Here is a 72,089-nt window from a genome sequence, read left to right as displayed (position 1 = left end):
AGTCAAATCTGCTTAGACAGATAATAAATAAGCAAATAGTTGCCTGAGGCTAGTAATAAAGAGATGTGTGGAATACTTCATGATAAAGGATATGCAGTTTCTTTTTGGGATGGTGAAAATTTTATTGAATGAGACAGTTGTGGTGGTTGTATGAGCTTGTGAATATTCTAAAATCCACTGAATTGTGTACTATAAAGAGTGAATTTTATAGTACATAAATCATTTCAATAAAAAAAAAGATACTGTATGGATAGTTGGACTAGATTAGCTCTAGACTAAAGGAACCACTGGTTCACCCTAACAAAGCTTAACAGTAGCCTTGGATTATGGCCTAGCAAGGAAATCACCAAATTGCTTTTCCATAAAAGCAAAGTTGGGCAACATTAATGAGAAGAATCACTGTAGTGCTCAAAAAAAATAATCAATGAAAAGACACATCAATATGGGAAGTGTTTATGCTTTAACAACTACTGAATTTCAGTGGAGAAGAATGGAGCACTGTAATGTTCTAGCCTTTGGTTGCTTCCTGTTTCTGGCTGATTGGTAGAGAGGTTCACCCAGGGTTGAGCAGGTGATAGTGTGGCAGATCTCTTCTCCCTTCAGAGAACTGACCAGATTTAGAGCAGTGGACAATGCTCATGTTCTGTGAAATTACCAGTGAAAGTGTCCATCAGAACAGTCAGGTAAATTCAGAGGAGCCAATGGGTCAGATCTATTAGCCTGGGGTTATGGGAGTGGTTGGGATACACATACAGAGCCCGGAACTCAAAGATGGAGCTATTCAAACACCATCCAATACTGAAATTGAAGACATGTAATAAGGAACTCACAAAGGCCCAGGTTCAAGTAAAACTCTCAGCACGTTTCAAGACAGGCTTTTAAATGCACACCTTTGCCTTAAGACACCTCCGTTAGCAGAGAAGCCTTATTGGTTCAAGGCATTTAAGAAGAATTTTTGTCTCGTTATTGGCTAAGCATTAAGTGACACAGACATGGAGAAAATGCTTAGGAAGATTTAGGCCTTAGGAAGCTTAAAAGTAAAAACTAGAAAGTAAACTGAGCAGAAGTATCTGATCACAGAATGTAGGCTATACAGATTTTCACAGATTTGTTTCATACAAGCAATTAAGCAAAAACAAGAAAAAGCAACAATAGTCTTTCAGGAGTTGGGGAATTATAATCCATAGTTGCTTTAATATGTTACTTAAAATGTTCAATTTTAAGCAAAAAATATGAGACATTTAAAGTATCAGGAAAATATGATCTCTGGTATGGGGAGAGAAAAGGACCACAAAAACCATATCTGAGTATGTCCAGATGTTGGATTTGACAGACAAAAACTTCTAAGCAGCTATTATAAAAATATTGAAAGAACTAAAGGAAATTACGTTTAAAAATTAGAAGAAGGTATAAGAATAAGTAATAAAAAAATCTCTACGTATATAGAAAGTATAAAAAAGAACAATGGAAACTTGAGAGTGGAATAGTAAAATAACTAAAATAAAGAATTAACTAGAGAAACTCAGTAGCATAGTAAAGCAGAGAAAAGTAGTGAACCTGGAGATAATTCAATAGAAATCATCTCCAATCTAAATAAGAGAGATAAGAGATTTTGAAAATATCTCCTCAAATTGATCTGTACATGTAATACAATTCCTTTAAAAAACTCATTCTGAAATTTTTATGAAAAGTCAGTCTTTAGAATAGCTAAAACAATCTTCTCAATTGAATAATAAAGTCAAAATAATCACATTCATCTATATTAAAGGCTTATTATATAGTTACAGCGATTAAGAGTGTGATTTTAGCAAAGAGACAGAGAAACAGATCAACAGAACTGATTAGAGAACCTAGAAATAGTTCCAAACAAATAAGCTCAGCTGATACTTGAAAGAGATGAAAAAATCAATTCAGTGGAACAAAGATAGACTTTTCAACAAATGATACTGGAGCATTAGGCATCAATAGGCACCCCCATAGCCAGCCCAAATAAAATAAACCTCAACATGATTCTTATACTTTATAAAAAATTTAACTCAAAAGGATTATAGACTTAAATGTAAAATATAAGGCTACAAATTTAAAAATATGACAGTAAATCTTCAGGGCTAGGCTAGGCAAATAATTCTTAGGCTTAATACCAAAACTATGACCCATAAAATTAAAATTTGGTGACTTGAACTTTGTAACAATAAGAAACCTTTGCCCTTTGAAACCATGTGAAGAGGGAAATAAACACAACCCTTAAGCTGGGAGGCAATATTTGGAACCTGAATATCTGGAGATACCTAAACCTAAAAAATATCTAAGAATTCAATAGGAATAAAACTAATAATCAATTAGAAAATGGCCAAAAGACATGAAGACATATTTTACTGATGAAGACATATAGTTGGCAAGTAAGCACACAAATAGATGTTCAATATAATTAGTGATAAGGAAAATGGAAATTAAAACCACAATGATATACTACTACATATTCTTAGAATAAAAAAGATAGTGACAACACCAGATGCCATCAAAGATTTGGAGAAAATGTATCATTTGTACATTGCTGGTGTGAATATAAAATAGTACAGATAATCTTAGAAACAGTTTGACAGTTTCTTATACAGTTAAACCTGCAATTAGTATATGACCTAACTATTACATTCCTGGGCATTCATCTGAGGGTAATGAAAACTGAAGTCCACACCTAAACATGTAATTAATGTTTATAGCAGCTTTATTAGTAAGAACTGCAAAGTGAAATCACAGCATGTATCCGAGCTGACTGGTTAAACTGTTTGTACTAAATCCACACTATGGAATACTACTCAGTAATAACAAGGAACATGTGATAAGAGGCTCACAAAGGCCCAGCTTCAGGTAAAACTCAGAGTACATTTCAAGATAGGCTGAAGTTAATATATGCTATTGTTATATGCTACAATACTACTAATCCATGCAACAAGTGGAATGATTCTCTAGGGAATTATGCCAAGTGAAAAAAAGCCAATCTCAAAGCATTACACACTGTGTAATTCAATTTTAATAACATTTTTCAAGTGGAACAGTTCTATGAATGGTGAATAGATTAATGGTTGCCAGGGACTAAATTGGGAGTAGGAGTGGAAAAGGGGGAAAAATGAGTGTGAGGTAATAGGGCAACATTACACATTCTTGTGGTGATGAGAACATTTGCATGTTGGCTATATTATCAATATCAATATGTAGGTTGTAATATCATAATATAGCTTTGCAAGCTGTTACAGCTGCAAAAAATTAAATTAAGAATGTATGTGATTCAGGCTGCACATTGCAGGGAAAATGGACTTCACTGAATCGTCCAGCAAAGTCACTAAACAAACACACAATAACCACAGTTTAGGGGAGTGTGGTTTATATTAAGATAATGATAGCAAAAGAATCAAGATTTCAAAAATAATTTTTAGGCATGAAGAAAAAAATATTGGTATCATATGTCCTATAACAAAAAAATCAAGCAATGAAAACATCTTTTGAGAAGGTTCACATTTTGGACTTAGCAAACAATGACTTCAAAGCAGATATTATAAATGATTTGAAAAACCTAATAGCATATATAAAAATTAAAGGGAAGTATGATAATGTCTCAATATATAAATAACATTAATAAATAGATTAAAAATTATATAAATGAAATAGAATAAATAGAATAGCTAAATAGAAAGTCTAGACTTGAAAATTACCATAATAAAAATAAAAAATATAAGAGGGGCTCAGTAGCAGTTTTGAAGTGGCAGGAAAAAAATCTGTGAGCTTGAAGGCAGATCAATTAAGATTATCTAGTCTAAGAAACAACAATAAAAAAAAGTGAACAGTTCAGACCTGTGGAGCCCATCAAGTGTAACTATATATACATAAAGCAGGTTACAAAAAAAAAGAAAAGAGAAAGACAGAAAAAAAATTGAAAAAATAATGACCAAAACTTTACAACTTTTTAGGATAAATCTTAATATGCATATCTAAGAAGCTCAATGAACTGCAAAGGATAAACTCAAAGAGATTGACACCTATATGCATCATAGTGAATCTCTCAAAAGCCAGAGACCAAGAAGGTACCTTGAAATAGCAAAAGAAAAATAACTAATTGTGTACCAGTCTTTCCTAAAAAAATTAGCAACTCACTTCTCATCGGAAATGGATGCCAGAGTTCGTAGGTTGTTACACTGAGTAATGAAAAACTGTCAACCAAGAATTGTATATCTGGCATAACTATTCATCAAAACCAAAGTTGAAATTAAGACATTTATATATAAACAAAAACAAAGGATAATTTGTCATTAGCAGAACTGCCCTGTAAGAAATAATAAAATCCTTCAGGCTGAAATGAAAGCCAATCAATAACTCAAACCCACAAGAAGAAATAACGAACATTGGTAAGAGTAAATACACATTTAATTTTTATAACATATTTCTTCTTCTATGTTACTGAAAATACAAATGCATTGAGCAGTAGCTATAAAACAGTTGTAAGTCATCCAGGCTTACAATGTGTAAATATTTAGTTTGTATAAAATGATAGTACAAAAAAAGAAGAAACAGAGCTATAGTCAAACAAAGTGTTTACATATCGTTGAAGTTGATACTGTTTTAAGAAAAGTTGCTAGTTGTAATCTGCCAGCCAATAAATAAGAAAATACCTCAAGACATACAGTAAAAGGAAAAAAAAAAAAAGAATTAAGGTGATGTATAAGAGCTTATCTCTTTGACACAACAGAAGGCAGTAAGGAAAGAATAGAAGATGAAGAAAGAAAGAAGGCACACAGAGAAGAAACAAGATGGAAGATACAAATCCTACTGTATCAGTAATTAATGTAAGTGGACTAAACCCTTCAGTCAAAAGCAGAGATGAAAAAACGAATTAAATAAAACCCTATAATTAGATTACATCCTGTCTATAAGAGAAATACTTTAGATTCAGAGACACAAATAGATTGAAAAAAAAAGGAAGAAAAAAAGACACACCACATAAACAGTACATAGATAATTTGATTGGCTATATGTAGACAAATAGAGTTTTAATCAGTATTTTTGTCTTGGAAAAATTTATGATAGTGAAATATTTAATTCATCAAATAGGCATGACAGTTATAAATATGAACACATCTAACAGCAAAGCCCCAAAGTAGGAGACAAAACCTGGAAGAACTTAATGATTCAAAAATAATATTAATAAAATAATTTCATTTATAATAGTAATAAATATTTAGGAATAAGTTTAGCAAACTACTGCAAGCCTTTGCATTTTTAATTATAAAACATTGCTAAAAGAAATTTTAAAAGAAGTAAATAATTAGAAAGACAAGCTATATTCACGGTTTGGAAGAGTAAATATTTTACAATTATAATGGTCTGCAGATTAATGTAGAGAATTAATGCAATCTCTATCAAGTTGCCAAATACCTTTGTTTGTAAAGGTAGACAAATACATACTGAATTTGTATGAAATTGCAAGAGACCCAGAATAGTAAAAAACAAAAACAAAAACAAAAATAAATAAATAAATAAACTCAGAAGGAAAGAACAAAGTTGGATGACTCAGATGGGATGGTGACCTGCATGTGACTTCTGTGACCTAATTGATGGCCAAGGTTAATTCAACTGACAGAGATGGTTAGGCAGGTATTTTTTTCCTCCCACCCTCTATCATGTGTGCCCCTGCCAAAGCTGATGCCTTGGTCAAAGAGTATGACCTTCCCCAATAGAAGATGACCTTCCCCAATAGAGGAAAACCATTCTTCTGTTGAAGGTATACAAGCAGCTGAACTCTCAGCTAGAATCTCCAAAAAAAAGTCTCAAAATTGGAGGACTCAAACTTCCTGATATCAAAACTTACTACAAAGCTACAGTAATCAATATAGTGTACACTGTCTTACAGATATACATGTAGATCATTGAATATAATTGAAAATTCTGAAGTAAACCCTGATATTATGGTTGTTTAATTTCAAGAAAGATACTTATATAATACAGTGGAGAAAGAATAGAGTTTTCAACAAATCATACCAGGAAAACTAGACATTCAAAAAGAATGAAGTTGGACCCCCCTCCCTCAAACTACATACGAAATTTAACTTACAGCACATTAGAGAACTAAACTCAAGAGCTTGAATTATAAAACTCTTCAAATAAAACAGGAGTAGATTATTTTGCCCTTGGATTATGGAATGGATTCTCAGACATGATAACAAAACTAAATCAAAGTATAATTAGAATTTCCTAAATTAAAAAAGTTTGTTATGAAGTACATCATTAAAAAAGTAAAAAGACAACCCATAAAGTGAAAGAATATTTATAAATTAAATGTGTTATAATACAAGGGACTCATATCCACTTAAAAAACTCTTATAAAGTAAACAATAAAAATACATAAAATACAGTAACTGGGCAAATGATTTGGATAAACGCTTCTCCAGAAAAGATCAAAAATGTTAATAAGCACATAAAATTTATGTTCAATATTAATCTTTATGGGAATGCAAATTAATACTACAATGACATACTACTTCACACTCCCTAGGATGGTTAGAACAAGAAGAAGGGCAATAACAAGTGTTGAGGATGACGTGGAGAAATCCTAACACTCTTACAGTGCTTATGGGAATGTGCAATGTGTAGCCAGGTGAGGAAACAATTTGGGAAGTTCTTTAAAATGTTAAACATGGAGCTACCATATGCCCCAGCAGTTCCATACCCAACAGCTTGAAAATGTTTTTCTTTTCCTTTTTTTTTTTTTTTTTTAAGACAGAGTTTTGTTCTTGTTGCCCGGCCTGGAGTGCAGTGGAGTGATCTGGACTCACTGCAACCTCCGCCTCCCAGGTTCAAGCAGTTCTCCTGCCTTAGCCTCTCAAGTAGGTGGGATTACAGGGTTGTGCCACCACACCTAGCTAATTTTTTGTATTTTTAGTAGATATGGGATTTCTCCATGTTAGTCAGACTGGTCTCAAACTCCCGACCTCAGGTGATGCACCCACCTTGGCCTCCAAAAGTACTGGGAGTATAGGGGTGAACCACTGCACTCTGCCAAAAACTTTTTTCTATACAAAAACTTATATACAAATATTCATATCAATCTCATATATTAAAGTGGAAACCAACCCAAATGCCCATAAATTGATAAATGAATAAGCAAAACGGCTCATCCAAAACAAGGAATATTATTCAGCCATAATAAAGAATAAAATACTTAGACGTGTTACAGGGTGAAGGAATATAGACAGAAAATCACTTAATGGTTGCCAAGGGTGAAGGTTTAGGGTTTCTTTTTCAGATGTTTTAAATAGGGACTGGTTGAAAGTGTTCTGAAATCAGTTATCGATGGCTGTGCAAACTTATGAATATACTGAAAGCAATTGAAGTTTATACTTTAAAAAGGTGAATAATATATGTATGAACTATATCTCAGTTAGGCTATTTTTTAAAAATGTAAATGCATTAAACTAGTTGGTCAACGAGTTGGTCAACTCTGCCTCTTAGTTTGTTAGACTGGATTAAAAACAAGATCCATCAGTACATTCCTACAGGAGATACATGTTAGCTACAAAAGATACAAACAGGTTCGAAGTGATGGTATGAATAAAACACCATGTAAACAGTCCCCTACTTCATAGACTTAAATGTGTGGAATGCTTTATAGTTCTAAAATGAGAACTAAAGAAAAAAATGGTGAAATTACGTGGTTAACGGTTAGTTCTATGGTCATAGAAATATGCTGATGCATCACTTTAGTGAGAATGCGAAGCACTTCTTTACTGATTTTTAAAAGTACTTGAAAATGATGGCCCTTGTGAAAGACAATGTATTATTCGTAATCCCCAAAATGTCACATACAAAAGGGTTATTTATAAATGTTTCATAAGGGAAAAACTCATATTCTAGCCACTCTATTATTCCCTATTGGGTTGTCTTTGGGTCAACCTTTTAGTAGAATTTTCCCATATAAAAATTTTAATGAAATCATTTGGGAAGTGTTTCATGAAAGTGTCATGTGGATTATAACTCTTCCTGAACGTGCATCAGCAGGAGAAATGCTTTTAGAAACAGCTGAAATATTGACTGCCAATTTTCTACATGTACATACTGAGTGTCCTATTTGTGCTTATGAAACTCTTGATAGGAAGATTTAAAATAAATTAACCTTGCAAAGAAAGCCTGTGAATCTAAGTAGAATGAGTCAATTATACTCACTTAAGTCATGTTTTCTAAAAAACAATCCAGGCAATATAGAAAGAACATAATACACTCTCTTTCGTTTACAAACATGATGTTCTTGACCCATCTTTGATAGACTTATGGATAGGGAGAACAACAACAACATAAGACACTGAGTGCTAAATGGAGGTAGAATTGTTGGGTTTCAGCAGAAAACATTACTTCAGAGCTTGGGCACTGGATTAAATTTCCTAGGTCTAAATTTTATGACCTTAAGCAAGTGTCTTTTCAAACCTCATCTGTGGAATAGGGTTGATAAAGGTAGCTGGCAGGGTTGTGAGAGAGGATTGAAGTGATCTAACACATAAAATACAACACAAAGCCTGTCCCATGTTAAACAGTTCTAAATATTGGGTATTGTTGTTGCTATTTTTATTATTTGAGATCCATAATCCCTAATTAAAAATTCTGAAATCCAAAGGCTCTGGAAACCAAAATCTTTTGCAGAAACTCATTTGGTAGCAAAGCATGACCTGAAAGTTGTTAGCCTATGATGCTATTAATAGACTTACTCCCATTTGGTGTGTATATCCATTTTTTTAGCAGTAAAAATATTAAAGTATTTGATTATGAAATGGTGCCCTGGCCCCTGCTGGGAATATCCTAAAATATGTATTGTATCAACTTTTTTAATTTTGAAAAATTCTGAACTTAAAAGTCCACTTTAAGTGTTTTACATAGGGACTGGTTGACCTGTATCTTGATTATAATTAACATCACCAAAGGTCACAAAGCTAATAATAATCTTTTCTTTATAGACAGAATCAGAATGGGAAGATTAGAGAGGATATAGTTCTATTGGGAAATTGGAGTTACCAGTACGTGAGAGGTGAACAGTTACCACTGGATTTAATTATATACCTTGTAACATTGAAATTGATTAAACTGGCACATTCTGACTGAAGTGTCTAGAACAGGATTCAACAGAGAAATGTCAAGGGATGCTGAATTTTTCTGTCTCTATCGAGATAATCACATGGTTTTTGTTTTTAGTTTTGTTTATGTGGTGGAGCACATTGACTGATTTGTATATGTTGAACCAGCCTTGCCTCCTAGGAATAAAGTCTACTTGATCACGGTGAATTACCTTTTCGACGTGCTGCTGGATTAGTATTTTGTTGAGGACTTTTGCTCTGTGTTCATCAAGGAAATTGACCCATAGTTTTCTCTTTTGGTTATGTCTTTGCCACGTTTTGGTGTCAGCACGATTTTGGGAGCTAAATATTGAGTTCACATGGACACAATGATGGGGAAGATAGACACTGGGGACCCCAAAAGTGGGACGAGGGCTGCAAATGAGGGAGGCAAATGCTGAAAAACTACGTATTAGTTTTTCACCCAGGTTTGCTACTTGGGTGATGGGATCAATTTTTCCCCAAACCTCAACATCATACAATGTACCCATGTAATAAAATGGCAATATACCCCTGAATCTAAAATTCAAGTTGACATTTAAAACAATAAAATAAAAAAGATAGAAACAGAGTGACGTTGTCAAAAGGACAAAAAATGGCTACTCATAATTTACCATATCCTTTGAAAAATGGGTAATTTTTGGCAAAAATATAATCAAGTTAATTTTTTTTCTACCCAACTAATATTGGAAAATATCAAGTGGCAGAGCTGAAGAGAAAATCATTACTATGGGTTGGTGATAAAAATACACCTCAGTATCATTCCTAATTAAGAACCACTACCTCAGAGAGGGAAATAAAATAGCCGAGTCAAAAGACACTTGGGCAAAAGGTACAAGCCCAGTGCTGTACTGGAAGAAGATCCAGTCATCTTTTCTGCCTATTTTGAAGTTTTGTACCTCTGTAAGACAACTTCTATTTTCTTTTCAGGAGGCATAGGCCAATGTCTCAACATTTTTTTAATGTTTTCCTGTTTTTAATATATTTTTTGAGGTGGGTTCCTACTATGTTGCCATGGCTGGCCCAAAACTCTTGGGCTCAGGTGATCCTCCCATCTCAGCCTCCTGTATACATGGAATTACAGATACTCAGCTCTATTTATTTTTCAATGTCACCACTGTGGCATGGGGTTATGTATACGACTGGCTGAGAATGCTTCTAAACATCCTACAGTGCACAAGACAGACCACCAAACAAAATGTTGATAGAGCCAGTTTGTGAAACCCTTCTCTAAGGAGAATGGTTAACTTAAAAATGTTCATGCAACAAGAGGTGAAAAAAAAAGGTTACCAGTGGGAAAAATAATTCCAAAATCACAATTTAGTGCCCGGTTAGACATGAACTGGGCTTAGATTCAATACCACAATTGCATCCTTACAGTCCTTTCTTAAGTTACTTATAGATCTCTAGCTTCTCAAATGTATTCTTAACTGTTTTCTTGCTGCTTTTTTCATTACTTAACACCTTTGACCTATGTTCATTTTATACTTGCATGGTTTTTTTTCTTTTAAACATTTGAAAATCATATTTCAACAACTGCTTGGGAACATAGCTAGAAGGATGTATAATTTTGGAAAACTTCGTATTTAAAGTTAATTCATCTCTGGCTTTCATATAAAGAGTGAGATACCAGGCACCGCCTTAGTGCAGCAGGTACTCCATCAGTTTAAGAAGACTCATCTTCCCCAGTCATTTTTGGGACCTCAGAGATATCATTTATAACTAGACTCTTCAATCCTTTCACTGTGAGTGAGCTCACCTTCCTATTCAGCTAATCACCACATATGCTATAGTGTGGAGCTGTCTTATTTTGGGGGAAGTAGGGCAATGCTTTTCTTCCTAACTCTAAACCTAATGCTCTACAAATATTGTATGTATTTTCTATAGTCTATCTTCTTTTCATCTTGGTGTCACCCCCAAAAAATAATTTTTGCAAAGATACAAGATTCCTTCTGCTGTGAAAAAGACCTGTTCTCCCATGTAGGGACAGGTTTTGAAGCTGTCTGAGGCCTTTATCACAGTCTCCAGAGGAAGAGTGTCAACACACAATAGGCCTTAATTAGGACCCAAACTGCTGAGCTGAGAGATTCTGCCACCTGGAAGCTGCAGCAGTTTTGCAGGATGAAATTAACAAAAGGAAACCCTATAAAGAAGATTGGATATTTGGAGCAGTGGAAAGAACTTGATTGTTGTGCCAAATTGTTTCCTATCCTGGTTCCACCCTTTATTAGGTATCAGACATTAGGTAAACTATAGATCTGTGAATCGCTGCTGCTTGTCTGTAGCACTACACTCAGCTACACTGTCCGTAAAACTTTCCAGCAGCGTTTCTATGAAGATAAATAAGATCAGATGTGAATTTTTGTTCACTATATTCTTGATATTCATTAAGAATAACAGACTTTCAGAAATGCAACCAACGTGGCCACACTACAGCATATATTTCTTGCCATATAACATTATAATAAGTGTTCCAAAAGCCATATTAAATGTAGATATTAAATATAGAGTAGATCAGAAGTGTACATACCCGTGGTATATAGAATAATGTCCTACAACCCCTCAGAAAAAGAAGTTCATGTCCTAATCCCCAGAACCTATGAATGTTACCTTACGCGGGATTTCTACTATAGTGGAAGTCAGAATGAGTTGAGGTAGGAAGGACTCAACCTATCTCTGCCAGCTGTGAAGTTGGAGGAAAAGGGCCATGGGCTAAGGAATGCAGACAGCCTCTAGAAGCTGGAAAGGGGCAAGGAAACAGATTCTCCCCTAGAGCCTCCGTAGGAACAAAATTTTACCCCATGAAAATAAATTTTAGATTTCTGACCTCTGGAACTACAAAATGATAATTTTGTGTTGTTTAAGCCACCAAGTTGTGATAATTTGTTACAGCTGAAATAGGAGGCTAATAGAGCAGGGAATATTACTTGTTCATGGAATACATAAGGAGGGAATAGAACAGACATATCTCCTTTAATACTCTCTAGGGGTTAAAAGAGGAAGGGAAACCTGGCACACATATGTTACAGAGAGTAGAGGGCCTAGACAGAAAGACACAGATGATAAAATCTTCAAAGGAGGTGAGATTCCAGGAAACACAATAGGGCTGAGATGAAGGACAGACAGATGTATATCTCTTTCATTCATGGGAACAGGGGCATTTTGTTTCATATGTTGGAGTGGGAGAAGAAATTGTAGAAATTGGTTGATTGATTGATTGATTGATTCATTCATTCATTTATCATCTATTTAAAATGGCTCCTTGTGTTTTAGGCACTGAGTAAGAGACTCAGTACTGAACTAGGGGGCACTATCCCTGTCCTGAGGGAGCTTACAGTCTTCTTGAAGAAAAAGACATCTAACAAAACCATTAGATGTAAATAACAAACATCAATGATGATGTGAAGAAAAGAATAAAATGTTACAGAAAGCAGTATTTATTGGGAACCTGATTTAGATTGAGAGTCAGGAAAAGCACCCCTGAAGCAGTAGCATTTGTGCTGAGATAGGAAGGCTAGCCAGGCCAAGGACTGTGCAAGAATCTCACAGAAGGAGGAGGCAACAAAGGCAAAGACTGTGTTGGGGTAAAACAGACCATGGAGAGTGCATTAAACATGGAGGAGAAGGTCAAGACCTGGGCAGGCAGAGGTAAGATTACATAGGAATTTAGGGATTTATTCTAAGACTTGGATTTCCTGATTCTTGATTATTCTGATTTCTCACATTTAAACTTCACCTTTAAATGACAGAATAATGAAAGGTACAGATATGGCCGCATGTTTAGTTCTCATCTATGTTACTTTGATTACAGTTGAAGAAAGTGAAGCATAGGGAGGTTATCTAAGTACCTTAAAGTTGCTCAGCAGTGCTGCCTCTGAATCAGGAAGTAGGACCCCTGGATTCACTTTTTCCTGTGCTTCTTCACTCATGGCACTGCCAACTGGGGCGATTCCAGCAGCTCCAGAAGGAACTGCTCCTGGAAAGGCAGAAAACGTCCACTGCTGGTTCTGTGATTGCCCCTGGCCTGGCCGGCATCAGATGCCATAATAGCCAGGCCTCTGAGAAGCAGAGCGGTTCTATCTGCTAGGAGAAAAGAGTTTTCTAGTAAGAGGTAAAGATCAAACTTATGCTTAAGAAGTGGGAGTGCATATCCTGGAGCCCTCATGGAGCTTGTCACGAAAGGAAAAAATCTAAGTTAATTAGGTTTTACTTTTATTTTTTTTCTCCATTGTAAACTTTCCAATCTTCTCAAGGTGACCTTGAGAAGATTGGAAAGTTTACAATGGAGAAAAAAATAAAAGAAATTTTCCCGCTGAAGAAAAAACTGAGAATAACTAAAACCCTATTTAAGTCTCTGCTAGTTGATGAATAGAAATACTTTTATTTCAAGATCAGCTGACTTCTGATTTTTGGGATTAGAAATCTTTCTTAGGAATTTGTAGTTTAGTCAGGTCTGTTGCCATTTTGTAACCCGAGAAGTCTCTGTGTGAGATGTGACGCTTTTCCACAACTGTACGTAGACATAAGTCATCCTAAAAGTGTATGTTAAGGGAATTGTTATGTCATTTAGTTGCATTATGTTGTTACCTTGCATTATAGAATTCTCTAATGTTCTATGACTAAACGGCAAAATGCAAGCTCTCAGAGCTGAAAGAGTTTGAGGGGAAAAAAGATTCTGCTAAATGTCTCTTCTAGATGACACAAAATTTTTGCCTCAAAAGGAAAAAACTGAGTGAATAAACACCAAATAAAAAGCATCTATCTCACCTTATCTTATTCCTGACATTATTGTAGTCTATGCCTGGATGGCCTTTGTCTAGATAATTGCAGCCACCCAGTGTTCTTGCTTTTTGTCAGAATAGCATTTCTCAAAGTACGGTTTCGAGGTCACCCACCTTATACCTAACTGGTTCCACTGCTGGTTCTGTGATTGCTCCTGGCCTGCATCAGATGCCATAATAGCCAGGCCTCGTAGAAGCAGAGAGGTTCTATCTGCTAGGAGAAAAGAGCCTTCTAGTAAGAGGTAAAGATCAAACTTACACTTAAGAAGTGGGAGTGCATATCCTGGAGCCCTCGCGGAGCTTGTCACAGAGCCCCACTATCCCAGGCTCTGTGTTGAGAAACAAAGGTTGAGAAAAATGACGTTTTATACATACCCACTTTAATATAATATGAAAACCACTGCTATGTTAGTTTCCATGGGTTCTTGTGTTCACTTATAGTAGCCTACCTGAATTATGCATATCATTCTCATGGAGACCCATGCTACTGAGCATCTGAGATTAGATTCTTGCAAAAGGAAATGTTTTGGATGATCAGGACAAACAAGAATGCAATGGCACCAGTTGCCAGTCTGCCCAGTGTACTCTTGGTTTCTAAGGCAGAACACAGTCACAGCCCAGGTTACCTTCTTTGAAGTTCTTGATAGATGTGAAGTTTCTCCTAGAGGGTATCTTTTAATGGGATGACAAACAACTAAGCCAGGATTAAGTATATATTCCCAACTAGAAAGACATCCACTCAGGCAGCACCAGCCTGTAACAAGGAATCAGCTGTTCCTCTCCACAGACATCGGAAATAGGGAATATACTCATTGCCTTGTGCCTCCAAGGTTTTGTGTAACAAGCAAAAGCTCTATTTATTGTCTTAGTTTCTCTGAAGATGTGCTCATTGGACATGGAGGTCTAATACTTTTGAGCTCAATTGTCTTATTTAATTTAACAAACCAGAGTATAGCTCTGCCTAACACTTGGAAAAACAGTGTGGTCTTCAGATACAGAATAAGAGAAGGTCATTACCTTTTCATTCTAATCACAATATTTTCTATTAATATGCAAGTTGGTACTTGATCACCTTTTCTTAATTTTCAAGAAGAAAGAATCACAACCATAATCTTCAGAAATTTATTATGTAATTAAATATATTAAATGTTTATGTTTACACTATTTAAAAATCATAATTAGATTTAAAATTATCTTTGTCATACTACAGAGGATAAAATCAAAATCATTTTGAGTTAACTCATCATTCATGCATTACAGATACTAAGTTAGATACCTAAGATCACACAGCTATGAAGACGCAGGATTTGAACTTACATGGTTCAATTCTAGAATCTAACTCTTACACACTGCAGGTCTCCTCCACACAGGGCAGATAGGTATATGTAGGGTAAGTACAGCTAACCTTGGCACCTTCTGTCATCAGCAGTACTGTCTACTGGCAGCTTGCTGTCTGACCTGGAGCAAAACTCTATTGCAGCCTCTAAGATTCCTGTCCCCTAGTGTGCAACATATTCCATTTGAATGGAATTGGGGCTAGTACTTAGGACAGAATGCCAATCCTGTGATTATATTACTAATCAATTGACCTTTGAGTTAGTCAAAAAAAAAAAAAAAAAAAAGATTACCCTCATAGGGGGCTGACCCAGTGAGGTGAGCTCCTTAAAAGAAGTGAAGTGCTAGACTCTCTTGTTGGCTCTGAAGACACAGTATGCATGGGTTCTGCAATAGCCATGAACTGATCCCTCAGATGAGGATGCAGCCAGCCGACACCTTGACTGCAACTTTGTGATACTCTGAGAAGTGAAGCCAGATAACTTATTCTCAGGTCTGTGGTACTTTGTTATGTGCAATAGAAAACTAATACAGGTTGTCTCTGTCTTATTTCTTTGATATATCACTCAAGCTCTGACCTCTCCATCTGCTCCTAGTGTTCTTATCCATGATCACTCATGACTCGAATCATCCACTGAGGATTCCTTTAGAACCTGCCTCTGCATCTATAGTAAATCTGTGTCAATTATCTTTTCCTATTTTCTATATATTCTGACTCTTTTTTACTGCACCTGGCTGCCTAGTAATCAATATACATTTTGCTAAATAATTATGCTTTTCCTGTCCCTCTGCACATCATACAAGGTCTGTGAACAAGAGAATGGCTTAAATTAGTTGTTAATTGTCTTGGTAGACATTTAGCTTTGTGCCTTTTCTATGTTGCTTCCCACAGAATCTCTAGCATGTAACCCTGTTCCAAGCACATAGTGGATGCTTACATAGTATTTGTCAAATAAATGAATTCATGTGGCATCGTACAGAGGAAAATATATACTTGATAAGTGAATTTACTTTTCAAGCAGCAGGAGATGCACTGATCAGCTGAATGATAGTGATTTCATTGCTTCTGTGGGTCCCTCAGCCTCAGTGTCAGATATAGATGTGTCTACACTATATGCTTACACAGTGCTGCTGAATGACAGAAATAGAAACCATCTAGGCAAGAACAGATTTATTTATGTGCAACCTTGAGTGGAGCTTCAAAACTAGCTGACTTAGCATGTGGGTTTTGTTTTTAGGCATTTCTTTCTCTTCCTCTCTTCTAAGCACAAATCAGATGGAATGAGTGTGGTGCTCTGAATCTGTGCAAAATCAGGTGACACAGCTAGCTGTTTTGAAAAAGCAGCACGGTTTTCTTCATGCATGTGTCAGCAATCCAGGCCACAGTGGGCCTCCAGAGAATCACAGAGGTCAGTAGAACACACCACACATGGCAGGATTTACTGTTTATGCTCAGCCCTCCATGGTGTTATGGTCTCTGCCACATAGTAAACTACAGAGTTAATGCACATGATATTCCACCTACACCCTCTCATCTCCCCAGCCTCCTGCAGTAGGTAGTCAGTGGATATAAAGGAAAATATGACGAATGTGTATTGGGGGAACAGAAGAAGGAATTATAATTTCCAGGGCACTATTTGCCAAATATTGTGTCAGGCACTTTATGAACATCATTTCATTTGACTCTCACATTAACCTTCTTAAAAATAAGCGTGTTATTCCTGTTATACAAAGGATGCAAAGGAGACTTACAAAGGACTGATCAACAAATACTGAAAGCAGAGGATTTGAATCTAGGACTGTTCAAAGCCCAGGCCAATGCTTGCTTTATGATTTCCTATTTGTCAAAATACATCCAGTAATTAGGGCCTGGGTTTGAGCCTGGTGGCTGAGTGTCTTCAATACAAAGAGGAGGTTTTATTGTCTGAAATGGTCTGAAGAACTGCTCTTCCTAAGTGATGTTTGAAATTCTCCAGGTGCATGTTTCCCAAATAAATGTTGCTGCTTGTGAGTAATGAGGGATCAATTTCTGTCTCGTTTTCAGCCTGCCTAAATTCAACTCATTCTTTAAGACTGAGTTTAAAAGCCTTTTTTGTGTGAAGACATATCTCTTCCTTCCTTAATGCTTCTAGAGAATATTATTGCACTTCTATTTGTTATTTATTTTATTCATGATTTTATTACTGCTCATTCATTCAGATATAACAACTATTCTATGTATGTATACTATTCTATACATGAATAATGTAGAAAATAACAAAAAATGATAACTCAGTTTATGAAGCAGAGAGCCATGCCAAAAAATTATTGCACATTACGTTAGAAATGTTACAGGACGTATCTAAGGATTATACTGGAGCAAGTGTCACATGCATCTACTGTCTCTGGGAGTGAGGGGGGATTGTGAGGACACTATCACTAAGTTTTAATAGGTGAATAAGCTCTTTACTTGACAGACAAAGAGGTAGAAAGGCATCCTGGGAAGAAAACGGAGCATATGCAAAGACTTAAAAGTGAGTGAAAGGTTATTTATGTTGAGTAGACTACAAGTTATACCACATGGCTGGAGTGCACTGCATGATGGGATTTGTAAGCAGAGTAAAGATGGGAAAATCTTACAGAACCAAGTTATCAAGGTAATATGATACAAGCTAAAATTCATACAAGCTAAAATGAGTGGATTTGTTTTTGCTGAAGGTGAAGGAAGATATGACCTTTTTTAAAGTGAGTGAGGGCTGAGCAGGTTGTATTTTAGAAAGGTCATATTGGAAGCAGCAGGGAGAAGAGATTAAAGCAGAGAGGGTAATACTGAGGGCAGGGAGACAGTTTTAGTGCTCACTGGTTGATTTAAAAAAATTTTACAGATCTCCTAAATTAGTGCTAATAGCAACAAAGTGTCAAGGAGAAATTTTAAAAATGTTAAGCTGACTGATTCCAAAGCTATATAGTTGATGAATAGAGGAATGAGAGGGAAAAAAAGGAGAAATTTAGGGATTCTGATTTAAGAAGCAAAGATAGAAAACTCTTAAGGAGGGAGATAGATTGTGTGAAAGATGATTATATTTTATTTTTGTCTATACTTTAGAATTCTATTTATATAAGTACAAAAACAGAAACAACGAATCTATGGTTATAGAGGTTAAAATACTGGTTTCTTTTGAAAGGGAATAGTTTGTGACTGAAATCAAAGTTTATGTGGTTTTTCTTTTTTTCTTTTTTTTTCTAAAAGCTGAGAGACAGAACACAAAGATGACACTGACAAGAGAAAAATCAAACGGGTTCCAAATTCACCCAGGGTACTGGAAAACAATGGATCCAGGAGCATCAAAGTTCTGAGGTTTTTCTTAAATGTTGTATTTCTTCATATGGGTGCTGGTTATATGGCTTGACTCAGCTCGTAGAACTATATTGGGCTTTTCACTTACAATTTGTGTGCTTTTCTATATGTATGGTATAATTGAGTAATATCTTTAGTTAAAATAATTTTTAAAGAAACTAAATGGTTGGTTTTTTAAAAAAAGTATAAATACAGATAAAGAGAATTAGTTAAATGAAAGATACTTTAAAAAAAAGTTACTTGAAATACTATCTGTGCTTTTCCCATCATGATAACCTTTCCCAGTTATTCTGCCTTTCTACTTTCATTGACTTCCTGTTGTTACTTAATTCTTAGTTCTTTCTGGTATTCTATCAGTGACTTTCCTCCTTTCCTAAGTATAAGTACTTTTTATGTACTGAATGAATCCAGTATTTTTGAAAGCATAGTATCTGGGATGTAAGAAGTTGGTTAAAATATTAAATAAATGGTATCTGTGCAATGTCAGACATATTGGAAATATTTGAAATGACTTTTAGAAATTTTTTAAGACTTTTGTTTTTGTTTTGGTTTGGTTGTTGCTTTATAGCTCAAGAAATGGTTTCTCCTAAAGAAATCCCTAACAGAATTAACCCTGAAAATATGAGAAAGTAATGCAAATTTAGTCATATCAAAGTAGAAAAAATTATCTTTTAAAATATGGTAAAAGCAAGATTTAATGAAATGATGTAGAAGAAAGTACACAATTATATAATTTTATGGACAGTTTTCTAATTGTTTGTTTATTTTTACGTTGCTCTTCTAATTTACTTGTTCTATACCATCCTAAACAAATATGATTATAATTTAAACTTCTTGTTTTGAAATGATTATCTATTTGCATGCAGTTGTAAGCAATAATTTGAAAAGATAACCCATATCCTTTACCCAGTTTTTCCTAGTGGTTATGTCTTGCAAAACTAGTACAGTATCGAAACTGGGATTGATACAGTCATGATGCAGAACATTTCCACTACAGAGATCCCTCATCTGTCCATTTTATTAAGTCACATCCACCTCTTTCTTCCCAACCCATGGCAGTCTTAACCACTAGAAACTATCAATATTTTCTCCATTTCTAAAATTTTCTAATTTCAAGAGTGTTATGTAAATTGTGTCATACAGTATGTAACCATTTATATTTTTATTTAGCATAATTTCCTGATGATTTGCCAAATGTGTTGTGTATATTAGCTTATTTTTCTAATTGCTGAGTATTACTACATGTGTGTTAGTCTGTTGGGACTGCTGTAGCACAATACTATAACTGAGTGGCTTATAGACAACAGAAATGAATTTCCCACAGTTTTGGAGTCTGAGAAGTCCAAAATCAAGGTACCAACAGATTTATTGTGTGGTGTGGGCCCACTTTGTCACCTCTTCCTGTGTCCTCAAATGGTGGAAGAGGTGACCAGCCCCCTCTGGCCTTTTTCATATGAGTGCTAATACTATTCATGAGGATATGACATATGAATTAAACATAAGAATTTTGGAGGAACATAATCATTCAAACTATTGCACCATGGTATGTGTGTATGACAGTTTATTTAACCATTCACCTGTTAATGGTCATCTGGGTTGTTTCTAGTTTTGGGCCATTATGAGTAAAGCTATTTGAACATCCATGTATAGGTTTTGTTTGAACATAATTTTTCATTTTTTTCTGGAATAAATGTCCAAGAGTTTAATCTGGGTCTTATGATAGTGACATGTTTTAACATGTTTTTTTCCACCAGGATTGCCGTAGCATTTTATATTCCCACAGCATTGTGTGAGTAATCCAGTTTTCTACATTCTTACAGTATTTTTTTTCTTTTTTACTTTAGCCATTCTGATGGGTCTATAGTGATACCGCATTCTGATTGTAATTTACATTTATTAACTAGCTGATAGTGGTGAACATATTTTACATAATCATTTGTCATCAGCTATATTTTGAAAATTTTAAAAAGAAGATGCTGATAAATTTTTGGTTGACATATAGAAAAGGCAATTATAAATAACATTACCCAAATCAGAAGAATATGATTAGCTGTAGGTACAAATTTGAAAGACACAGACCAACATGAAGTCAGTGGTTAGATGGAACAAAGTAAATTAAAGACAATGTAAGAGTATATACAAAGTTGGATGAGAAGAGGGGCATTAAGAGGGAGGATCCAAGATGGCCTAATAGGAACAGCTCCAGAGTGCAGTTCCCAGCATGAACAATGCAGAGGGTGAGTGCCCTCTGCATTTCCAAACAAATTTTTATTGCCCACAGACCAGGAGGTTCACAGGGTGAAAAGCACCACGAGTTTTCAGTGCAGCGGTTTCAGCCGATGCCAAGTTGGCACAGAGAAACTCACATAAATCTGGGCAGCCATTTTAACTGGCCCCTGGAACACCTGGGAGACAGAGCCACCCATTCAACTGAAAGGGAGGGGGCTGAGACAGGGAGCCAGGTGATCTGGCTTGGCGGGTACCACCCCCACAAAATGAGCAATCCGAAATGCTCTACATTGAGAGTTTCACAGCAAGTGCAGCTGAACCCAGGATGGTCCAGCTCAGTGGGGTGAAGGGCATCCACCGCTACCAAGGCAGTTCACACAGCAACTGGGCAGAGGCTGAGGCAGCTCAGCAATGCCTCTGCTGGCAGACTGTGACTAGATTACTCCATGCGGGGCAGGGCATTATGAAAAAAGGCAGCAGCATGACAGGATCATATAAATAAAGCCAGCCTTCCTAGAATGGCTTCCTGGGATGACCTTCCAGAGCACCTGGGAGGCAGTTATGAGTTCCACAGCAGCAGACTTAAAAGTACTTGCCCAGCATCTCTGCACAGAAGAACAGAGCTCCCAGCACAGCACTTGAGCTCCCATAAGGGACAAACTGTCTCCTCAAGCAGCTCCCCGACCCCTGTATACCAAAAGAGACAACTCATAAAGGAGAGTTCAGGCCAACATCTAGCAGGTAACCTTCTGGGATGAAGATAACAGAAGAAGAAACCGGCAGCAACCCTTACTGTTCTATAGCCCCTGTGAGTGATCTCCAGGCAAGCAGGGTCTGGAGTGGACCTCCAGTAGTCCTGCAGCAGTGGGGCCTGACTGTTAGAAGGAAAACTAAGAAACAGAAATAACTTCATCATCAACAAAAGGGACGTCTACTCAGAGACCCCATCCAAAAGTCACCAATGACAAAGATCACAGGCAGATAAAACCACCAAGATGGAAAGAAACCAGCTCAAAAAGGATGAAAACACACCAAACCAGAAAGCCTCTCCTCCTCCAAAGGATTAAAACTCCTCACCAGCTATAGATCAAAGATGGATGGAGAATAAATCTGATGAATTGACAGAGACAGGCTTCAGAAGGTGGGTAAGAACAAACTTCTCAGAGCTAAAAGAACATGGGCTAACCCAAAGCAAAGAAACTGAAAACCTAGAAAAAAGGTCAGATGAGATGCCGACTAGAATAAACAGCTTAGAGAAGAATATAAACGACTTCATGGAGCTGAAAAACACAGCACGACAACTTCTCAAAGCATACACATGTTTCAGTAGCCTAATCGACCAAGCAGAAGAAAGGATATCAGAGATTGAAGATGAACTCAATGAAATAAAACGAGAAGGCCAGAATGGAGAAAAAAGAGTGAAAAGAAATGAACAAAGCCTCCTCCAAGAAATATGGGTTTATGTGAAAAGACCTAATCTGCGTTTGATAGGTGTACCTGAATGTGATGGAGAGAATGAATCCAAGCTGGAAAACACTTTTCAGGATATTAACCAGGAGAACTTCCCCAAACTAGCAAGCCAGGCCATGATTCATGTCCAAGAAATACAGAGAACACCACAAAGATATTCCTCAAGAAAAGCAACCCCAAGACACATATCGTCAGATTCACCAGGGTTGAAGTGAAGGAAAAAATACTAAGTGCAGTCAGAGAGAAAGGTCGGGTTACCCACAAAAGGAAGCCCATCAGACTTACAGCAGATCTCTGTGCAGAAACCTTCCAAGCCAGAAGAGAGTGGGGGCCAATATTCAGCATCTTGAAAGAAACGGACTTTCAACCTAGAGCTTCATATCCAGCCAAACTAAGCTTCATAAGTGAAAAAGAAATAAAATCCTTTATGGATAAGCAATTGCTGAGAGATTTCATCACCCCCAAGCCTGCCTTACAGCTTCTGAAAGAAGCACTAAACATGGAAAGGAACAACCAGTACCAGACATTCCAAACATGCTCCAAATGGTAAAGATCATCGACATAATTTAAAAATGAATCTGTCAACTAATGGGCAAAACATCCAGCTAGCATCAAAATGGCAGGATCAAATGCACATATAACAATATTAACCTTAAATGTAAATGGGCTAAATGCCCCAATCAAAAGACACAGACTGGCAAATTGGATAAAAAGTCAAAACCCATTAGTGTGCTGTATTCAGGAAACTCCCCATGTGCAAGGACACACATGGGCTCAAAATAAAGGGATGGGGAAAGATTTATCAAGAAAATGGAGAGCAAAAAAAAAAAAAGCAGGGGTTGAAATCCTAGTCTCTGATAAAATCGACTTTAAACCAACAAAGGTTGAAAGAGACAAAGAAAGGCATTACATAATGGTAAAAGGATCAATGCATCAAGAAGAGTTAATGATCTTAAAAATATACACACCCAATACAGGAGCACCAAAGTACATAGCAAGTTCTTAACGACCTACAAAGTGACTTAGACTCCCACATAATAATAGTGGGAGACTTTAACACTCCACTATCAATATTAGACAGATCTGCAGACAGGAAATTTACAAGGATATCCAGGACTTGGACTCAGAGCTGGACCAAGCAGATCTAATAGACATCTACAGATATCTCTACCCCAAGTCCACAAAATATATGTGTTTCTTCTCAGCACCACATTGTACTTACTCTAAAATTGACCACATAATTGGAAGTACATCACTCCTCAGCAAATGTAAAAGAACAGATATTATAACAAATAGACTCTCAGATCACAGGGAAATCAAAAATAAGAACTCAGAATTAAGAAACTAACTCAGAACCACACAGCTTCATGGAAACTGAACAACTGGCTTCTGAATGTCGACTGGATAAACAATGAAATGAAGGTAGAAATAAAGATGTTCTTTGAAACCAATGAGAACATAGACATAACATACCAGAATCTCTGGGACACATTTAAAGCACTGTCTAGAGGGAAATTTATAGCAATAAATGCCCACATGAGAAGCAAAGAAAGATCTAAAATCAACACCCTATCATCAAAGTTAAATGAGCTAGAGGAGCAAGATAAAAAAAAATACCCAAAAGCTAGCAGAAGACAAGAAAGAACTAAGATCAGAGCAGAACTGAAGGAGATAGAGACACAAAAGCCATTTTAAAAAATCAGTAAATCCAGGAGCTGGTTCTTTGAGAAGATTAACAAAATAGACAGTCTGCTAGCCAGTTTAATAAAAAAGAAAAGAGAGAAGAATCAGATAGATGCTAAGAAATGATAAAGAGGATATCACCACTGATTCCTCAGAAATACAAACTACAATCAGAGATTACTACAAACAACTCTATGCACATAAACCAGTAAACCTGGAAGAAATGTATAGAATTCTGGACACTTGCACCCTCACAAGACTAAACCAGGAAGAAACTAAAATCTTGATTAGACCAATAACAAAGGCTGAAGTTGAGGTAATTGATAGCCTACCAACCGAAAAAAGTCCAGGTCCAGACAGGTTCTCAGCTGAATTCTACCAGACATACAAAGAGGAACTGGTACTATTCCTTCTGAAACTATTCCAAGCAATACAAAAAGAGGGAATCCTTCCCAAATCATTTAATGAGACCAACATCATCCTGATACCAAAACCCAGCAGAGATGGAACAAAAAAAGAAAACTTCAAGCCAATATCCATGATGAACACTGACACAAAAATCTTCAATAAAATACTGGCAAATAGATTGCAACAGCACATCAAAAAGCTTATCCATCATGATCATGTAGGCTTCATTCCAGGGATGCAAGGCTGGTTCAACATATGCAAGTCTATAAACGTGATTCACCACATAAACAGAAGCAAAGACAAAAACCACATGATTATCTCAATAGATGCAGAGAAATCCTTTCACAAAATTCAACAGCGGTTTATGCTAAAAACTAGGCATCAAAGGAACATATCTCAAAACAATAAAAAGTGTTTTGGACAAACCTACAGCCACTATTATACTGAATGGGCAAAAACTGGAAGCATTCCCTTTGAAAGCCAGCACAAGGCAAGGATGTCCTTTCTCACCAATCCTATTCAATATAATATTAGAAGTTCTAGCCAGAGCAATTAGGCAAGAAAAAAAAATAAATAAAGGGTATTCAATTAGGAAAAGACGAAGTCAAATTGTCTCTATTTGCAGATGACATGATTGTATATTTAGAAGACCCTATCGTCTCAGCTCAAAATCTCCTGAAACTGATAAGCAACTTCAGCAAAGTGTCAGTATACAAAATCCATGTGCAGAAATCACAAGCATTTCTATACACCAGTAACAGACTAACAGAGAGCCAAATCATGAGCAAACTCCCATTCACAATTGCTATAAAGGTAATAAAATACCTAGGAATACAACTAACAAAGGATGTAAAGGACCTCTCCAAGAAGAACTACAAACAACTGCTCAAGGAAATAAGAGAGGACACAAACAGATGGAGAAACATTCTATGCTTATGTTAGGAAGAATCAATATCATGAAAATGGCCATACTGCCCAAAGTAATTTATAGATTCAACACAATCCCCATCAAGCTACCAATGACCTTCTTCACAGAACTGGAAAAAAACACCTTAAACTTCATATGGAACCAAAAGAGAGCCCGCAGAGCCAAGACAATCCTAATATTAAAAAAAATAAAGCCAGAGGCATCACGTTTCCTCAATTCAAACTATACTACAAGGCTACAGTAATCAAAACAGCATGGTATTGGCACCAAACTACATATATAGACCAATGGAACAGAACAGAGGCCCTGGAGGGATTGCCACACTTCTATAACCATCTGATTTTGACAAACCTGACAAAAACAGGCAATGGGGAAAGGATTCCCATTTAATAAATGGTGTTGGGAAAACTGGCTAGCAGTGTGCAGAAAGCAGAAACCGGACCCCTTCCTCACACCTTAAACTAAAATTAACTCTAGATGGATTAAAGACTTAAACATAAGACCTAACACCATAAAAACCCTAGAAGAAAACCTAGGCAAAACTATTAAGGGCATAGGCACAGGCAAGGACTTCCTGACTAAAACACCAAAAATATTGGCAACAAAAGCCAAAATAGACAAATGGGACATAATTAAACTCCAGAACTTCTGTACAACAGAAGCAACAATCATTAGGGTGAATTGGCAACCAATAAAATGGGAAAAAAATTTTGCAATCTACCCAAGTGACAAAGGGCTAATATCCAGAATCTACAAAGAACTAAAACAGATTTACAAGAAAAAGAAAACAAACCCATCCAAAAGTGGCCAAAGGATACGAACAGACACTTTTCAAAAGAAGGCATATATGAGGCCAACAAACATATGAAAAAATGCTCATCATCACTGGTCATTAGAGAAACGCAATTCAAAACCACATTGAGATACCACCTCATGCCAGTTAGAATGGTGATGATTTAAAAATCTGGAGACAACAGATGCTGGAGAGGATGTGGAGAAATAGGAACACTTTTACACTGTTGGTGGGAGTGTAAATTAGTTCAACCATTGTGGAAGACAGTGTGGCAATTCCTCAAGGCCTTAGAAATAGAAATTCCATTTGACCCAGCAATCCCATTACTGGGTATATACCCAAAGGATTATAAATTATTCTATTATAAAGACACATGCACATGCATGTTCATAGTGGCACTGTTTACAATAGCAAAGACCTGGAACCAACCCAAATGCCCATCAATGATAGACTGGACAAGGAAAATGTGGCACATATACACCATGGAATACTATGCAGCTATAAAAATAATGAGTTTGTGTCCTTTGTAGGGACATGGATTAATCTGGGAACCATAATTCTCAGCAAACTGATACAAAGACAGAAAATCAAACACTGCATGTTCTCTTAGGTGGGTGATGAACAATAAGAACACATGGACACAGGGACGGGAGCATCACACACTGGGGTCTGTTGGTGGGGAGCCAAGGGAGGGACAGCCTGGGGCGTGGGGAGTTCAGGAATGGATAACATGAGGAGAAATGCCAGATGTATGTGACAGGTGGATGGAGGCAGGAAACCACATTGCCATGTGTGTCCCTATGTAACAATCCTGCATGATATGTACATGTACCTCACAGCCGAAAGTACAATAAAAAAGGGGGACATCTTTGATACCAGCATTTAAAGACATGGAGACTCAAAAAGTATCAATAAGTGTGGCAGAGCTCAAGTGAGCTGTCCTGGAAATGCTTAAAGCATGAGAATTACATGAAATTTGAAAATCATTGGAAACCTGGTACAGAGAGAAATGAAAAAGTTTGCGGGGAAGAGGTGTCTGATACTGGAATCGCAGACAAGTGAGACATTCAAAGTGTGGCAAGCTTGAGAAAGGAAGAAACTGGAGCAGTGTACATCTAAGCCAATAGCAGAAATTGCCCAAAAACCAGGTACCTTCCAAGAAAGTCAATCTGAATATGTTTCCTGAATAGTGGATGTTTCTTTATTTTGAAGGCTCAGAATTTCACACTTGGGAACAGTTCTCAGGTGTGGTATCTGACAGAACTTTGGTTACTGCAAGGGAAGTCTAAGGGATGAGTCAATACATATGTGATTCTTTACTTGACTGAATTAAGAGTGTCTAAAAGGGACCACTAGACTAGAATAATGAAAGTGTGCTGTTTAGGATAAACCTACAGAAGGGTTAGGATTGTGGATTCCGTTAACTCATTCTCCACCATAAACACTGGCCCAGGAGCCCAGCTGCCATAAGAGGCAGTCCACATTAGTGTATTTATCACGATTAGACATGGTTTCTCTGTTTCTTGTTTCTCTTTACCTTGTTCCTCCCTTAGAGAGAAAACTTAGAATTATTAGTTAATTTCTTACAGGGAAATACACACAAATACAAAAATGTGGTAAATTTTTTAGCTAATATATGAGCCTCAAGGATTAGGCTTAAAACTTAAAAAAAGGTGAGGTTATAAAACGTAACAGTAAAAGATCATGTGGCTCAACCTGCTTAAACAATATCAGCGCCTACCTCTGGACTCCTTCTCATGTGAGAGAAACAAACCACTATGTCTTTAAATTACTCTTAGTCTGGTATTCTGTTACTTGCAACCCAAAGGTTCTGCAGTTCATTGAAGCATTCTGGAATGATGATGTTAAAAGCTGCTAACTTAGATTCATCTCTGTCTTAGTCTGTTTTTGTTGTTGTTGTTGTTGTTGTTGTTGTTGCAGTAAAGGAATACCTGGGGGTGGCCAATTAATAAAAAGAGTTTATTTGGCTCAGGATTCTGCTGCCTGGAAGATTGGGCATCTGGGGAGGGCCACAGTCTGCTTCCACTCATGGGCAAAGACAGAGAGGAGCCAATGTATGCAGAGGTTCCATGGTGAGAGAAGCAGCAATAGAGACAGGCAAAGGTCTAGGATTTTTTAATCAAGAAGCTCTTATAGGAACTAATAGTGTGAGAACTCACTTATTCCCAAGGGAGGGAGGGTCTTAATCTATTTATGAGAAATTTGCCCCATGGCCTAAACACCTCCAGTTAGGCCTCACCATCAAAATTAGGGATCAAACTTCAACATGAGGTTTGAAGAGAGGAACATCCAAACCATAGAAATCTCCAAGTTAGAGTGTTATCCTCCCAAATATTAACTTAGTTTTTACATAAAACACAGTGTAAGCAAGCTAGAACATTTCAGCTAACCTCATGCATGAGAGAAATAGAGAGCTGCCCATATAATCTCAGATAGGAAGTTTGAAGTGATCCATTGCCCCTGAAGCCTCCCATATCAAGCACACATGGTAGTTCATTTTTATTTTATTTTTTCCCGTTTGTTCCTTTTAAGTATTCCAACAATACTAGGGCAAAACACTAAACACATGCATTGAAATATTAGTGGATGATGAGATGATATTTCTTCTTGGAATAAGAGACACCCAGAGCTTGAAAGCTCCAGGGAATCTGAGGATTTGAGGAAATAGTGCAAACAGAGAATAAAATAGTCATAAAGGGTGGGTGACGCTCTGCAGACTTAATTTACCCTGTTTGTAGTTGTTTCTCATACACAAACCCAGATTTGGTGACCTCTGCTTATCAGCCCTGATTCTGCTATTATATTGCTGGAGACTCTGGAACCCGAATAGTATTCCAGAGGCAAAACAGCCACCTTGATAGGGTCTGTCCATGAGATGGCAAATTTAAAACACATTTTAACAATCCTCCTTGTACTCAAAGTTTCTAAAGAATCTAATTTTGGTCACCACACAGCCAGGGTTTTATGTGAAGGCGGCTGTCCATCCTACTCTCAATGCAGGATCTGTCATGATGTATGTCATGTTTGTGTGTATCATCACCAAGAATGGGCCCAGGAATTCGGAGAGGTGAAAAAGACTAAGCAAACATGCTTAACTAGTTGGATATCAGTTTGGGGTAGAAATTTCACAAAATGATCTTTCCTGCCCTCTAAATCTCCCAATAAATATAATGCTTTTGATCAAAACATGTACCATGTACAGAATAAATTTATTTCTCTGTATATTAAAAGGAGTTATGTTTCCTCATGGAAAGAGGAGTTGCCCATATAATTTCAGATCGGAAGTTTGAAATGATCCAGTGCCTCTGGAGCCTCCCAAATCTAGCACACACAAGTGTAGAGATTATTTTCTTGCCTTAATAGGACACTTGCATCATGCTACTTCAGAATTTATACTAATACGGGAAGATTAAGATAACTGTTAAGCTGATGCTTTCCAGTCTCATCATAAAATTCTTATTTTAACTTAATAATTATAAGGAGCTAACTCAATTTCTTATACTTTCAGTTGTGAAGTAAAGGATGTATTCCCAAGCAAATAACAAGCTTCTAAGGAATTATCCAAATTGACAAATACCTTTACTCTAAACTGCTCACAGCAAGTGGTAGAGTGAATCCAAATCAATTTCTCTGTCCTCTAGCCATAATAGAAGCAGATAACAAACATGAAACACTGGGCTTTTCTGCAGTTAATTTGGGAGAAAATGTTATACTGGAGAAAACCTGATGGTGTTTACTGGGTAGGAACATGTTCCTGTTGAGTATTTGAGGGAGGACTGCTTTGAATGTCTCTAAACATCCTTTTTCAGATAAAAGAAAGGTGAGAAACTCTTGCTCTGAATATTGGCAGAGAAAGATTTCTTAGCACCTTCTATTTCCTGTTGTGCATGTATGCACCCCAAGTTGTTAAAAATAAAAAAAGAAAATGAAACTAGCTCACCAAGGGCTTAATTATATCCCCTTCAATGGGCATCAATACTATTGGCAGCCCTGACAGGGATAGTCTCTTGACAAATCAAGTTGTTGTCTGAGGCATGAAGTGTTAGATTATGAGCGAGCCAACATGACACTGTGATTCATGGTTGCTCTATTACTGAGGGGAAGCAGGATTTCTATTTTTTAACGAGTATGAGTTTCTAGTGAGACAAATGAATCCTTTTGTTCAACTTCAAGAGTTCATCTTCAGTATCTCAGAACAGAATTATTTTACAGACTCAAACATGTGAAGACACAGAGAGGTATGAAATAATGATGCGTAAAGCTTTCCATCCTGAAACACACCCTTTGGAATTCTAAGAAGGGCCTATCGTGAGCTGGGCCATTCAAATAACAAGTGATAAAGTTGAATCCCTCCACTGCAGAATGTAATGTTTTAATGGATATTGTTTTAGCATTCAATGTTTCACATCATGGTCACTAGCCCACACTGTTGCTACTGTGGCGGTATGAGTATTATAAATTCTATTAAAGAAAATTTTCTGCTTAGCAAGTATTCACAAACCTCTAGCTTTATATAAAAAATTCCCAGTCTTTTTCTGATATGGCTATAAGACTAGTTGCTTCATATGTTTATAAAATAAAATGTTACTACTAAAATATATTTTTTAAAAAAGAGAAAACACACTAAAATTAATTGAAAATAATACTTGAATTGTGAAGTATTGATATATACAATGTGATTAAACTCCAGAGGATTATGCTGAATGGAAAAAAATTGCCAATCCTTAAAGGTTACTTACTGCATGAGTCCACTCATAAAACATTATTGGAATGACAGAATTATAGAAATGAAAAGCAAATGAGTGCCTTTTAGGGAGAAGAGATAGAGCAAGAAGGGAAGAGGAGATGGATATGGCTACGAAAGGGCAGTAAAAGGGTCTTCATGGTAATGAAAATGTTCTGTGTCTTAATTCTATAATGTCAATACCCTGGTTGTGATATCCTACTATCGTTTTGCAAGATGTTATTCTTGGGAGTGTAATAATCTCAAAATTAAAAAATAATTTTAGAAAGTTTAAATCAAGTTCATATAACCTAAAAATAATTTTTAAAACAGTTTCTATGTATATATTTTCAGTCCTTTAATATGCATAGATTTTTTTTTACAAAGCCGGTCTATAACTCTGTGTTTTTATGTAAACTAAATTTTTTATTTAACTATATGGTTTGAGCATTTTCCCATTAGCAATCAATCTTGTTAATAAAAATGCTATTTTGGCTGAATATTTGGGTATAGAAACTGCACTGGAATACTTGTACAAAGTTAAATATTTTAAAACATATTCAGACATAAATTAAAGATTGCTAAGTTAATGTTTTCATACCAGCAGTAGGAAGTATGAATATTTCACACCCTCCCTTTGCTCACATCAAGGGGCTACAAGTTCTTATACTTATGCCATGAACCTGAGCAATCTCTTTTCTTCCCATGATTCTTCAGTGTGTGGGTTAGCAGACTGAGGAGGTGAAATATGAGAGGCAAGAACAGGGAGCTGCTTGTTTCAGAAGTGTAGAGGATTGAGTATGTGTTTAATCATGAGTATCAGGGTGCAATTCTATGCACCATTCTCTCCAGCCACTGTTCTCAGTCTTTTCCAAATAATCCCTTTGGGATCAGGGTGAGAGCAATGTGGAAAATCCTCTTTTCAGTAGAAATAAAAAAGACATGAAGATACTGTAACTTGAAAAACCTTATGTGGCTGACAGCCTGTGTTCCTGTCTTTGGAAACTCCAGGGTTGTTATTTGAATTCAACCTCTTTCAGTTACCTATAGGATTTTGTATTTTTGTTAATGTCTTTCACAGATAACAATGCTAAAACTCCTGCACCGAGAATGAGGGCATTGAGACAGTACTCCTAAGTCATTTGTCCTTTGATCTATACCTCATACAATATATAAAAAAAACATAGACATAGATGTAAAGCTAAAACTATAAAACTTATAGGGGAAAACACAGAAAGAAATCTTTGTGACGCTTAGTTAGGTAATGATTTCTTATACAAGAGATCAGAAGCATGATTTAAAAGGGAAAATATTGATAAATAGAACTTGATTGATATTAAAATTTTGCTCTTCCTTAAATACAGGTCGGACAATGAAGACAAGACATGCACAGTATACAAGAAATCATTTGCAAAGCACGTGTGTGATAAATGATTTTATCCAGAATGCACAGAAACTCTCAAAACTCAGTAATAGAAATATAAGATACCCGAAAAATAAGTAGGCAAAAGGATGTGGACAGACCCATCAACAAAAAAGATACACGGGTAACAAATAAGCAAATGAAAAGATGCACAACATCATTACTAAATAAGACATGCAAGTGAACATCACGAAAAGATACCTCTACACAACTATAAAAATTGCTAAGATTGAAAAGTATATCAAATCTTGGTGAGGAATTAGAAGAACTACAACTCTCACACACTGCTGATTGCAATGTAAAGTGGTACAATCACTTTGGTAAAACAAGTTAGCAGCTTTTTAAAATAAAATTAAACTCACACCTACCATTTGCTTCAGGCTAGTTATCAATCCATCCCCTCACCCCACCCCCAAAATAATATCCTCTCTCAGTGACCTATAAACATAAACATCCATAGCAGCTTTATTTTCAGTAGTCCCAAACTGAAAACAACCCAGATGTATCAACAGATTAAAGGTTAAAAAACTGTGTATATCCATACTATGGAATACTAGGAATAGACCATTGATATATAATGAATGAAAATCAAAATGACTGCGCTGAATGAAAAACACCAGACAGTACAGGGTACACACTGTATGACTGCATTTGTACAGTACCCTAGGTGATACAAACTAATTCATAGTGACAGAAAACTTATAAATGGATAAATGTGTGGGTGTAGAATCAAAGAGAAGAGAAAGAAGGAATTACAAAATGACATAAGAAAGTTTTGAAAGTTGATGGATGTGTTCATTAATTTGATTATGGTGTTTTCACAGGTGTACATTTACACAAAAAATTATCAAATATGCTAATATAGGTACTATTTATTGTATGTCAATTATACCTCAAAGCCTAAAGCAATATTAGAAAGGTACATATAAGCAAATGAAAAAATACTATAAATTTTTTAAAGCACCATATATATGTATAGACTTTAGGGGTTACTTCTATAGTGACTTTTATAGTCTCTATATAACACATCAATTATGTCACTATGTAGCTTTAAATTACTCCTTTAACATAGAGACAATCGGATAATTTGAAATTTGCATATAAACTCTAATTAACAATAAGAAATGAATTGATTGTTGACTGAAAAGGGGGCAAAATGGCTCCCTCTGGGAGTATTAATCAATAACATCAAGAAAATCTCTTTTTTGTGAAGTATCAGCAAAGATGACAACTCTTATGGGCGGAAGTTGCTGCTATGCCCAGTTCCTTGCAGCTCACCTGAATTTCAGGTCCAGGCAAAGAGACAGCTCTGGAGCTAGAAATTATGCCTGTTATTTATCTGTCCCCTCCTTAATCAGATTTCTGACACTAGGTAGTTGAATGGCTTCATCAAAATAGGCACTCACTGTTACCATCCCTGACCACACATCCAGTTACTTAGATAAGATCAAAGAAGCTCCACTAGAAATTTTTGGAGGACTACTGGAGCCATAATAGCTGAATAAAGTGGTTTTCAGTCTTCAGAGTGAATGTCAATCAGTATGCATCATGTATAAAAACTTGTTACATGTTTAATTCCCAAGCTCCAGTCTTCCATGTTCTACTTCAGTAAGTTTAGAAATGGGCCACTGAGATAAGTCTGATGAAGATAATTCTCAAATTATACTTTGAGATATCCAAATGTATTAGTTATTTTTTAATGTTCTTTGTTTTTTTAAAGGAATTTAATGTTTTAGTTCAAACCACATATTAAACTGATAATTTGCTTTTATATTATAACCTCAAGATCCTTGTTATAGTTAGAACTGAGAGCTTTTCCTCCCTGGCTTCTCCTTTCCTCATGGTTCAACAAGGTTCAGCACATGACATTTTCAGAAAGACTACTGTGGGCCAGACACCAGGCTCCACATCAAGAGCACAAAGCTCTTTGGCCCTCATAACAGTGGAATCTAGGAGGATCTGATACAGTAAAATGGCCAAGCAGGAGATTCTGTGTCAGGATCAGCTGGTTATTCCCTGGTGTTATGGTGCCTGCTTCTTCCCTTAATGTATTATCTAATCTATAAAATGATGATTGGGTTAGCTGCTCTCTAACTTCTCTTCTAAAATTTACATGACATAACTCTAATTTATGTCTAAAATAGATTAGTTTCAGTCCTGTTGTCCAAAACAAACATACTTAGGGAAATATAATTGTATTACTAAATAAAAAAAAAGTAATGTTATCTCCTTTGATTTTCTGTCCATTATGTATGTGTTTTGGTCCTGGCCTATTTACAAGTGGAAGAACTCCAAGATTTTCTGGATCACCTCTCACTAGTGTTTGTTTTCTATGATAAAATGCTTCCATCAGACTCTAGACTGTCTGAGATATATGGACACCTCACATCACCAAAACACATGTAAGTGAAGAATGAATTCAATAGAGTAAATTCTAATACATTTGAAAGATTCAATGAATTCATGTTATAGCTATAGTAGCCAGCACTGTGGGGAGAGCTATAGTGTGAAGACAGTGAAGGGATCTCCAATGACAGGTCAATTTTTGAGGAACCACGAATCACCATTGTTTCTTCCTAGTGCTTTGTACATCATGCAGTCTTCTGTAAGCAGTGAGACCAGAGAATGCATACATCTCTAATAGATTCCTTGGCTGAGAATGACAACTACCAACCCTCTTACCCACTGCCCTATTGCTCCCTACACTCTAAGGCTGGCGTATTGACAGCTCTTGTTGCACGAGTACATTTCAGACATGGAGTTAGCTTTATGTTGGCAGTGGCTACCAGTTAGTTGCATGACCGTGTGTTTTTGCCGAGGACAAGCACATTTTCTTTCTCCACATTTCAAGAAAGCCAGTGGCAAATGCCAAGGCAGTGGAGTCCAAAAGATGTAGACTGCTTGGTTGGCAAATGGACCTGCAGGACTGATTTTTTTTCCAGCTGTCCTGAAATGGGCTATCTTAAGTGTAATATCACACTTTAAACCGTATGGAGCCCAGTGATTGAGGTTCTTAGGTCTATATGATTTTCTAGATGGGCTATATGATTTTCTAGATCAGCCCACACTCATAAACAAATAGAGTGACCAGAGAGAAGGGGTGTTAACATGACATACAAATTACCCCTACTAACAATCCCAGTTTAATTGGGTTTCCTATATTTTTATGCCACAATTTAATTCTGATTTGGTCTTTTGGCTGGCAGCCTGTCTTTTGAAGGCTCTTAGAGATTTTCTTGCTAATGGCAATGAGACTGAGCTAGAATAAAGCAGATCACTGCAGCCTTTCCTGCTGCAGAATATAATCAACATGTCATACATAATTCCCAAAGCTGCATACACAAGAAGAGCCAGATCTAAAAACTCGTTGATACCACGAATCAAATGATCATCTAATCAGTCATGCCAGGAGTCATGCTGGAGAGTAATAGCTGACTTCATCGGTCTATTGATGAAGCTTGCCAACATTTTTTTTGTGCTAATTACTTTTCTTCTTTCAAATCTACACTGAAGGATGATGATTTTGTGAAAAGCCACAGGCTTTCAAATGCTTTAAATACATTTCGATGTTGAAAAACAAGCCAAAATATATAAAAATAAAAGCACTTTTGAAATTTTGTTTGCTTTGCTAAAGAAGGAATGTCTTCCATAATGAAAAGAGCTGTGATTTTTCCCAAGTGTGTTTGTAGGTGTTTATCCTCTCACTTTGTTCTGAGCTGCCAGGGTTGGCATTAGGGTTTTCTGTGTCACTGTAGAGCTTTGGAAAACGTCACCTTTTCCTTAACTGTGGATGAGGTTAGGCAGGGCTCTGTCTATACTTGGGCACTACATATATCTGGTACTAACAGCTAGATGGATGCTGGCAAACTCTTGTAAGCATTCTTCAAACTTGATAATCCACATCAAACCATAGTTAAGATCCTCACAGTCCTTTCAACTGAAAAAGGTTACAAAATGGTGGTTCGCAGATAGAAACTGGCCTGAACATACATTCCATTTGACCAGGACAAGTTTAAAAATGCTTTAATTTAGATGTAAATCATTTTAAATGGACAGTGTTCTCTACGTTCTTAGTTCCTACAGTACTTACCCCTACTGTGGAACCTACAACTTGGTGCATTACTGCTTTGGGTCTGGCCTATCCAGGTATTTAAGCTTGTGTTTATGATTTAGATATGTGATTCTCCTATGAAGTAAAACTAGTAAACATACAAGCTTCTGAAGTTGGTAGAAAAACAGAAGCACCTGTTTCCAAGAAGTTAAAAATTTTAGGACTCTTTTTTCTCATAAAATTTTATTTTTACAATTTTATGTATGTTTTAAATCATTATATAAGTGTTTTTACATTTTCTTTATGAAGAAATAGAGACTCTTTAAGAAAATAGTTCAGCACAACTTTACTATCTCAGAAAGCTCTTTCCGCGAAAGATAAAAGTTACAAATAATTTATTATTCTTCTAAGAATCTTCTTAAAACATCCATAAATTATGTAATGGAAGGCATCAAATAACAGTTTATGTCCTCTTAGAACTTTTTGCCTCAACACTATTGTCTTGCTCTATCTAAACAATCTTAAACTTATTTCACTATTCTTACTCAATCCAAACCAAGCTCCTGCATCGGAATGCCCACCATAAACAGATTTCAAAGTCTTCAGTATTAAGTTTGCTCTTCCCCTTCTGAGACACTACTAAGACTTTCTTTTTTTCTTTTTCTTTTTTTTTTTGCATAGAAAAGCTTTAGGGTCAGCAATCTGGCCACAAGGGGGTGGGAAGTGGAGTCTGCTTCTGGAAGCTTCTTTGTTTAGCAAGCCCTCTGCCGAGTCTGTTTGCTGGGATTGACAGCCATTTGTTGGCTCCAGGGTCTACCTCCTCTTCGCCAGCCCCGGCCCTGCAGAAATGAGGAAGATGACGTGGGAACACTAGGCAGGCTTTGACTGAGATGATGGAGCTCTGCTTTCTGAAAAGGCTAGTGTGAATATGCCAACGTCTGCATTCCATACTAAGACTTTCTAAAGGTAGTGGTCTCCCTGCGTAGGTAAGCAGGAAACCTAGTTTTGCCTTATAAAAAAGTAGATTTGATGATGTGTGGAGAATGCAGAATTTGACAATGCATTTCACAGTACTGTGACATTTCTCCTTTTGAACTTTAGTAGGTTCAAAGAATAAAGGATAGAGAACCAGGATCATTATAGATATACTGAAAATATGAAACTAAGAAAGAAAGGCAGACATCATGGAATGCCAGAGTTGGAAGGGAGGTTAAAGGTTGTATCATTTTCCTTCATTATCTCTTCTTTTGACAATGTCTCCATTGCCCTCATGTGTTCTCCAGAGACTTGGTTTCTTTACTATTTATTATTACAGACGAACCAGAAAAAAATGCCATATAATTGTTCAGATGTGAGTTGATGAGAATTAGCAATATTGTCACAAATACAAACACAGAAAAGTAGGGGCAATAAACATTTTCAAAAAAAAAAGAATCAGTGCACTTGATAATGAGTGGAAGAATGAGAACAAATTGAAAGATGACTAAGACATCAGAGATTAAAAATCTAGAAAATGGAGATGGCAAGGTCAGAATGAGGGAAAACTGCCATATTGGAATTATTTCATAAATACATTATAAACTTGGATATGACCCATTTTAGGCTTTGATTGATTATGTAAATGGAAATACCTTAAAAAACAAAGTGAAACAATTGAAGAGTCAAAGTTAAAGATTGATACCTAAAAGTCTTGTGAATGAATTGAGTTTTTATGGGTCTGGAAAGGGATGAATAGAAATCTCCTACTGAGACTTAAAAAGAATATAAAAAAGAAAACAAAGATAAAACATAAGAGGAAGGTAGGAAGGAAGGAAGGAAGGGAGAAGAAAGAAAGACAACAAATCAGAAAAAAAGGAAAGGAGAGGGAAAAGAAAACATTTTAATGAATCAAAGAAAGTTAATTGAGTCAGACAGGAAAAGGATCAAACCAAGATTTAAAATAATTTTTTCAGAAGGAAAGAAGTAGCCAACTTTCTGAAATAAAGGTGAAAAATATGTGATGGTAGAACTTAAAAAAACTAATTAAAATATTAATCTTGTCCAGAAAAAGAACAGTAAATAATTCTAGGGAGAATTTTAGAAGCCATTGATAATAAAAGCCAGATTAAAGAAGATGAATAATATTTTGAATATAATTGAAAAATCAGGAAATGTGTCTGGATACTTTTACTCATCAGTAGTCTCTGCTGTATTTTAAAGCCAGAAAAATCAAACAAAAAAACCACAAAGATATATAAAAGGGAAACAATAAAGCTTCAAGTTCAAATAAAAACTCTAAGAGGAGTATCTGAACAAATAACTAATCCTATAGATAAAAATATGTCCTCATCTGGTTTGTGTGTATATGAGACAGACAGAGCGAGAGAGAGAAATAAAACTACTATTTATGTGTTTGTCCTACCTTTTTCTCATTCTTCACGATGGCTGCATTCTCCCAGTTTCAGGAGACAGTTTGTCTGGTTGATGAGGTCACCATCAGTTTTGATTTTATTGTCTTCCCTCTTTGCCATCATGTATTCTTCTGCACCTGCTTCCAGCACTTCCAGGGTCATGCACCCCCATCTCATGACAGATAGAATTCTTTTTTAATGAACTTCTGTGATATCAAAATCATTTTATCACATAGCAGTTTTTTCCTTGAAGCACCTATACAGAAAATTATAATGAGGCTCTTCCTAGGGAAAACTTCCCATTTAGTGAACTTTGCTTAGTGCCTGAAGTTTGAGTGGTTAATAATATTTTCCTCTGATGTCTTGAGAATCATTCTCTAAGAATTTTCTCTTAAAAACTCAGCAAAAGTGAAGTATTTCCTAAGCATAATAAAAGAAAGGCTGCCAGTGGATTGTAATTCATAAAAATAGTGTGTAATACCCTGATTTTTTACCATTTCTCACAGGGAATTGACTTCTACCTGTAGCACTTTCATTCCTTGATTTAACCAAAAGTTTCTTATTTTACTTTATTTTGATGAAACCTAAATACTCAAGATAGAGAGTAAAATAATGTTTAAGATACAAAACAGTCAGGCATGGTGGTTCATGGTGGTTCACTTCGGGATGCTGAGACAGGTGGATTACGAGGTCAGAAGTTCAAGACCAGCCTGGCCAACATGGTGAAACCTTGTCTCGAAGAGAAAAATACATAAATTGGTTATATTGTGTATTCTACACCCCCCCGATATAAGTGCATCCTTGAGGTTTTTGCTTTCCCTCCTTTAAAAAGGGACCACATGTGCTCCCTTTTCTAGGCAGTATTTCTCAAAGTGTGGTATATGAACTACCTATACTAAAATCACTTGGCATTCTTTTCAGACTAAATAAACTAGGAGTCTGCATCTTTAATAAGTAAATTCAGGTGATGATTAAACATTGAAGTTTGAAAAATTCTCTAGGAAAGAAATGCTATATAAATAGTACCTGTATTTATATTTAATACAAAATCTATAGTTGAATGTAATTGTAAGGTACTCAGTGGTTTGTAGATTTTTTTGTTCTGTTTCTGGAAATGGGAGAGAGTTTCAGAGGAATGATGGTTGTGCATGGATGGAATGTGAGAGCAGGTAACCACAGAAGTCATGCCTTCACACTTCCTATGTGGAAATCATCCTCAGGACTGCCCAGAGCATCACTGTTAGACTTTTAGTTTTCTCCTGCCCAAAATGACACCGAAGGCCTTGCGTGTCCATGGCTAGTTTCCCGGCACTTAGGAAAAAAAAAATAAGGCCTAAATATTTTTATTTCTTCTTACATATAAAAGCTAAAGAGTGACAGATCAGACTTTGATTTAAGGAAATTAGAAGAAGAAAAATATTGAGATATTCAGTGCCAATTCGAAGGTAGAGAATTATGAAATAAAGAGAGTTTATAGAGCTTGGGAGATCACAGCTGTTAATGGACAAGAAAAGAGCTTCAGTTATTTATGAAAGTGCTTGTTGATAACAATACTAAGTTTAATGCATCTGGAGAAAAGAGAAAAAGATTTCTGGTCATGAGACTTCAGAATTGAAGAAATGCTACTTTTGTAATATATTATGAATTGTGTCATTATTCTTTCAGGTGCCATGTGAAGCACTTCACAGATATTATCCAATTTAATCTTCACAAATATTTGCTTCTGGAGTAAACATTATTATTTATATGTTACAGATGAGCAAATAAGACATAGGAGTAAAGCATTTGCCCCAGGTTCGCATTGGTACTGTTGGTACTGAGTTTATAAGACTTATAATCTAAGACAATCTCCTAAACAGTGGTTGAGAGGAGAATCACTCTGAATTAAACCTAAAAAAACAGGCTCCCCTTGAATACCAGATGAGGCTCTACTTGAGGTTCTAGTAGTATATATTTGGTGAAAGAAGCCAACTTCTCATAAGCCCAACTCTCTCTCTGTTTGGAACCTGTTTACAAAAGCCCATGACCCATTGCTCTGTTTGTTGACTCATCTGGGTTACTGCTATTCTTTGATAGCCTGTCCACTACTTTGTGCCTGCAGGAATTCCAGAAATCACAAAATGACACTGTGTCTAAACGGCTGATGGAGTGATAATATGGAAGGGAGCTTTATTCTTATGTGCATAAAGAATTGCCCATCCTCTATCTCATTTGGCTATATCCCTTAACATTGGCAAGGCTCTTGTTCTGTCCTGTATTTTCATCTTCTGCCTCCTTAATCACCTGATGATTACCTATTATTCACCATGAACTCTCATTCTGAAGGTCCCAGCTCATTAATAAATAAAAATAACTGTTTCAAATTCAAATAATTTAATAGATCTTTTCCTTTGCCTGTTTTATATTTTTCTAAAGAACATTATAAATTGTATACCCATATTTATATTACAATATATAAAATGGAAACAGCATTCTCTATATAACTTCTACATGAATAAAAACTAATAGGCGTAATATATTCTACTGTACCTTAATGTTGAAAAAATTAATGAAAATTTAACAGATAAATGTTACTGTAGTCTGTCTACAATCTATTTGTGGTTCATGAAAGAATTGTCAGTTAAAAATCAGACAACTAAAATGGTATTACATCAGTCTCCTTTTCAAAACTCTCTGATCAGAATCCTTTTTTATTAAACAAATATATCCCCTATTCTCTCACCTTCTTATTTCCGCACTTGCCTCTTCAATCTCATTCTATAATTTAATGATTGGCTTAAGCTGTTACTACAAAATCATACACTGGGTCACTTAAATACCAGACAATTCTATTTTATAATTCTGTAGGCCAGGAAGTCCAAGACTGAATGCTTGCAGATTGGATTTCTGGTGACAGCTCACTTTTTGGTGTGTAAATGGCTACCTTCTCCCTTTGTCCACACATGGCAGGCAGACACACGCACACACACACACAAATAGTAGGAAGAGGAATTTTTTTCTGATTTCTCGCTCTCTTCTTATAAGGGCACTAATTCCATCATGGGACTCCACTGTCCCAACCTTATTTAGACCCAATTACTGCCCCCAAATCTCCCAATACCATGAGGGTAAAACTTCAACATACGAATTATGAAGGGACACAAATATTCATCTCATGCAACATAATTAGCTTACTTTCTGTACCACCCACTCTATGTCCCCTCTCTTTCTGCCACATATCAACACTGTGCCCTGGGCACACACAGAGTTGGCATCTGGGACATAAATGCCTTGTCCTGTTAAAGAGAAGTGAAAATACAAAATGACATTTACCACACTCTAGAACACACACTGGAATTTTTTTAACCTCTGAATCTTCAAAATCTCTGGTTTCTTCTAAAAGTTACTCAGAGTAAAATAAAAACCTGTCAAGATTCTCCAAAAGAATAAGAATAGAGAGAGTATTTATTCCCTGGACTTAAGAGAGACTATACTTGATCCCCTATCCCTTTATCTATAATATATACTCTTTTCTTTTTTTTACACTTCAGTGGTTTTTAGTATATTCACAAGATTGTGCTATGCTATCATCCCCACTATCTAATTGCAGAACATTTTTCTTACCCTAAAAAGAGACCTCATACCCATTATCATTAAAGAGGTAAGAAAGTGAATCTCCCTTGGAGCATCCAGAAGAAATCGTCTGTGCCAACATGTTGATTTTATACTGAATTTCTGACTTCCAGGACTGTCCCTCCCCATTAGTCCCTAGCAACCACTAATATACTTTCTATCCTATGGATTTGCCAATTCTGCATTTGTCATATGAAATAAACCATACAAATATATATAGCCCTTTGAATTTGACTTCCTTCATTTAGCATAACATTTACCAAGTTCATTCATCCTGTAGCATGTACTATATTTAATTATTTTTATGGATGAATAATATATATTTGTATGCATAGATCACATTTTTTATCTGTTCATCAGTCAATAAACATACGTGAATTGTTTCATGTTTTTGGCTTTTACAGATTATGCTGCTGTAAACATCATGTGAACATATGTGTCCAGTTTTCTTGGGTGTAGAAGTAGGAGTGGAATGCTGGGTCAGAAAACTGTTTAGCTTTTTGAAGAACTGCCAAAGTTTTCCATAGAAATTGCACTATTTTATGCTCCCACTATCAATATATGAGGGCACCAATTTCTCCAGAGTCTCACTAACACTTATTTACATTTTGAAAATTACTACTATAGCCATCTTCACGTTTATGCAGTAGTATCTTGTTGTGATTCTGATTTGCATGTTCCTAGTGACTAATGGTATTGAATATATTTACATGTGCTTATTGGCCATTTCTGTATTTTTGGAGGAACAGCTATTCAAAATCTCTGCCCATTTTTAAGTTGAGTAGTTTGTCTTTTTTTTTGTTAGTTTTTAAGAGTACCTTATATACTAGACTCTTATCAGATATATGATTTTCAAATATTTTCTTCTTTTCTGTGGTTTATCTTTTTACTTTTCTCATAATGTCCTTTGACACCACAAGTTTTTGACTGTGATAAAGTAAAATTTATTTTTTATTTGGTTGCTTATGCTTTTGGTGTCCTGTTTCAGAAACAATTGCCTAGAGTCACAGAGGTTTACATTTATGTTTTCCTCTATGAGTTTTCTAGATATAATTTTATATGTAGAATTTTAAAATTCATTTTGAGCTAATTTTTAAACATAATTTAAGATAGGAAGTGCAATTTTATTCTTTTGCATGCAAATATCCAGTTATCTCCACCTACTTGTTTAAAAAATTCCTTTTCCTACTTTGAATGGTCTTGGTACCCTTATTCAAATTCATTTGACCATATAAATATGAGTTTATTTCTGGAATCTTAATTCTTTTCTGTTGATCTATATATCCATGACAACACTATGTTGTCGTGCATACTGAACCTTTTAGTTTCTATATTAGAAGATGTGAGTCCTTCAACTTTGCTCTTTTTCAATATTGTTTTGGTTATTCTGTTTTGTTTTTTTTTTAAGTTTCCACATAGATTTTATAATCAGCTTTTCAGTTTTTGGCAGAAAGGCAATTAGAATTTTGTTAAGGGATGCATAAGTTTTGAAGATCAGTTTGAAGAGTACAATAATGAGTAATGTCCCCACTCAAATATGTCCACATCTGAATCCCCAGAATCTATGAATATGTTATTTTTCATGGAGAAAGGGATTTTCTAACTGTGACAAAGTTATAGATCTTAAGATTTTCCTCGATTATCCTTGTAGGACTAAGGTGAACATAGTGTCCTTACATGAGAGGGGAAGGAAGATTTGACTATAGGAGAAAACAATATGATGATGGAAACAGAGAGTGGGGTGATGTGACCACAGGTTGAGGCACACTGACGTACTCTATAAACTTAAAGAGACAAGAACCGGAATCTTTCTTGGAGTCTCCAGAAGAAACCGTGGCTGCCAACATGTTGATTTTGTGCTGCATTTCTGGCCCTCAGGACTGTAAAATAATAAATTGGGGTTGTTTGAAAGTACTAAAGTTGTGGCAATCTGTTAGTGCAGCAACAAGATAACTAATACAGAGAGTATCACTGTGATAACACTACTGTCTTCCAATCCACAAGAGTAGAATATTTTTATTTACTTTTTTTCAATAGTGCTGAATAACTTTCAGTGTACAGATCTCACATTTCTTCTGTTAAGCTTATTCCTATTTTATTCTTTTGTATGCTATTCTAAATGGGTATTTTCTCTTCATGTTCATATTGTTTACTACTAGTATATAAAAATACATGATTTTCATTCGGTGTACTCATGTTGTGTTACACAATAGAACTCAAACTTATCCTTTTGACTTTTGGCTTTAAAAGGTATTTCAAAAATGGCCTAGGTAATCCAGCAGTCAGTGTTTCCCTTTGTCCTAGAGAACTCATAGTGATATCAGTTGGCTGCGTACTTACAATTATTTTATACACATGCACAGAACTATAAGCTTATTTTGCATGTGACTTTGCCAAAAAGTTAAAATAATACTTAAGATCTGAACTTTAATATACTCTGGATGTAAACTGCCTACCCCTTATAGTAGTAAAGAAAATAGTAATACTTCTTTGTAGATGAACAAAAAAATGCCCCTTTGTTCCTTTTTGTGCTTTAGACTAACTTCTCTTCATTCATAGAAGCTCCAGAACTTTGCTATATTTGTTCAAATATTCCAAAGGATGCCATCTGGAGAGAAAAGAGAAGCTCAAAAAAATCAACCAGGGGGACCATGAGCATTGTCAGTCCTTGGAAAATCAAGTCCTGAAAGGTACAAGCAGCCCTCAGAAAGCTGCCATTCCCCTGACAGCTGGCATTTGGAGAACGGGTCCATCAACAGACATGATAGCTGATGCTGCAAGACTAGAATGTTTTTATTCCAGGATAGACAGTTTTAAACCTTCAGACTAAAGAGAAAAAAAGTCAACTTTGCATATATTTTCATTACAGCCATGGAAAGCTTTGCATTCCACACCTTGTCAGAGTTAACAGGTACAGAACTGTCCTTGAATCTAATTTTCATTCCAACAGAAATGTGGGAAGTGAAATCCCTGCAAAGAAAAGAAAAGAAAAAAGCTTTCTTTACCGTGGTTTGCTGCAATAATGTCTGAGGGGAATTCAGAAAACATACATTAAAAAACATTAGGTTGCATTAGGTTCAATGCAAACTCTTTAACCAGATAACGGCAAATGTGAGCTCTAAATTGCCCATATTTAGAAAACTCAGTTTAGCAAATGTCCCATGAGACATAGATCTAACTTGTTTACTGACCCAGCCTGATCTATTTGTTGATTATAAAAATATTCAATCTTCTAGAATTTCAGTGTTAAGAATTTCTAATATGTCCTCTGATCGCTAGGAAATCTGTGAGAAAGTTGGATGTATACACTTTTTGATTAATTTTATCTTTCTTCTTTCTTAACTTATAGAATAATATAGCAATAAAGACAAAATAGGGAGGGTAAAGTGAGGTAATTACCTTTATGAAAAAAAGGCCTTCTTTTGGGATTACTTCCTTTTTTAAGAACTGAAAACGAGGGAGAAGAAGGACTGCGCTATTGAAAGGTACAAGCAGCCCTCAGAGGGCTGCCATTCCCCGGACAGCTGGCATTTGGTGAACATGGCCATCAACAGATACGATAGCTGATGCTGCAAGACTAGAATATTTTTACTCCAGGAGAGACAGTTTTAAACCTTCAGACCAAGAGAAAAAAAGTCAACTTTGCATATATTTATTATTTGACGTGGTGCTGCTTGCATTGAGGTTTACCTTGTTATTTTTATAACACTCAAAACAAAATGTAAAAAAAAAGTACTATTTGAAAATGAGTACTTATGTGTTAAAATAATAAAGAAATGCAAGGAAACAATAAGAAAAATCAGGATGGCTATTACCCTTGATAGAGGATAATTAGTGACTGGGGGAAGGTAGTTAGACGGAATTAAATCTTTACATTATTACTAAGACATTTTTCACATTTTAAACAATCCCACTTAAAAGCACTTTAACCGGAATATAGGACATGGGTGCTGCTTGCCTTGAGGTTTACCTCGTAACTAATAGGAACTGTTCAAAACAGTGGCAATCACATGATTAGATGGATGGATGGTTGATAACGGGAGGGTCAAGTAGACAGCTACAAGATACAGCAAAGTAAATAAAATGGTAATGATACAGTAGGTGGGCATCTGAATATTAAGTGTAAAAGTTTTTCAACTCATCTATGTGTTTAAAACATTCCTAATAAGATACACACAAGCCATAAGCCTGGCTGAGTGGCCATGAGAACAAAACTGCTGTGTAGGTTCCCAGGATACCTTATAGCTAAGTCCACACGGGATGTGGCCGGAAACAACAAAGGACTGTCAGGAAGATTGAAAATTCGCCTCAAACATTCTGAAATCTCTTATATTTACTTGATTACTAGGCTAAAACATCACAAAGTTTTTATTAAGATAGAAAATAGAAACAAATATAAACAGTGAATGCCATCTTATTGAAAGATCTATGCTCACCCAAACATTTGAGTTTTCAGTACTATGATAAAGTGGAACTGTGAGATTAAATGCATATTCAAGGGAGAAAAGACTGTTTTGTTTATCTGGACTTATTGGCAAGGTTGTTTTACTGTGTAACATTACGGCAGTGATGCTGCTCCTTGCATGACTGCTCTATGTTTTGTGGCCTATATAAAGGGAATCTTGGAGTTAGGCAGTGAGTGCATGACATGGGGCATCCTATATTCTTGCTAAAATGCTTTTAACTGGGATTGTTTAAAATGGTGAAAAATGTCTTAGCAGTAATGTAAAGATTTAATTCTATCTTACTACCTTCCCCCAGTCACTAATAATCCTCTCTGTCAAGGGTAATAGCACTCCTTATATTTTTTATTTATTATTTCCTTGCATTTCTTTATGATTTTAACACATAAGTACCCATTTTCAAATACTACATTTTTTTTACATTTTGTCTCGAGTGTTATAAAAATAAAATTTTATCATATGTATTTTTTTGGTAAAGGTCTTTTTCTTAACATTATGTTTATGAGATTCATTTATGTTGTTACATGTGGCCATTTTTCAGTCATTTTCATTGCTGCATAATATTTCACTGTCTGATTATACTTCATTCTTTCTCATATTGACAGAAATTGTGTTACTTCTATTTATGGATTGCTATTATGAAATTTGTAGTTGAGCACAACTTTGTCCATATGTCTTTGGCATACATGTAAATACATTTCTTTTGGGTAGATGTAAGATTAGAATTGCTGAGTCATAGAATGGGAATATTTTCAAATTGATAATGCTTAATAGTTTTCTAAAATTATCTTAATTTATGCTCCTACAAATAGTGTCTAAAATTCACACTTGTCAAATATTGGTAAGAATATGTAACGTTTTTATTTTAGTCGTTCTCATGGATAGTAAATGGTATCTCACAATTGTTTCAGTTTTTATGTATTTGACTAGTCAGGATATTAATTAACCTTTGGCCCTTTGGACAGTCCCTTTTGTGAAATGCATGCTCAAGTCTTTTGCCTATTTTGCTTTGAGTTGCCTGTAGTTTTGTTTTTATTTTGTAGGCGTTCTCTACATAATTTATATAAGTTGCCTTTATTAGCGATGTGGTGTGGAGAATGTCTTCTCCTGTTCCATGCCTTTCCTTTTCACTATTTTGTTAATATAAATTTTTATTTTAATTTATAGTGCTTATTGTTTGAGTTTTAATATAGTCTAATTTAAAATATTTATCATTAGTCTTCTGTCAGTGTTTAAGAAGTGACTCTATATCATGAGATTATGAAAATAGGCTTCTGTATTATTTTCTATAAATTGTATTGGTTGTGTTTGGCATTTATTTCTGAAGTTTACCTAAAATGAATTTCAAATTTGTCTAAATGAATATCTGATTGTCTCAGCAACATTTTAAGATAAGGCATCCTTTTCCCATGCTTCTACAGTGTTATAGCACGATTATTTTTCTGTGCTCTCCTATTTTAATCTATTGTATTCTAGTTTATTTATTTGTCTATCTAAAAACAAATATCCAACCAGGAGTTTGAAACCAGTCTGGGCAACATGGAGATACTCCATCTTAACAGAAAATACAAAAATTAGCTGAGTACAGTGATGTGCCCCTGTAGTATCAGCCTCTAGGAAGGCTGAGGAGGGAGGATTGCTTGAGCCCAGGAGTCAGAGGTTCCAGTGAGCTGAGATAGTGCCACTGCACTCCAGCCTAGGTGATAAAGTGATATCCTGTCTCAAAAACAAACAAAAACCAAGTTTCTTACGTACTCAGTTATTTCCCTGTAAGTCTTGACATTCAGTAAAGGAAGACTTTTAACCATGTTCTATTCTCCAATTGATTTTATCTTTATTGGGAATGACCCATTACACTGCCACACAAATTTTAAAACCATCTGCTAATTTCCACAACATTGAGATTGTATTAAATCTGTATATTAGTTTTGGAGACCTGGTGTCTTTACAACTTTTACTTTTCAAATCTGTGTTTTATAGTTTTCTGAGAGGAGTTTTCAACTAAGTTCTATCTATTAGAACTTATTATTGGAGTATAAAATCACAAGCACACTTAAAGCATCAGTGAACAGTTCAATGAAATTTCAAAAAGTGAAAAGTCTCTTGTAACCAGCACCAGGTCAAGAAATAGAACATTATCCCAAATCCCTGCTGCATTCGAATCTACCTTTGACCTTTAAATTACTTGAATCATCCTGTAAGTATTGTTTCATAGATGATTGTGTTATAGGAGGTGAATCTGTATGGGTCTACAGGAACCTCAGTTCTTGCCTCCTCAGAAGGAATTTGACTGAGGAAGCATAAAGCAGGGTGAGAGACAGAGGCAAGTTTTCTAGCAGGAGTGAAAGTTTATTAAAAGGTTTTAGGGCAGGAATGAAAGGAAGTAAGGTATACATAGAAGAGGGCCAAGCAGGTGACCTGAGAGCTCAAGTGTACAGTCTGACCTTTTTACTTGGGTTTTCATATGTTGGCATGCTTGCATTCCTTTTCTCCTGCTTCTTTCCTTGGGGTGGTCTGTCACATGTTCAGTGTGTTCACTGGAGTTTTATGCATGCTCAGTTGAGGTGTTCTTACCTTACCATGCCAGTGTTCCTATAATGTGATATACCCATTAAAGTCTGCCATGTTGCCTCTTAGTTTGCATGCTTGAGCCGATTTGCCCAATTCATGAGATCTTATCAGGAAGCTGCTGATCACCAGTGCCTTTCCCTGGCACTGGCTGTGGCCAGTTATTATTTTGGAAAAATAGTTCACAACCTGTCCATCACCTGATGATTGCCTGACATTCCTGGTGTGTATGTGTGTGTTGGTAGGGAGCCCTCTCCTGCCCTGCTCATGTCTGACTAGCTACTTACTGAAACAACTTCTTTCAACCAATACTACATTTATAAAATTCACTAATAATTTTATGCATATTTAATTACTTATTCTCATTGCTATATATATTGCATATTGCAAAAACATCATTTTTTAAGCATTTCCTGTTGATGGGCATCTGAGAGATTCCGAGTTTGAGGCTATTGTGAAGAGGGCTACTGTGAACATATGTATGAGTTTTATAGGCTCTATATCTAAGAATAAAATTGTCGAGGCCAGGATATGCATGCATTACTTTTTTGGAATATGTTGCTAAACAGTTTTCCAAAGTGTCCTAGTGATATTTGATGTTTTTGATAATGCTGTAAATGTCATCTATTTGAAATGCTCGATTTCTACTTGTTTCTCATGTAGAGAAATTCCTGTTTTATACTTACCTTATATCTAGCAACTTTATTAAATTAATTTATTAGTTTTAATAATTCAGTTATAGTCTCCTTTAGATTTTCTGCACATACAATTGCTACAGGACAGAGAAATAAGTTACAGGAAAGGGGTCCCGATCCAGACCGCAAGAGAGGGTTCTTAGATTTTGCTCAAGAAAGAATTCAGGATGAGTCTGCAGTGCAAAGTGAAAGTAAGTTTATACAGGAAAAAAAAGGAATAAAAGAATGGCTATTCCATAGACAGAGCAACCCTGAGGGCTGCTGGTTGCCCATTTCTATGGTCATTTCTTGATCATATGCTAAACAAGGAGTGGATTATTAATAGTTCCTCTTTTTAGACCATACATGGTAACTCCCTGACATTGCTGTGGGATTTGTAGACTGTCATGGCACTGAGGGGAGTGCAGTAGTGAGGATGACCAGTGGTCCCTCTTGTGGCCATCCTGGTTTTGGTGGGATTTAGCTGGCTTCTTTACTGCAGCCTGTTTTATCAGCAAGATATTTATAACCTGTGTCTTGTGCTGACCTCCTGTCTTATCCTGTGACTTAGAATGCTTTAACTGTCTGAGAATGCAGCCCATTAGGTTTCAGCCTCATACTACCCAGCTCCTATTCAAGATGGAGTTGTTCTGGTTCACATGCCTCTAACACAATCACATCACATATGAATAATAATGATTTTTTTCCCTTTCTTTTTTTAATTCTGCTACCTTGATCTGTATCTATTATACAGTGTATAATAGGGATAGTGACAATGCCTTCCTTGTTTTCTTCCTGATTACAGGAGAAAAGCTTACAGTGATATACCATAAAAATAGTTATTTTTCTGTAAGTTTTGTTACACACCTTTCTTTTCCTAGTATTTTGGAGGTTTTTACTGTGAATGGATGTTGAATATTATTGCATGTCTCCTATCAGAGGATATATATTTCCTTTTTTGTGTTAATGTATATTACATTAATTGGGTTTGATGTTAATCTAATCTTACATTAGTTACAATGAAATACTGTTTTGGTAATTGCTGGATTCAGTTTAATATTTTAAAAGCGATTTTCATATTCGTGTCCTGTAGAGGTGAAAGGAAACCTCTCCTTTGCCCTTGGAAGGTTTGCAGAAAAATGAACTTACAAAAGACAGATTAATAAGAGAAAAGGAATACAGATTTATTTGGTCCTAGTTTTATGTGACACAGGACCCTTCAGAATAAAGACCAAAAGCAACCCCTTCCCCCATCAATGAGGTATAGAACCTTATATATGATCTTGAAGTTACAGAAAAAAGGCTCAAAGCATGGCAGCAAACAGGTTGGGGTGGTAAATGGGGTTTTAGTACCAACCCAGGTTGATCAGAAGGAGAAAAGAGGAGCTTGATTAGCAAAAGTGGTCTTGCTATGTAGATTCACCCTCACAGGGAGTAGCTCTGAGAGAATAAATGGGTAAATATTTCTCTTTAAACCTTTAAAGGTGTTAAAATCTGTTAATCTTTCCTAGATGCAGACAAGTAAAGACCTGGGTGCATTAAGGCAGATTCTCTATAGATGCAAATCTCTCCTGCCCCTGAAAGACAGTTTTTCAGGGCCACTTCTGTTTGCTGTTCCTCCGGCAGCCATCTCAAAATATGTCAAAGAAATATATTTGGGGGAAAAATATTTTGATTTACTTCAGTCCAATAATGAGTTTAGCCTGTAAATTTCCTTTCTTATATTATCCTTGAGAAGTTTTGACATGAAGATCATCTGGCCTCATAAAACATAGAGTTATTGTAAGGTTGGCACTATTTCTACCTTAAAGGATTGAAATAATTCCTTGGTGGAGCTAACTGGAACAAGATTTTCTTTTTAGGAAGGTTTTTCATCAACATTTTCATTTCTTTACTAGTAATAACATGATTTATTCATATTTTCTGTTTATTTTTATTGCCAGTTTTGATAGGTTGAATTTTAATTTCAATTATTTGAAAATTGTATTGGCATAAAGTTGTTTCTCTCTCTTTCTAATGCTATAACATTTGTAATGATATTTCCTTTTTAATTCTTGTTATTCATTTGTGCTAGCCTGACTGACTGCACTCAGAACCTTGAACCACTGAGGTTTGGAACACACTGTTCTTAGCACCTGTAACCACTGTAACTGTATCCTGTTTGGCAAGTCTACCTGCTATTGTGTATACCCTCCTTGGTGATTGTATGGAAAGACCCCCCTGGAACCCACTTGATGATTGTATGGAAATGCCATTAGCAACCAACAATCATGAGAACCACTTACCGCCTGGTAACCAGCTTTCTCCTCTGACCTGCCTGTTCCGCTTCTGTACAAATTCTGCTTCAGCTAGGCTCCCTTTCCCTCCCTAAAAAGAGGTATAAAAGACTACCTCCCCTTACTTGGGGCTGAGAGAATTTTGAGCAATAGCCATCTCTTGGTTGCTGGCAATTGAAGGTCTCCTGATTCAATCTCAGAGCGTGGCACTTTCTCTATAACTCACTCGGTTACAACAGATTATTGTGATTTCTCTTTATAAAGGCGTGTTTTCCCTGTCTTACATCTTCTATGATTTGAGTTAATTCTTCATTTTTTCTTACCACTTCAGGAAATCCTCATCTCTATGAAGAAGAGCATTAAAGCTAAAAGTTCTCTTGTTCTGATGGTGACCATTCCAGCCTAGCATGGTACTGATTAAAGCCCAGGTTTTCCTGGTTAGGACTGTGAGTGTTTCATATTTCTCAAAAATTTAGCTAAATGAGCAGGAAATCACAAAGACAAAGAGATTCATAGTAAATAATTATAAAAGAAGAAGAAACGTGAAAAAACCACAAGAAAGAACATGCATTCTATTTCTCAAAGAACTAAAAATAGAATGACCATTAGATACAACAGTCCCACAACTGAGTATCTACCCAAAGGAAAAGAAATCATTATATCAAAAACATCTGCACTCATATGTTTATCACAACAGCATGTTATTCATAATAGCAAAGATATTGATTCAACCCAAATGTACATTAATGGGTAACTGGATAAAGAAAATGTAGTTTGTACACACAATGGAATAGAAATTAGCCAATAAAAAAAAGAATTAAATCTTGTCTTTTGCGGCACCATTGTTGGAACTGGAGGCCATGATCTTAAGTGAAACAACTCAGACACAGAAAGATAAATATCGCATGTTCTCATCTATAATTGGGAGCTAAATAGTGTGTATGCATGGATATAGAGTGTGGATGATAGGCAGTGGAGACGCTGAAGGGCAAAGGGACTTAATGGTGATGGATACACTAAAAGCCCTGAGTTCGTTACTATGCCAAAAACCATGTAGCAAAATTACACTTGTACTTCATAAATGTACATATATAAAATTTAAAATAAATATTTTACTACATATTTTAATCTCCTTGGTCTCAAATAGATTAAAAGAAAATTTAATTTGAAAAGTGATGAAATGTAAAAATCAATAAAATAATAATGGTTGTTTTAAAATACTGCTTGCAAGTATTTTGGAATGAGACAATTTTAATCTCATGGAGATTAAAAACTTTTGGCTTATTGGTAATAAACTGTTGGAATTGTAGAGTACATTTTCTTTACACATGCATAAAATACACTAAGCTCCATAAGAAACAAAACTTTATTATATAATAATGTTTTAATTTGAAAATGATAGCAGACATATTTCCCAGTGTTCCATTAACTACTCCAGTTTTTTTGGGACATGCCGGAAGCAAAGTTACAACAGTGATGACTTACTTGTTACTTATAAACCAACTGGGTTCCAGATATGGGGCAAGAGGCCTTGAACACCATTAACATGCGTTATTTGTTCAAGTTGTTTCTTTTTCTTCTCTTCCCCTTTCTACCAAGCATCCGGTTTCCAGTGCCTAAGATGTTTTCCTCTTGTCCATCACTTTGTCCTTCATGTTACTGGCATTCTCTTCTCCATCTTAGCCTCCTCTCTCTCTCTGTCTTCTTGTCCCTATCTCTCTTTTATTAAAAATTGTTTTTATTCTCTTCTCTTGAATCTCCATTTATTTTCTTACCATTTCCCTTTTCTTCTTATCTTAATGTAATAGTGATAACTTAAAACTAAATTATATTTCAGTTTTATATTTTATCTTGTACTGTCTGCAGTAATTATAGGATTCAATTATAATTTCCTGCAGTAATTTTAAGACACTTAATTTTTATTTTCTGTGTAAACAGAATACTCTGGAGTCAGCTTTTACGGATGTGTGTGCCATTCTTCATTATTCCTGGTAGCCGCTGACTCCTGAAAGAGCAAAGGTTCCCACTCCTTTCTGTAGGCTGATCTAATGTTCCACAGAAGGATGAGAAAGAAACACTAGGCATCATTTTAATATCCTTTATCACAATCATTCTATTATTCCCAGAGCATAGCTTTTGCCTGGTATAAAATTTCAGGATTGACAAGTTTCTTTTCTGAAGTCATGTTAAAAGACATTCTTAAGATACCCCAGTGTGTGAGTCTGGTGAAATTTTAACTTGGCCACCTGGATGCTTTTAGTCTATTTGTGTTGGGAGGACCGTTTTACGCAGTTTTTCAAATCACACCACTCTTTCTTAACATAAACCAGCTCTGGTCATGGTGTGTGGGTAGCAGTTAAGATCACCAAGGAGAAGGGAACCAAAAGAGAGAGAAATTTACTGTACTCCATTATAGTTTGAACCCTGACTTCATTCTAGGCCTGGGTGTTAAAAAGCTTGACTTTAAGAAACTAAAATGCTGAAAGGAGACACAAAAAGAAAATTAAGATCACCCTGTATTAATTAAGAAAATTAAGTCACCCTGTCTTAAACTTCCAACCCTGGTCCATCTTTTCTTCTTGCCATAGCATGAACCACCTTCTAGATACTTTCCCTCTTTATTATGTTTATCATTGGAGGTGTATGTCCCAAACAAGAATATGTGCTCTATAAAGGCAGGGATGTTGGCTGTTTTCATTAACAGTGTCTCCACATATCTTGAAAGGTGCCTTGCATACAGCAGGCATTAAATATTATGTAGATTAATGAATTCAGTTTGCCTATAAGGCCTGAAATGCATACTAGGGTGCCTTATCAAGATCCCTGCTTTCCAGCCTATATACAGTATACTAGCTGCTGTAGATCTTGGTTACTTAAAGGTGTTTTCAGTGGTGTCTTTCACTGGGTTTTGGCTTCAGCTGCATTGAATTGCATTGTACAAGCTTACATATCCTCTAACGTTATGGCCTAGTCTGATGACTGTGTAATACAGGGATATAGTAGCTGGTCTTCTTGCCATAACTTGGGACAAGTGTGAAAGGGGATTCCAGTGTCAGAATTTCTGGTAGGACAGGATGAGGCATTGCTTGTAACTGCATTGAGAGGCAGCTGCTCCTGCCTTGCTTTAACAGATGCAGCTTCCCAGAGCAAGCCACTCACTGTCTGAGTCTGTTTCCAGGGAATCCAGTCTAGGCAAAGTGAGCTGTACAAATATTGACTCATTTTTCCTTACCACATCAGGGATGGCTGTAGTGTGTAATGCAGCATTCAGTGTAATGGCACAATCTACACAAAGACAGAGACACATGGAAAAACATTGTATGTTCTTCATGACTTCAGCTTTTTTTTTTCCCATTTTCCTGATGAACAAAGGGAAAGTAAGAGGTTTTAAGCAGAGATACACCATTTTAATTGTATAAGTAGAAAACTAAATAAAAAAAGCTGGAATATAAATTCTCCAGGAAAGAGGATATATTGTATTACTGTTCATAACCCTTCCTCCCCTAAGCCATTGTCATCTCCCACTCCCAGTACCTCGACAGTATAGCTAGCTGTTACAGATTCATCAATGTGATTTAATTCAATTAATGTGATTTAATTCAATAAATGAAACAGTGTCCTACAGTAGAACAGAAGAGTACCAAGGACATTCATTAATAGTATATTTTAAATTAATAGAGTAACAATTTCAAATTCAATAGCAAAAATAGAACATGACCCATAAGAATACCAGGAGGAGAAATAAACTATACTTACATATTCTACAAAGTGATCTTTTGTTGTTGTTGTTGTTGTTATAAATTCTGACTGTCTGTCATTTGCATTTCCATATGTGATGAAAAGCCTCAAATCTACTTTGTATCTTTCTTTTATCTGGGAAACTTCTGAACATGTAGAAATTATTTACAGAAGCTCTGATAGGCCAAAAAAAAAAAAAACTTGGAACCTTATGAGCACACTGTCTAATGCTGTGAACTGTAAACATTTCTTGAATTCTTTCTAAAAAGCTTTGAAAAACATTGTACCTTGCTTGCTTATATTATTAAGATTATATTATACTTAAGATTAGATTATATTTAATCTATAATTTTGCATCATAATTTTAAATTATTGCAAGAGACTGTAATTTCTGCCATGCTGTGAATCTTGACATTTAAAAAAACTTGTCACATCATTCTCCTGAAAGTTTCCAAAGGTCTGTAAATACCATAGTGATTTGATAGTTACCACCTACATTTGAGAAATATTTGAGGAAGCTCTAGTTTAGCATAAGAAATTTTAAAATTGGCACTCTTTTTCCATGAATTAATGTTTCCACTCAACTCCTTCACATTCTTTTATGTTAATATGTTTCCTCATAAAAATATTCTAATTAATCACATTATGTTTTTACAATGAAAACAAAATATACACTTGTATATGTGTGTGCATCCATACACACATATGTATGTATATATTCACGGAGAGATGAACATTAAAATTTGTATTTATAAAATCCTATTGTGAGATTTTTAAGCTTTGGAAAATGTCTGATGGATTATCATTATGATCATTATTGACACAAAATTTATCAAAAATAGGCCTGGCGTGGTGGCTCATGCCCATAATTCCAGCACATTGGGAGGCTGAGATGAGTGGATCACGAGGTCAGGAGTTCAAGACCATTCTGGCCAAGATGGTGAAACCCCATCTCTAAAAAAAAAAATAAAAATAAATAAAAAAGAAAATAAGTATATTATACACTATGGAAAATAATTAGTAAATAAAATGTTGTTATAAATCAATCTGTTATTTTTATGGGTAGAGCTTCTTTTCAATTTAGCACTTTTTGCAAGAAAAAGACAGGTTTCCGTATCAATTTCATTTTTGCTTTTGGTTGTTATTGGTATAAATAACTGAGAAAACTTGTTTGCCCATCAGACAGAAATGGGAGAGGTGTTCCTATATGGATATAATGGACTTCTTTTAACTCTTTCCGAATTATATACCCAAATCACTCAGTGATTTAGTATCAAAAAGCATTTTTTATGAAATACAAATCGTTCCTACTCTGATTGTGTTAAAATGATCCTTTAGTTCCTTCATATTTAGGGGAAGGTTTGGACTACCCTGTGTGTGTTGTGTGTGTGTGTGTGTGTGCCTTTAATCTGCAATAGAAAGAAAGATAACTGATTGGAGACAGGGCAGTGAGAAAATGGAACCAGAGAAGCAGGCTTGTTTTTAGATTGATCAATATCAGTAATGAGTACACGTGAAAGTTGAACATCTGAAACTTAGTCTATGTGAAACTACTTATACCTATGTCCTCCTCACAGTCTTTTTGTTCTCTAAGGATACCAGCACTCTAGACTGAATACTGCTGACCTAATAAAAATTAAGAGCTTGTTTGTGAAATAATAATTTGTATTAAGTTAATAAACACATGGATAAGTCAAAATGAACATTTTAAGTTTACTAAGTCATGAATAAATTACTGAATTGATAAGTTGGTATGATTTTTTGACAGTCATCATACATAGGTTTTTGACATTTATCTTATTGAAAATCTAAGCCACAAAGTATTTTCAAATGTATGGTTTGTGAATACTGAAATGAATAATTAATAAAGTCATAATATTACATTTGGCAGACATAAAGTTAAAATTTTATTTTTGGAGTTGTTTCCTCTTTGGTTATAAGTAAAATATTTTCCTGCTCAGGTATTTCCACAGGCCCTTGAAAATCTTACAGTCTATGAGCACTACCTGTTGGGACTGCTGAATAAAATTGCCCTGGTCCTACCTGCATCTTTTGAAGAAAGAAAGCAAGACGCTGAAAATAGGTAAGGACTTCAACTTTGCGGTTTGTGTTGAACTGAATTTGATTATTGTCAGTTTTACAGTAGAGGAGCTGGGGCGTCCTCTGCTCAAACAGGCTACCTGCCTAAATGCTGTTAGTAATTCATTACTCCTAGGGCACGCCTTTTTTGAAAATCCTTATGAGATTGTGATGCCCATAAAGGGTAATAAACTTCCATCTTAAAGGTGTGACTTTTTTTTAATTACATATGTTTTTCCTAAGCAAAAGAAAAAAAAAAAGATTAGCCTGAGACTTGTAAGAACCCTATGTGTGGGCAAAAGGTATGGGACCTTCAGTGAAACTGAACAGGGCACAGAGAAGAGATGGATAATACACGAAAAATAAAATTACTGATTTTGCCTGTAACTAGTCAAGTGCTTTTTAGACGTACAAGGTCTCTGTGAGCTCTATCTCCAGTAGCTTCGAAGTTCACTATTCAAATGTAACAACTGGAAAGACTTATCCCAAGAGACCACACTTTCCTACTCATTAACACCCTGCATTATCTTACTACTTTGGTCTCCAGTTTTCTTTCCTTGCCAACCCTAAATCTAGGCAAACCCCACCATTTACAATGAGTATTCCTGTTTCCAGCCCATTGAAAAAGCTGCCAAAAGCTAAAGAGTTATTCTTTTGGCTTCACAATAAACCTGCATTACCCAGCCTCAGAAGGGGCATCAATCATGCTCTCCAGTACCTAGATGGCTCTGTGTTCAATTTTGTACAGCACCTGGGCTCAACCTTTTCCACTCTCCTCAAGCCCCACACTCATCCCACAGTCCTCACTAGTGGTCAGTATCCTCATCAGCTTTGTCTGAGATCCTATAGTTTTTGGAACATGGAGTGCATAGCAATTAATCATTTTGCACTATTCTATCCATTTTACGCTTGAGGAAACTGGACATAAAAATGGTTCATGCCACTCAGCTGGTAGGAGGTAGGACCAGATTTAGAGGTCAAGTCTTCTAAATCCAAATGTGCTGTGCTTTCTATTTTATCACATGCCTCTCTTATAAGGAAAAGCAATTTTCCATACAAAAGCAAGTCCAGAATCTCAAGGTCAAAGAAGAATCTTTGAAGTTCTTGTTGAAAGAATCACGAGCTGATGAGCCAACAGTATAGTGCTGTGACCACTACCTTTCTCTTTGCCCTTTGTTTTCTTTTGTTGACCTAAAGGAGGAAATTAAGCAAAATTAATATAATGTATTTAGACCAGGGTTTTAATCAATTATATTAATTTTTTATATATAAAAATGACAGCTGGCTGGGAAAACCCTTCCAAGTTGCCTAGACAAGTGTCTGGAAAACAAGAGAAGCTCAAATTTTTAAAGAAAAAAAGAATAAATCAGGAGAGGGAGTAATTACAAAAGTTGTTCATAGGAATGAATATCATTGGTTTGCAGAAACATTGATTAGTGATAGGCTAAACATTGCTGAATGATAAAGTTTAAGTGTTGTCCAGCACATGACATTTTGTGGCTACTTAGCAACAGCCAGTTGAAAGCCCGAGTAGCATAATGATGGCTTCAAAAGGTATTTATTTAGCTCAAAGGGAGATGTGGGACTTGACTGCTATTTCATTCAAGCGCCTATCTGGGTCAGTAATTCAAAGGGGCTTGCATTCTTCACATAAAAGCTACATTTTTCCCTCAGCTTTATTAAGTTAAAAAAATTTGGCATCATATCGGTTCACAGAGATTAACCGTATTCCATCAATGGTTCCAAAAAAAAAACAAACCTTCTCTTGGGTTGAATTGTAAAGAGCTAGTAAGAATGGAACTTTCCCAAAGACTTCACATTTACAGGGTTGTTTTGTTTGCTTGTTTTATTATTTGATTGTTTAAACATGTTTTACTGTGTTGCATTTATCTTCTATTTTCCCTTGGAATCTGGGGAAGTCTGACTTAGCTATACTCTAACTTGGAAGGGCTGACGCAATATATGAACCTGTGAGAAGTAGCCTGAAAATGGTCCCCGCTGAGCCCTATCTCCAAGTATTCACACTCTGTGTAAGTCCCTAGGAGTGTGGGTGGGACTAATGACTCACTTCTCAACAAATATAATACTGTAGTTATGATAAAATGTTGCTTTCAATATTAAGTTGTTGCTTCTGATATTAAATGATAGGAAAAAAACTTCCTCCTTGGGAACCCATTCTGGAGTGTTCTCTCTTTTCTCTCTCCTCTCTTTCTCTTTCTTTTGCTGAGGCTTGCCAATATCCATGTGAATAAGCTTGAAAGCTAATCCTTCCTCTGGAATTTGCCTCTTTTTATAGTTTCTTTCCAAATAAATTGTGATTTCCGTAAAAGTATAAATCATGTTATATTTATCTCTCCATCTTTCACTGTCTAATGTTTTATCTGGCACATATTAAACATTAAATCATGACATTTTAAAATCAATGATGCATTTTGTATGCTTCAATCAGGATACCTTTATTGAAGAAATCACTATTTGCTGCTGTGTTTCTTGTAAATTTCAATCAAAGCATTTATAAGCTGCCACTTAAAAATCAACATATTTCAGGGACAAAATAAAATGAAATGATACACAAATAAACAGATTACTTTTTTTTCTAAGCATGCCATTTGAAGAATTTACATAGACCCCCAAAAAATCAAATCACCACCCTAAACAATTGTTAATTCTGCATAAAAACATGTTTCTTGCATGACTATCATTAATAAACAAAATGAAATAGTTTATAATCCCCTAGGAAGCATGACTAAAAATCTGATATACAGGTTACCATAAAAGACTTTGGTTTATGTAATTTAATGAAAAAGATCTCCAACTCAATATCTTTTGTGTTTGTTTTCAATTTTAACAATTAATGTAAGACAGGGAAATCTTTATGCTAATGTTATAGCTCCTTGGTTCTGTACTAACACCGTTATCTGCGTTAATGAATAATTCATTCCCAGTTGAAAACTTAACTATATCATTTTTGCTGGATATGAATGAAACTTTGAAGTGCAATTTAAGTTGAAAGAGTTTAAGATTGTAGAGAATTCCCATAAACCATCAAAAAGTGCTGTGGTAGCAATATTACCTAGCACTCAAGTGTAATTGCTTTACGGAAAGCTCCTGTGAGATTCTAAATTTTGTTTCTTTGTAAAAAAAAAAAAAAATATATATATATATATATATATATCGATGGGATTTATTTCTTAGCGCATTTTTACACTGTGCAGTGACTACTTTGGCCTCTAAATATAGAAAACAATCTGTTTTATATTTCTAGCTATAGATTTAGAATCTAGATAGTCACTGTAAAGAAAGCTGATATTTGCTCTTCCAATGCTTTGTTTGCCACAGAATTATTTTCTGGTAGAGAATTCCAACAGCGAAAATGACTTAAAAATATCAACAATGTTTTAAACATAGATTTAAACATATAATTAGACTTTCAGTCCACTGCATCCTAAAAACAGAATAGATGAAATGGCGGTGACATGTTCTGAAGAAGGAAACTAAAGGATGTAACTGTCTTAAATTCTTAAAGAGCTTTCCAACAATCAGAGTATCTGCCCTTCCTGGTCCTGTAATCAGGGATGGGCTAACACACATATGGATTGGAAATTTTCTCAAAATTGTAAGAGGCTAGTCACCTTGGCCAACATGTCAAAACGTGAAAAAGCATTGAGTTTCTACCACATTGCATAAGCAAACAGTAAAATTTTGCAACTTTTTGTAATCAAACAAGCTACTGTTAAGTACTAAGAGCAAAATATATGCATTTCACGAAATGATACACAATCCTCTTATGTTCAATATTAATCTTATAAACACTGATTTCCTTTTGTTGCTTTTGTCAAGAGGAAGTCACATTAAAATTTATAGCATAATCTTAGCATAAGTGTGTAGAAATACTTTTATAACCAATGTATCTGGTGATGCATCACACTCTGCCTTATTTTCTATTTTATTGGGAGTTTCTTCCGCTTTATTTTAAATATATATTTAAAATTTTAATTATATTTTATGTATTTCTAAAAATAGGTGGAGAAGAGAAAAACAGGGAGAGGAAGAGAGAGAGAGAAGAAAGGAGGGAAAAAGAAAAGAAGAAAAGGAAAATAATTTTTAAATGACAGAGAAAAAGCAGGAAGGAAAATAGGGAGGACAGGAAAGACACTAAAATGTTAGTTAAGGTCCCACTCCTTGGAGATGTTCTAGAAGTTGGTCCAAACCCTATTCTGTTGGTGTTTGAAAAGCAAAAGCTTCCCAGCAACCTTCAATGTCTTGTTTGTTCTATGCTTTGAGGAAACATTTGAAGACCAGTTTTTAATGTTTTCTCTGGCTCGTTACTTCAGCGCCTTTCATTTGCTGCGCCACAGAACACTGGATACTTAGTTCAGATATTTCCTCAGTTTCCACTAGAAATCAATTTGCTTTTATGTTTTTAAAAACCTTGATTGAACGTTTTGGAGGGAGTCTAGGGTCGTAATCGAATTATGGAATTTGGGTAGACCACAGTCTCAGAGGTTCAGGTTTAGTTACCCAACTTCCTTTCTCCTCTTTGATCGGCTTTCCTTCTTGATGTCAAATAATTAAAGGCAGTTAAATATCTGTTCCCTTGTCTTATGCAAAAGAGTTATTTCCATTTCTACGTATAGCACAGGCTTACTAGCTAACTCCATGTACACATACAGAATTTTCCTCTTCCTAAGAGGAATTATTTGGCAGTTATAAGTATATTAATATACATACACATATATACAGTATACAGTATATACACAATTTCTGTCTTTTTCCTTTCTCTCTTCTCCCTTTCTTCCCTCCCTTCTTCCCTCCCTTCTTCCTTCCCTTCCTTTCTCCCATAATTCCACGTGTATTAATAAAACGTATGATATACAGTATATATGTATATATACACATACATATATATACATGTATATATATACTGTATATTTTATTAATATACTGTATATCATACGTTTTATTAATACACATGGAATATATGGGAGAAAGGAAGGGAAGGAAGAAGGTAGGGAAGAAAGGGAGAAGAGAGAAAGGGCAAGGACAGAAAGGAAAGGAGGGAGCAAAAGAGAGAGACGTGTTAATTACGGAACAACCCTGGGGATATAGTAGATATAGCAGCCCTGATGGAATAGGGAGTCAGAGTTCTATCGTGGTTAAAATCTTGGCTATGTTCAAATATTTACTTCACCTGCATGACAGCTTTATGACTTGGAGCAAGTCATTGAACTTTACTGTGTTGCAGTTTCTTCATCCATGAAATTTGAATGCTAATAATATCCATCACATGGACTGTTAGAAATCTTAGTGAGTAATATATAAACACACCTGAAATACTACGTAGCACTTAAAAAGGCATAAATAATTGTGACCACAATTGTGATAATCATGGAAGTCACACTAGAATCACTACAAGTAATGCCTAAAGTGAGACAGGGCTGCAAATACCAGTGAAACACTAATCCTAATAAACATTATATGTATTAGCTATATTTATTAGACAGCAGAGCTAAAAAGGGCCTCTTCACCAGCAACCCCACAAGCCACACATGTGCTAACACACAGGATTTTAACTAAATCTCAACCTATCTGACTGTTTTCATATCCATTGTTCAAAAAGCATCAAACCCTGGGGAGTCTGGACAAGAACACATTCATAGCAGAACTGTAACCAGAATTGAAGGAAAAGAGTCATAGGAGGATATTCTCTTCTTTCAAACCTTCAAACATTCCAATTTTCAAACCAATGTCTAGGTGTTGAGAAAACACCCTTGAGAGCAAATTGACCCCTTCAAGACCTAATGTTTTCAAAGACCTAAGATGAGGAAAAAATAGCTGAGGCACTATACTCTCTTTATCCTTGAGGGAGACAATACATTCTCTTTTCCTGAGCTACTTATATTCCAGAAAAAGTCTGTTTGTTTTTAAGATCACGTAGTAGAACTAACCTGAACTTACTAGGTTATAACAGAAAGGAAAGAGGATATTTAATGTGGTCTTATTCCTTGGTGTACAGTGGTAGTGATGCTGACAACAGCTGCATTTGGATTTACTTCCTTCTTGCAACAGACATTGTCACTTTTATGTGGATCCTCCTCCAGATTTTTGTTTTTAACACTTTGCTAATAAGGGTCAGAGGAGCTTTAAGAATGTGACCTGCTCAGTGGACTCCCATTCTTCCTCAGGCACCCTTAGTCATAAATGTAAGAGGGTGGATGCCAGGAGAGAAAGATTTAATTAAAGCCTATGGCAATATCACCAAAAGGATAAAAAGTAATAATCTTTTGAATTTGCTTTTGTGCAGATAAAGCAGCCTTTTCATTTCTCTTAGATGTTCTTTTTAAGATAAAAGCACCAAATTCCCAAATACTTCTATTATTGTTAGCTTTCTGACCATGTAATTCTTTCTCTTGGAAAACAAGGCAGACAGAAATGTGCATAGAAGGTACTTAGTTTAACTCTATGGACATAGTACTGCACCTTCTCTCTTAAATATCGTTTTATAAAACCAGGTTTCACCTCATTTATATTCCCTACACATCTCTCCCTTTTTGTCTACCTTAGAGCTTTTAAATTTAGCTTCAAGAAAAGTGCCATATATTGGGATCAAGACCCCTTATCTTTTCTCCAAAAGAATTGTGTACAATATTTATTTCCCTTACGTTGCAATTTAAAGCACACAGGAAGCTATGTTGAATGCCATTAGTCACTCGTCTTTCTATCAAGATACACTTATCCACATTTTTATATAGCATATAATGAAGTAAAGATACACATTTCTTTATATTCTGGATAGCTCACCAGAATTGAGACTTCCAAAAGTCAATGAAGTATTTACTTGTGATACTCTACAGGATAAATATTTTTCATGTTCAGTAGGGGTGAATAATAAATAAAATTCTGTACTAAACACGTGTCCAATTCCTGTCTTAATTCATTTTGTATACTGTTACCCCAAGGGTTAAGGAACAGGCACTTAGTTATAATGTTTTGTTCGCAGTAGGCATTTGATAATCATTTAAGATTTGAGGGGTGAACGAATATCACCAATCTAAAGAATCCTCATACGCTCCAAGTAGCATATTAGACTTCTTAAAGATGTAACTGAAAATGTTGTCATATTTTTTCATTAAATTTGATAATTTGAAATGAATTTTTATGGGCTTTTTCTCAGAAAACCTTGATATTTTGGATGAATTTATTATGAACTGCAATTAAATGTCATGAGTCATCTCTCCCTGCCACAAGTGCTGGTCTTGTGAGTAGAAAGAAATCCAAGTAAACACAATACTTGACATAATTTTAAAAAGACAGGTTCAGACAATATCACATCCTCTAGATACAGATTTATTGGTCTACTTGGGTTGTCAAATGTATATATGAAATGGAAATAGTTAATTTTCAAAAGATCTACTCAGGCATTACATATATATAACGTAAACGTCTGAGGAATTAAAGTATAAAAAACGTTTCTCAGTGCTCCTTTGATATTCCTTGAAATTATACTTGATAATGTGGGAAAAAAAATAGAAAAGATAATTAAACACATTAATTTGAAAGGCACATGCTAAATTAGAATTACAAGGTAAAACAGACCTGTTTTCAAGACTAGCCACCTTTAGGAATGTCTTGGTACTCAGAGTATCAATGATTATATGAAGCACATAAATCTTTTACAAATTGAATATTAAAATAGAAATATCATAAATAAAAACTCTTAAAGTATCTTGTGCTTCTATTGTTCATGAAAACAGTATAAGATAATGATTTCTGAAGTCCTTCTAAAGAAAAGCAATAGCGTTTAAGCTCTTATACATTTCTCTCAACAAAGTTTTTTAAAAAAGGAAAAGTGAAAAATAGTTGAAGAAAAATGTTTTTTTTATTTTTAAAGGAAATTAACTTAGATAATGTGTAGCACACCAATAATTAGTAAGTCCTGCTGATAATTATATGTATAATTATCTAAAAGGGTTTTCATTTATTTTTCTTTTCTACCCACTGTTAGCCCTGGAGTAATTTCAGAAAGTATTGACTAGGTTCACCAATGTCAAATGCTTCTCTTTGATAACAATAAAAAGGAATTTCTTAGGAGCTGTTTAAAGACAACCAAAGTATTATTAATAATGGCTAACACCCGGAATGAAGTACGTTCTAATTACCCAATTGTATTGTGTTATTAACATTTAAATTATAAAACTACAAAGTCATAAACACACTGAGTTTTGAAGTTGCTCTCCAATCTGTCCTCTACACACCCTACAGCCATGGTGGTACCTGCCCTGTTTTTCTTCTTTTGTTTTAATTTGCACATAATAATTGCACATATTTATGGAGTAGAAAGTACTAATTCCATATATTACCCAAATTTGAATAATGAATATATTCACCACTTCAAATATTTAACATTTCTTTGTGTTGAGAACACTGAAAATCTTCTCTTCTAGCTTTTTCAGACTAAACAGTAAGTTACAGCTTAACGTGTTCCCCCTACCGTGCTGCAGAACACCAGAACTCATATCTTCCCGCTACCTGCAATTTTGTATTTATTAACCAATCTCTGCCTCTCCTCCCCTCCCCACTACTCTTTCTAGGCTTTAATAACCATAATTCTGTGCTCTACTTCTATGAACGAAACTTTCTGGCTCTCCCATGTGAGTGAGGTGCAGCATTTCTTTCTGCACCTGGCTTATTTCATTTAGCATAATGTTGTCCAGGCTCATCTGTGTTTCCACAAATGACAGGATTTCATTTGTATTTATTAATATTAAGTTATTATATATACTACACTTAATTCATTTGTCTATTGCTAGATACTTAGGTTGATTTCATATATTAGTCATTGTGAATAGTGCTGCAATTCACTTGGGGGTGCATGTATTCCTTTGATATATTGATTTATTTTCCTTTGTATAAATATCCAGCATTGGGATTGCTAAATCATAGGTAGTTCTATTCTTCATTTATTGAGAAACCTCCATACTCTTTCCCATAACACTATACCAGTTTCCCTTTGTGCCAACCTTATATGAGTTCTCTTTCCTCTGCCTCCTCAAAGGCATTTACTGCCTTTTTAACAATAGCCATTCTGACTGGGGTAAGATGACATTGTGGTTTCAATTTGAATTTTCTTGGTGATTAGTGAGGCTTATTATTTTTCATATATTTATTTGTTGGTAATTTTATGTCTTATATTGAGAAATGTCTGTTCAGATTAAATTTTTTTTCTGTTGAATTCCTTAAGTTCTTTTTATATTGCAGATATTAGTCCCTAGTTAAATGAATAGTCTGCACATATATTCTCTCCTTCTTCAGGTTTCCTCTTCACTCTTGATTGTTTTCTTTGCTGTGCAGAAGCTATTTTGTTTAATAAAGTCCAATTTTTCCATTTTTATTTTCTTCCCAGTTCTTTTAGTCTTAGCCATAAAATCTTTGGCTAAACCAATATTCTGAACTGTTTCCCTTATGTTTTCTTCTAGTTGTTTTATAGTTTGAGGTCATACATTTAAGTCTTTAGTACATTTTGAGTTGATTTATGTGTATACTGATGAAAAGTCCAGTTTCATTCTTCTGCATATAGATATCCACTTTCTCTGGCACGTTTTATTAAAGAGGATGTCTTTTTTCAATGTGTGTTATTGGCAACTTTGTAAATATGTGAATTTAGTTCTCATGTTTCTATACTGTTCCAACAGTCCATGTTTCTGTTTTTATATCAGTACCTTGCTATTTTGATTATTATAACTTTGTAGTATGTTTTGAAATCAGGTAGTGTGATGCCTTCATCTTTGCTCTTTTTCCTCAGTATCGCTTTGGTTAGAGTCTTTTGTGTCAAATTTTATAATTTATTTAAATTTCTGTGTAAAATGTCATTGGCATTTTGATAGAGATAACACTGAATCTGTAGATTGCTTTGGGTAGCCTGCTCATTTCACAATACTAATTTTTCCAATAAATGAACATGAGATGTATTTTTATTTGTGTCCCCCTTGATTTCCATCATTAGTGTTTTGTAGTTATTATAGAGGCCTTTCACCTCCTTGGTTAAATTTATTCCTAGATATTTTTTAAACTATTATAGATGAGATTGCTTTTTGAATTATTTTTCAACTAGTTCATTACTGATATATAGAAATGCCATTCATATTTGTGTGGTGTTTTTGTGGCCTACAATTTTTAATTAATTTATCAGTTCTAAGAGCTTTCTGGGTGTAATCATTACATTTTTCTATACATAAGATCATGTCCTCTGACAAACAAAGACAATTTGACTTCCTGTCTTCCAGTTTGGATGATCTTTACTTTTTCCTCTTGATTATATGCTTTAGCTAAGATTTCCAGTAGTCAGCTGAATAAAAGTGGTAAAAGTAGGCATTCTTTTGTTCCAGTTCTTGGAGGAAAGTGTTTCAGCTTTCCTGTTCAGTATGTTGTCAGCTGTGAGGTTGTCATATATGGCCTTGAATGTGTTGTGGAATGTTTCTTATAATTTGTTGAGAGTTTTTATCATGAAGAGATGTTGAAATTAGTCAAATGCTTCTTCTGTATCTATTGAAAGAATCATATGGTTTTTGTCTTTTATTCCATTGATATAATATATCAAGTTCATTAATTTGTGTATATTGAGCTATCCTTGTATCCCTGGCATAAATCACACTTGATATTCTTATGCTGTCTTTTTAGTGTATGGTTGAATTTGATTTGCTGTTATTTTGTTGAGGATTTTTGCCTCTGTTGTTCATCAGGAATACCACCTTGCTGTTTTCTTTTTATTTGCTGTGTCATTGTCTGGTTTTGATATCAGGGTAATTCTGGCCTCATAGAATGAGCTAGGAAAAATTCTCTCCTCTTTAATTTTTGGAACAGTTTGAAAAGGATTGGTGTTAATTCTCCTATAAACGTTTCATAGAATTCAACAGTAAAGCCATCTGGTTCTGAGCTTTTCTTTCCTGGGAGTGTTATTACTGATCAATCTCATTATTTGCTATTGGTCTGTTCAGAGTTTCTGTTTCGTCTTGGTTTAATCATGGCAGGTTGCATGAGTACAGGAATGTATTTGTTTCCGGTTTTCCTGTTTGTTGGTGTATAGTTGTTCATAATAAACTGTAATGATCGTTTGTTTTTCTGTGGTCTCGGTTGTCATGGTTTTTGTTTGTTTGCTTGCTGTTTCTGATTTTACTTACTTGAGTCTTCTCTGTTTTTTTTTTTTCTTAGTTTAGCTAATGGTTTGGTGATCGATTATTTTTTTTAAAGACACCTATTTTGTTGATCTTTTGTACTTTCCAAGTCTCTCTTTTATTTAGTCCTCCTCTGCTCTTTATTTTTGTTTCTTCTACTAATTGTGAGTTTTTTTTTGCTTTTCTGGTTCCTTGAGGCATGTTGTTAGGTTATTTATTTGAGAATTTTTCTCGATGTAGGCATTTATTGCTATAAACTTTCCTTTTAGTACCACTTTTGTTCTATGCCATAGGTTTAAGTATGTTGCTTTTCTATTTTATTTGTTTCAAAAAAATTTTATTCCATTTTTAATTTCTTCATTGGCCCATTGGTTGTTCAGAAGTATGTTGTTTAATTTCCGTGGATTTGTACAATATCCAAAGTCCCTCTTATTATCAATGTTTAGTTTTATTCCATTGTGGTCTAAAAATATATTTGATATAAATTCAGTATTTTACAATTTGTAAAGACTTGTATTTTGGCCCAACATATGGTCTTTCCTAGAGAATGTTCTATGTGCTGATGAATAGAATGTGCCTTTTGCAGCTGTTAGATGAACTGTTCTGTAAATATCTCTTAGGTCCATATGTTCTATAGTGCAGTTTAATTTCAATGTTTCTTTGTTGATTTTTTGCCTGGATAATTTGTTCAGTGCTGGAAGTGGGGTGTTAAAATCTCCAACTATCATTGTATTTTAGACTGTCTTTCCCCTTGGCTATGATAATTTTTGCTTTATATATCTGGGTGCTCCAGCCTTGGATGAATATATATTTAAAATTGTTATATCTCTGCTGATGAACTGATCTCCTTATAATCATATAATAGCCTTCCCTGATCTTTCTACAACTTTTGACTTAAAATCTGTTTTTATCTATTATAATAAATTACTACTCCTGTTTATTCCTTGCTTCCATTCTTGTAAAATATCTTATTCCATTCCTTCCCTTTTGGCCTATGTGTGTCTTTACAGGTGATGTAGGTTTCTTACAGGCAGAAAATAGTTGAGTCTTGTTTATGTTTTTATTCATTCCACTAACCTACATCTTTTAATTAGGTAATTTAAGCCATTTCTATTCAAGATTTTTATTGATAGGTGAGGACTCACTCTTGTCAGTTTGTTGTTTTCTGGTTCTTTTACATATCCATTGTTTCTTTCTTTCTCTCTTAGTGTTTATTTTTGTCAGGTTTTTTATTGTTGTTGTGATAATATTTGATTGCTTTCTCTTTCTCATTTGTGTATCTGTTCTACCAGCAAGTTCTATAATTTTATTTTTTGTGTGTGATGGCAGAAAAGTATGGTACACCTCAGAAATTTGCATGTTATCTTTGTGGACCGGCCATACTAATCTCTGTGTCATTTCCATTTTACTGTATGTGGTGCAGAAGCAAGCACTGGTTTTGATGTGACCCTCTTTCTTTGTTGTGTTAGGTTTTCATCATCTGCATGTGGTTCTTCCTCTATACCGTACCAGTCTGTGTCAGAACAATGACTTCCTCATCATAAAATTTGTTTGCATATTTCAAAACTGTCTTCAGTTTTGCTATAACTTTGTAAAGTCTTTATTTTCTGTTTTTAAATCAAATTGTAGAGAACAAGATATTGATACTGAACTAAAGAAATTTACTTCTTCTATGCCCTCTTAGCTGCTGCTAACTGCTTCAAAGTCTTTCTGTTATTGTATCATGAAGTAGTGAGCAGAATGGAGATGTTTCTTTAGACTATTCTAGATCCTCTTCTGTCATTTCTATGTTTCTTTTTTTCCCCCTCTACAATCTATAGCAGTCTGTTAATCTGTTTTAGGTCCACTTGTGAATAAGTTATCTGCACTTCTGGTAATGTGTAGTTCTATTTTGGGAAAGGAAAAGGATGCCAATAAGCATCTCGTTCACCCTCAGACAACAGAAGAACGTTATTGCTTTCAAATTTTTTTTTAATTTTATTTGAAATAGTACTAGTTTAGAGACGTAAAATAGAATACCATGAGGATCTGTTCGATAATGCTATTTCTCTACTTAGAATGCCAGTTACCTTCACTATGGTTTGCATTATTGGACCCACCCTTTAAGGACAAGTGTGACTCAGAATTTTTCCTGGTCATCTGTCATAATTTTCCCAATTACCAGTATTCTCCTTTCTCACAAAGCATGTAACACTTGTTGATACCTCAGTCTAGTATATGTGTTTTTACAGTCCATTTACCTTTCTCTAATTTGTTTCTTAGGACTTTATTTTTAAAAAAACATGTTTACAAGTTCCTTGAAGAATATAATCATGCCTTTTACTTGTTTGTACATTTTAGTTGCATAGTTAAGACTGTGAATCAAGTAATAGATCTCAGTAAACTTTTCTTATCCTGACTGACAGAGCAGCAGTTGTTAACAGCAAAACTTGGCCTTTGACTGATAGATTCCCAGAGAAACAAGCTGAAGGTGATTCTTCCAATGATCTTTTTTTTTAACTACAAAGGTGGTATCCATAACAGAACCACAGATGGGAGAGTTGCCTTTCTAGGTCTCTGCATACTTGTTTTTCCCAATGCTAAATGTATGTTTATCTTCTAAAAAGAGTCTTCAACAAAAATTGCTTTCAAATTATTACAGACATGTTGCCTTTCCAGAGGAGAAACAGAATAATTACTAGGGAGAACTAAAGAACATATTGTAGGTGATGAGTCAGTGTAAAAATTGAACTCATTGTCCTGAATGAGTTGTACGAAGGTCTGTGTACAAGATAAGAGCTGTAAAAG

The 72,089-nt window shown here is 35.3% G+C and overlaps 1 non-coding gene across 1 annotated transcript; it reads right to left on the bottom strand.

The window, feature by feature from the left end:
* Nucleotides 1-70,631: 70,631 nt before the first annotated feature.
* On the bottom strand, nt 70,632-70,735 carry LOC118145303 (U6 spliceosomal RNA). The gene has a single exon (XR_004730428.1). It is a non-coding gene; the product is annotated as a U6 spliceosomal RNA (small nuclear RNA).
* Between the last annotated feature and the right edge of the window lie 1,354 nt (nt 70,736-72,089).

Source organism: Callithrix jacchus, chromosome 8 (assembly GCF_049354715.1).
Source record: "Callithrix jacchus isolate 240 chromosome 8, calJac240_pri, whole genome shotgun sequence".
Classification (NCBI taxonomy): Eukaryota; Metazoa; Chordata; class Mammalia; order Primates; family Cebidae; genus Callithrix; species Callithrix jacchus.
This window is presented reverse-complemented; position numbering and strand designations above follow the sequence as displayed.